This window comes from Rhinolophus ferrumequinum, chromosome 26, assembly GCF_004115265.2.
Source record: "Rhinolophus ferrumequinum isolate MPI-CBG mRhiFer1 chromosome 26, mRhiFer1_v1.p, whole genome shotgun sequence".
In the NCBI taxonomy this organism is placed as follows: Eukaryota; Metazoa; Chordata; class Mammalia; order Chiroptera; family Rhinolophidae; genus Rhinolophus; species Rhinolophus ferrumequinum.
In genome coordinates, this window is record NC_046309.1 from 18,284,867 (window position 1) to 18,356,955 (window position 72,089).

The window sequence follows — 72,089 nt, forward strand, 5'->3', positions numbered from 1 at the left end:
ATAAAAGACATCATCAGGATAACTGATAAGAGTATAATATAGACTATAGGTTAAACAAAAAAATTGTATAGATGTTAAATTTCCTGAATTTGATAACACTATTGTGCTTATGTAAGATAATAATATCCTTGCTTTTAGAAAATACACACTGAAGTAATTAGGAAGAAAGGGGCTTGATGTATGCAACCTACTCTCAGTGGTTCAAAAAAATCATTTATGTATATGGTTTGAGAGAGAGAGAGAGAGAGAGAGAGAGAATACAAATGTGACAAAATGCGAAAATTTGGTGAATCTGGGTAAAGAAGCACGGGAATTATTTGTATTCTTGCAATTTATTTTTAAATTTGAAATTATTTTAAAATTACAAGTTAAAGAAAACCAACCAAACAAAAAACCACCCCTTATAAAAACAAAAATAAAATCATAATGAAGGTTTTCCCTAATGAATGGTTAGTAGTTTCAAGTGTCCAGCTATAGCATATATTATTCTACAGCATTACTAATTCTATATAATAGTGCTTCCTTTAATTGTCCTTACATGGTTGTTCTGTACACTGAAAATGGATGTCCTATTAGGCCAAGGGCCTAACTAAACCGGACTACTAAAATTGATTTTCCCCACCAAACTTTTCCTTACGTTTATTGCAAGGAATGAATGTTGTAAATATTTCTTCTTTAGCCCAGTTGAAATGAAAATTCATTCATCTAAGCCCATCCAGTAACTTTTAATGGTTGCCTATTATGTGTCAGGTAGATGATAGCAAAACGAAGAGGAATAAGGTATGGTCTGTTCATTGATGAATTCAGACTAATGGGAGAGTCAGATATTTAATCAGAATGGTGCACTACAGGTGCAGGAAGATGGAGCAATTATTTGTCCGTGGGAACTAGTTTCACGGTAGTGACATCTGAAGTAGGTCTTGAAGGAGAGTAAGCGTTTTCCAGGTGAAGGGGAAGAATATTTCCATGCATGAGGAATAGCATGTACAAAGGTACTTTCTAACTTAATGCTGGATGTAGTTCAGAGGCATTAAAACCTAGATCAGCTACTTGAAAAAATACTTTTATTGTGAAATGTTATACACATTCATAAAAGTGCATAAAACATAACTATCAGTTTATTGAATTACTACAAAGCAAATAAATATGCAATGATCGTTGAGGTCAAGATGCATAAAATGGCCAGTAACCCCAAAATTGGCACACCCCCATCCAATGTACTTCCCAGCACTCTCCTTCCCTCAAAGGTAACCACTATTTTATTAGTTGCTTTAACAAATGGATACAACCACACAACAAACATCTCTAAAATTCCCTGTCTCATACTCTCTCCCCACCCAGTTTAACGACTGTTTGCTTTGTTGGTTTCTGCAAAGTGTGAGAGATTGTGTGTTTGGAGCATAGTGTTGTAAAGTTATGGGAGGGACAGGTATCATTATAAGTGTTTGTTCTCATCATACCCTGTATGGTGTTCCAGGTCCTGCTGGGTGCTTTGTTAACTGACTTCTCACAACACCGAAAGCAATGTGTAGCAGAGGAAACTGAGGCTCAAGAGAGTTCCTTGCTTGCTTAGAGACACAAAACTCATGAGTGATGAAGATAGGACTAATATCTGGATTCATCAGACTCCAAAGCACATGCTCTTTTTGCTAATGCTTCTTCTTAAGATCTGACTTTTTCACGTAGAAAATTGGCAGTCAACAGGGATTTTAAATTGGGGAGTAATATTGTTAGATTTGTTTGGACTATAATTTTGTTGACGGTGTGGAATAATGGAGTGAGGGAGATTGATGGTAGGGAGACCATGGGAGTAGTAATTGCAATGGTTCAGAGATGAGGTTTTGTTCTAGAAGACTGATGGTGCATGTGGAGAGAGAAAACTGTATATCCTAGGCCTTTCTGAGGTATAACTAGTTGTTTGTGGTGACAGGTTAGGTGGGGATAAGAGAGATGAGAAATCTTGTACACAAATAACTCGTATTACTTTGCATCTTTGCATATGTTCCTCTCTATGACTCCAAGGCTTCTACCTTAATAGCCTGAATGGATAACAACTGTTGATGAAATTTTGGAAGAGGAAGGACAGATTTGGTGAGAAGGTAAGTCCAGTTATGGTCCTGCTAATTATGAAATGCCTGCGGAAATTCAGATGCTCTGTCTCATCGGCAGTTACAAATAGAGCTTAGAGGCTCCAGGGGCAGGTAATAAAATGTTAGGAATAATCAAAATATATGTAACTTGAGGCACAGGGCCTGCATTCAGACAGACCTACACTTAAATTTTAGCTTAGATGTAAATATCTTTCCCCCATTTGTAAAATGGGATAATATCTAACCCAGAATCTTTGTAAGGATTCAGTGAAAAACTAAGAAGTACTTAGCACATTGTCTGAGTTCAACAAGTGACAAAATTATCATTAGCAATTATTATCAGATTACAATACAGATTTACTTACAAATTCCACCAAATAAAAAGTATTTTTTAAATGGAATTCACTTCAATATCAGAAATGAGTTTGAATGGAAGATCTGTCAGGTATGACGTGGTGCCCACACGGCAGCCTGGCGCATGCATTGTGTCACCTGGCCAGCAAGGCCTAAGTGTGCCTTTAGCCCCAGGAATGGAAGATACAAGTCCATGTCAGGGGTTTAGTACTAGTAGGCAACTTAGCTCCTGGTTACCAACCCAGGTGCAACTACTCTCTACTCTCCTAAAAATAAGCATTTTAGGGAAAGCATCTTTTTTTCATATTATGTTGCTTGCACAATATCAGGTGTTAAGTTCCATGTAGTTGAAAATAGATCAACAGTTTAATATTTGTCCTTCTAAATCAGTTTTCCATGACCGTTTCTAAACTCTCAGCCTTTATTTTGGCCTGTAATTTGATTTGTACAGTCATGAATTTATTTGTGTTGTACAATGCCACATTATAATCAAAGGTAGCAAAATCTGGACCAGAGTATATAGGTCCTATGGGAACGATAATTGCTTCTACTTGATGTTAGGTTTTTATGCTGTGTTTTAGTGGGATCTGTTTAGAGCAGATGGGAAATCTTAACGAAAGCAATAAAATGATGAGAAAGAAGTCTAAGGATAAAAGTTGAGGAATCACAAAAGTTTATCTACACAAGGCCATCAAATTGATCCAATTAGTCAGTTTAAAGAATAGGTTTGACTAGCGTTTCCTTGTTTTGCTGTTCTCAAAGGTATCATCAAGCATTACAAAAGTCAGCAGTTTTAATTAGCTAGTGTCATTCTTGAATTATATATTGTAATATACTGTATGCAAAGATCATCACAGTAATTTCTCCCATTCTTATATGCGTATCCCTTTGAAATGTCACGTTGCTCCTCCTCCCATCAAAAAAGGGAATCTATTTCCCCAGTTCTTGAATCTGTGCTGGCCTTTTGACTTAACTTTGACTAATAGAACATGGTGGAAGTGAGGTCATTCATGTAACTTCTGCTTCAAAAGGTCTGCTTCAAAAGCAGCTTCCATTTTGTACCCACTTGGCATGCTGCCCCCATATAGAGAAGCCCATGCTTCCCTTGTGGGTAAGGTTACAAAGAGAGAGAGGTTCCAGTGCCAAGGTCAACACCAACTGCCAGTCATGAGTGCTCCCAGTCAAGCTGCCAGATGACTGTGGCAGTTACATGCATGATACCCGGCAAGGCCAGTTCAAATCACTGATCTATAGACTTGAGAGCACATCAAATGACTTTAAGGACTAATTCTAGGGTGGTTTGTTATGCAGCAATGTGTGTGTTCTGCCTTCAAGATGAGAGAATAATTCCGTGTTTCCCCGAAAATAAGACCTAGCCGGACCATCAAGTCTAATGCGTCTTTTGGAGCAAAAATTAATATAAGACCCAGCATTATATTATATTCTAGACCCAGGTATAATACAATATAATACGGTTATAAACGGTAACACGGTTTTAAACTGTAAAAGGGTCTTAGGTTCATCATTAGGATGTACTTTCAGACTATAAGGACCAAGAAAGTCCCTTAGGGCTGGCCGGAGACTCAGGTCGTTGGTGCTCCGTGCTCCAAATGCCAAGGTCGATTCCCACATGGGCCAATGAGCTGCGCCCTCTACAGCTAAGACTGTGAATAACAGCTCTCCCTGGAGCTGGGCTGCTGTGGGCTACTGTGTGCTGCCCTGAGTGGCCGGTGGCGTGTGAGCGGCCGGCAGCCTGCGAGAGCTGCCGTGAGTTGTCGTGAGCGGCTGACTGATGACCGAGGACCCACTGCCTCAGCCTGGGGTGGGTGGGGGGAGCGTAAGGCTCATAACACCAGCATGGGCCAGGGAGCTGTGTCCTATACAACTAGACTGAGAAACAAAGGCTTGAACTGGAGTGGGGTGGGGAGGCGGAAGAAAGGAAAAAAAAGTCTCTTAAAGCTGTTATGATGAGTCATCTATATTGCTGCAGTCAAAAGTGGAAGGGAAGACAGATCATTTTTTTCTGGGAAGTTTTGTGCCCAGTGTCTTCAGAGATAGAGGGGATATTATAGATGGTGTTCAAAGTCTCTCTAAACTCTAGAGCCCTGTGAAATTCCAATTAAATTCTTGGGATTTTAGCAACTCCATCTCCACTTCATGAACTTGTACATAGCATTTTAATACCTTTCACAACTAACAGGATCTACTGGCTCCTCTTTCACTTGCAATGATTGAAAACAGCTCTGGATGGTATAGTGTAGAAAACTCTGGAAAGGCAATATAGCATAATGACAAGGTTGTGAGTTCCAGAGCCATACTACTTGGATTCAGATGCTGGCTCAGTTGTGTTATCAGCTGTAACCTTGATGAGTTGTCTTATGTTTGCCTCAGACTCCCCACCTGTAGAATAACAAAATCTTATTGAACTGTTGATAGGAATGAGTTAACATTTGAGCTTAAAACATATTAATTATTCAATATATGTCAGATACTAATATTGGTATGTTATAGAAGGGAATAATTTAGGTCCTAGACAGGGTTCTGTTACTGTGTGACCTTTGGCAAATCACTTAACTTCTCTGGGTTTCAGTTTTGTCATCTATAAAGTAAGGTTCACCAAATAATTTCCATGGTTTCTTTTCATCTTTAAAATTCTGTGGTTCAGTGTTCAATATTTGTTTTACCCATTAAGCTCATTTCAATCTTGTCTCTAATTTTTCATATTGTCTAAAACTTACTTGAATAGCAAGCAATTTTGAGGACCCTCTAGTCAGAACCACTTTCAAAGTATAAATAACATTGCATTTACTGAGAAAACTAAACTTTTGTACTCACATCTGGTCAGCAAACATATATAACTCTCACATATCTGAAGCAATGCCCTTTCAGGTTTATGGAAACATAAAATTGTACATTCATTTTAAAACCTGTGACAAATAGGCTTATTAAGTAAAAGTTAGGAAAAGATCCTCCAAAAATTAAGAAAATATTTCACCTCAAATTTTACTATAGATCTTGTGTTAAATAAAAATCACCTATAATTCCATTAAGGTATCACATTAAACATTGCTTTTTTTGCTTAAGCATATTGCATACAATTAAATATTATACAAAATGTTATACATTTTGGCTGCATAACAGACATCTTCATATGGATGTATCATCATTTAAGTTGATTTATAAATTGTGGTGTTTCCTTACGTTTTTGTTTGATGTTGTGTGATGCTCTTGACAATGGGACAGAAAAGACCTGATCATAATACTAAATGACTGGTGTGTATCACGTGGAAATTTTTAAAAGTTCTTAATTTTTCTATCCTTTTCCTGTTACCCCCACAATCAGGCTGCTACACTCCCCCAAGATCTATGCAAATGCTTCATTCAATATTTTTACAATAACCAATTTATTAATACTAGGCCTACTCAAAACTTTCCTTTGGATTTTGAAAATGGGTTTTAGTCAGTCGTTTCCTCTTCCAAAACGCATCGTGGGCCTACCTAACTAAACTTTGCTTTTTCAGGACCCCCCAAACTGGCAACTTAGACAACTTCCAAGGTTTTCAGTGGAGCTTGGTGGTGGGGTATCAACAAAGCGGAGGGGCAATTTTTCTCCCTTAAAATCTCCCGGCACATATGTGCTTCTTGAAGATTTCCGTTCCAGGAGTTGGGCTGACGGTGGAGGAGGTGGCTCTCCGGTCTTCAAGCAGTGGAACACGGGTTTGCTGAATTGGACAGACGACAGCGATCTTCCATCTTCGGGGATTTTCCAAGCAGGATGCAGGCGCAGAAGAGGATGGAAAGTGCGTACTGCCCACGTGACCCAACTTCACTTTCGGGTTCCAAAGCGAAGCGCCGCTGGAATCAATACCACCACTAGACTGTTTTCCTCCCACGGACCTGATAAAAACCCCGAAGCTCTGAGGCACACTACGGAAATTGTTGGGTGAAAAAAAAAAAAAGGTCGTTTACCATTTATAAGGGCGCCCACCACCTTTTCGGAAATCACCTCTCACGGCTTACACGTTCTCCAAGCCTCTCCCAACAGTTCTTTACCAACGTTCCCTGTTTCAGTTCCATTGAAAAGCAAAAAGCGACAGCAACAGTTTGGTGGCGGAGGAGCCCGTGTCCGGGGCGCGAAAGCCGCGCTGGGGCCTCACTGCCCCCGGCGCGCGCGGCTCAGGGCTCCGGCTCTCCATCTGCCGGCGGGAGGACGCGCAGGCGAGTGGCCTGCTCGGTCGCCGGCCGCGGCCCCCGCACCATCCGCCCCCGCTCCCTCCCCCCGCCCGGCCGCCGCTGCTCGCCTCCCCACAGGCGGGGGCGCCGGGCCGGGCGCATGCGCGCGGCGCTCCCGGGCGTGCCGGCCACACTCCCCCCACCCACTCCGAGAGCTTGTCACTTCCTGCCCTCGCCCCATCTCCGTCCGGGGTCAGTCAGTCGCTCGCTGTCGCTGCCGGAGAGTCTCTGCTTCCCCCTTCCTACCCGCTCCGCGGCGGTAGCGCAGGCTCTTCTGGGAGGGGGAGACAGAGAAAGAGAGGGACTGACTTAATAAAGTTTCCTGAAACAACTACTACTACCAAAAAAGGCCCCAGGAGGGGGGAGACCCCCATTCTTCTTCGCCCCTCTCCAAAAGCCTGAGGGACCGTTGCAGGTGGAGCGGCGCTGGGGGGAGCCGGGCTTCGGCGGCAGCCGTTGCCCGGGTGAGGGGCGCCTCTGGGCCAGCCCGCTCCGGTTCCGGCTTCCTCGGAGGCGGCGGCGGCTGCTGCGGGGCGGTTCCTCCTGTCAACTGCCTGCACCCGCGCGCCGCCCGCTCGCCGGCTCCACAGCGCGGAGGGACGCCGTGAGTCGCCGCAGCCGTCGCCTCGGCTCGCGGAGGGACGTGGTGAGCTGTGGCGCTTCCGCGTCAGCGGCGGCGGGGACTCTTTGGGAGCGCGTCGGGCCGGAACCCCAGTTCCCTTCGCGTGGTCCGCGGAGGCCGCGCCAGGTGGGGCCCGAAGCCGCCTCCCACGCCAGGCTGTCCTGCGGCCGCCCGGCCTTCCTTCCTTCCGCCTGCCCGCCGGCCCGCCCTAGGAGTTAAGTAAGTTGGGCGCACTCGGTTGTGGGGACAGGGGCTCCGCCGGGGAGACCCCAACGCACGTGCGTAGCGGGGGGGGGCGTGGGCCGGTCGCCGGGAGAGGCGTCGCGGCCGCCCCGGGCACCTCGCCCCCACCCGGCCGCCCCGCGTGCCCCCGCGCCGGCCGTGCCCGCCGCGCTCCGCGCCTCCGTCTCCGCGCGCGCCCGCCCGGGACGGCGAGGCCGCCGCCGACCGCCCAGCCGGCCAGGCCGTCGCCCTGCGCCGTGCGCCGGAGACTGCGTTTCCGGGTCGGGCGAGGAACCTGTGCGCGAGTTGGGGTTGGAGGCGCTTAGTGCGTGTTTGTTGTTTCTGTTCCAGAAGAAGGTGCGGGTCCGCGGAGGGACAGCGGAGGGCGGGTGAAGGGAGCGGAGCTGGAAAATGCACCCAGAGCCTCCCCAGGAAGTTCGGGGTGAGTGACGGGTCTGTGCTTCTCTCAACAGCCAAGCCGCAATGAAGAGCTTCTTACAGTAAAAGGAAAGTAGGTCGCGCCCACTGAAAATGCCTTTGAGGGACAAATACTGTCAGACTGACCACCATCATCACGGATGCTGTGAACCAGGTACGCATCCCCCTGCCTTCTCCAGTTACGGTGCCCTCCCCTCAGAACCGCTCCCCCTTCTGTTTCCTTCTACCCTAGTTTTCTTTTACTCCTGCCCAAGAAATCATTCTTAAGTAAGCAGGCTATAATTTTCCCAGCATCAAAACGGTTATAAAGCTACATTGCTGGTACAAATAAGAGGTCTCCCCTGCCTGATCCCTTAGAAAAAGTACAGGTGTCACCTTAAATCTTTTCCACAAGATCCATCACCTCCTCTCTCCTCTTTCAAGGCAGTCTGCAGTTGGTAGTATTCCCCCATGTTCTGCAAATATTTAAAACTGAAGAGAAAGGAAAAAAATAACTAGTAAAATGCTAGCTTTTAGCTTCGTGAAAGTTGTTTCATTTAAACTTGAAAAACTTACAAGTCTCTTGGGTATTTTTATCAGAGAATAGCACTTTAAAGCCTAACACTTTAAAGCCTAAAATGAGTGTAGTTTGGACTGAAAAAAAGTTTGTGGAACTCAGCTTGTTGGGAGAATCAGGTTTTGCCAAGTGCAACCTTTAAAAAAATTTCTTGGCCAGAACATACTGTATTCAAAATAAAGAACATCTGATGATTTAGGTAGAATACGTAAGTATTATCAGCAAATTTATGCAGTGGAACTTTTAAAAGTCGAATTGATGAAATGAAAACATTGCTCTTTGGAGTCTCATGAAGAATATTAGAAAACTTTCATTTGATGAATGTGATACGCAAACCATTGATAGTTTTTCTACTTAGAGGTTTGAGGTGCTTTGTCACAAACAGAAGAACAACTTAAAAGGGAGTTATGGAACATACTACCACTAAACCAAATAAAGGCTGCTTTCGTTAAAGGCAGGTGTTACCATTATTTTTGACTTAAAAGTTATTAGGACTTTTGTTGGAGTATTTTTAACTGCAGTTAGTAGTATACTAATGTACTCAGTTTTATCACAGTAGAGTTCATTTTAAGTATTCTTTTCCTTAATGGGAAAAATTGGCAATGGTAAAGGGGAAGAACTTCCATTTTCAGAAAACTTTGGTACACATGAGAATAAAATTCGTACTATGACCCTATCCCCACTGATTTGCTGAAAAATCAGTAATTCACCTCTGCTTATAAAACAGGCAGTTCCAGGAGGGGAGCCAGTTTCTATTCAACTGTCCCTTTACCTATCTAACTCTCAGCACTCTTTCACACTGCATGTTTTGTATATTTGAAGTGAAGATAAACCACTTCTTTTACCAAATGTTGAATGGAATTTGCTAGTTTTGAAATAGAAGGCTGTGAATGCCTTTTATACCTGTGTTCCACTGGCTTTTTATTTCAGTTTATTTCTGAAAACACTTCAGGTTCTTTTGGTTGAATTAATTAATGAAATCTCATTTAGGAAGAAGTTTCTTCATTTCTTTGACAAATTGGTATTGAGCACCTGTTTGGTGCTCGGCACACTGTCCGAGGCAATTGGGATGTAAGTGGTGAACAAACAGGGAAGGGCATTCCCTCGTAGAACTTTTGAGTGGAAAGAGAGAGACATAAATAAGTTGTGACCACACCTTTTTTAGTGTATTATGTAGAGACTTTATTGTCTTTTTACAGACGTTTTCTAGAGTTGAACTTTTTAATATCCATTGGAACTTTCTTGATTCTTTTTTCTCTCCCCTTAACAAGAAATCAGATAAGTTGCAATAATTAAAACATTTCAACTTTATTTTACCATAAACTTTCCATGCAGTTTATTTTTCAGATTATCAGGTCAAAAGTAGTTATTGTTTCTTTGCTTTCTTGGCTATAATTGAATACTTTTTGAGCATTTAGTTTAGTGGAAAGGTAGAAGTTTGTAACTTACAGGGTAGTTAATTGTCATTATTTCAGAGGAAGGTAGGTGCTGAGTGGGAGGATGGTTTCAGTACTGAGAGGAATATATTACAATAGAAGAAAATGACATGACGTTTGAGAAATTCTTTGAATGGGTTCTTCTGAGAGGTCTGTCCTGGTTTGCATTATGAATAGTGGGTGGCTTCCTTGGATGAGAGCAGTGTTTCCCTGAGGAGGCCTTGATAGGATGGGTCAGTTTGTGTCAGTGTATGTGAAGTACTTTCTTAGTGATGTTTTAAGAATCTTTTTTATTATAGAAGTTTTCAAACATTCTCAAGTAGAGAGAATGGTATAAGGAACCTACAGCTCCGGTCAGTTATCAATACATGGGCAGTCTCTTTTTATCTCTATTCTTCCCTCCGGATGATTACCCTCTTCCCCACCCTCTATTTGTAAGTAAATCCCAGACATCGTAAGCAAAAGGATCTTTTAAGGGGCTTTTAAAAAGGTAGGAGGCACTCTTACAAAAATAAGTATTTTATTCTGGAATTGTGTTATTGGAAGGACATAAAGAAACATGTTAACTTCTGAGGGTTGGGGTTTTTTTGGTTGGAGGCAGATGTTGTTTTTTTTCCCCCCTAAATGGTCATGTAACCTGTGGGAAGTGATATGTAAGAAGCAACTTTATAAAATATTAATACATAATGTTTTTTAATGTATGTTTTCAAATGAAGGAAGAACAGTTTCTTAAATGGGAACTACACAAATGTGTCTACCAAGTGGATGTATCCACGCGTAACTAAACCTGGGGTTATTTTGAATGGTATCTCAGGATGTACATGTATTCTGGTGGTAGCAGTGATGGGTAACAAAATTTAGCGCTTGCTTTAAAATCAGATGTCGCGTGGAAGTAAAATTTGGTGTATTACAGAAACTTTTGTGGAGAATGGACCTAAATGAGGAAGGGGGCTCTAATTAAGTTTCCATTTTTTTCCTTTATTCCCTCCCTTAATCATTACTGTTTTTTCATTCTCCCTTTCTAGAATTCTTGCCACTTATAGGGCCAGACCTTGAAGCTTTTAGTTTTTTACGGTTGTACAATTTCCATCCTTTTTTGTTGTAGTTATATTTTGTGAACAGTTATCAGTTATAATGTACAAATACTGGAAAGAAATTCATCTAATCCGAATAAATGGTATCACCAATCTATTTATAAACTTTTGCTATTGTTTCTCTAAGGGGTTGAATTTTATTACTTCTCTTAGATTTTGGAAAAGATTTCAGTTTTTAGTGTCAGGAAAGCAATTGATTTGTACATGACGGTGGTGGTGGTGGCGGTGGTGGCGGTGGTGGCGGTGATGGCGGTGATGGCGATGATGGCGATAGAACATTTATTGAGCACTTACTATGTTCTGGGCTCTGTTTTAACCAGGTTACCTGCATTAGCTAATTTAATTCTCACACAGGCCTGTGATTTAGGTATTTTTATTATCCCTATTTTAGAGAAAACAGACATCAGAGATTTTAATTTGCCCTAGTTAGCAGAAAAGGAATTTCAGCGCAGTCAGTCCAGGCCTGGAGTCGTCATCACTGCAGTTAGTGCCAATGTCAGATGTTATCAGAGTGAGTTGTGTTTGTGTGTATGTTCTGAATTTATTTAAAATACCTCTAAAGTATCTCTTAACATTAGGAGAATTTTGCTTAATGAAGTGACGTGGTCCTGAGACATAGTTCCTCTTATTTGTGTATACTGAGCACAAGTCTTGAAGCCTTAAAGAATCTAAGGCTGTGTCTATATACATAGTACAGGGTTTAGCCAAACCCTTATCCGAAAGTTCAGTGCTGTCCAAGCCCAGGCCGTGAAGCAGTAGCCGCACATGTTACTGAAGTAAGCTTCTTTATCTCCCCACACTGAGCAGGTGATCCTGGGTTAAGATGGTAATAGTCGAGTAGAACGTTATAGTATATTGAAACAAGAGGTAATTAAAGTGGCCGGTTTTCTCCACCACAGCCATCTCTATTTGATATCTGATGGAAAACTCAGTTTTCCTTTTCACTTACCTTGTTTCATATCACCATTATCTGATTGATTGCATATTTGTTCTGCTAATCTGAGAATTTTGGAAAGCAGGGATGGTCTAGACCTCTGTATAGGAAAATAAAAATTTTTCTTTTTAAAAAAGAAATATTTTTACTTATAAAAATATGTTCTTTCTCAAATGCACGCTTCTAAAAGCCAAGGCTCTGAAGTACTAGTGAAGTGTAAGGGAGGCAGAAAGTGAAAATCACCCCTGTAAACCCACCCTGACAGAACCTTTGTTAAGTTTTGTCATCCCAGCAGACTTTTTGTGTTCATATTAGCATTTATACATATACACAAATATACGTTAAATTTATGCCTGTCTGTATCTACTGAAATATATTAATTTATATTAATATAAAAGATCATATTCTTAACAATCTATTATTGACATCTTTTGTTGTCAGTACATGTAGATCTAACTCATGCTTTCTAACAGCCATCAGAGATTCCGTTGTATAGATATTTCATAGCTCATTTAGTCTGGTTCCTTTTGAGAGACTTTTAAGTTGTTTGAAGTTTTTCTCAATTATTTACAGTGCTGCAGAGTGCTGCAGTGAACATTCTTGTACATCTGTCATTGTGCACTCCACCAGTTCTTCCTTTAGGCAGTGGTTTTTGAGTTCCCTTATGATGCTGTAGTAGATTGTCCAGAGGGTTTTGGAATGGTTTATGAGGTACAGCTATGCCATCATTGCCCTTGAGTTTTGGTTAAATATAGAGGTTTCTCTTCGAGGGGACTAAAAAGGCAAACATAACAGGTAGTATGTACTAAATAATACCAGAATAGGAAGATCTTTGCCTTTAAACCTATTTTCTAGTCTTAAGTAGCCGTATTTTAGCCTTGAATTGAGAATGATTTTAGTTATTTTTTTTCCCATTATTTCATTTTGCTTTACAACGATGATCGGACATATATACAAGTGTACTTGTCATTTACATGATTGTAGCAAGCCATTATTTTACTGCAAGAGTAAATGATTTAAATAACCCTTTTTTGTGGGGATTGGGGTGGGTATTTGTCTTTCATGTAGTTTATATCCTGGAACCCGGAGATGCTCCTTTGTTACAGCAACCACTACAGACATCCAAATCTGGTATTCAGCAAATAATTGAGTGCTTTCGATCAGGTATGAATGTTTTAGGATATATTTTTCAATCTTCACATAGTAGTTAAAAACTATCTAGAAATCCTTAGAAATAATTTTAAAAAATTAAAATGTGTACGTTGATTTTTTTTAATAGAATATTTTTAATGTCCATATTTTTAAAAAAGTGGATGAGTAAATATTAACTTGATCTATAAATTCTTTTTCAGTACTATATATTATATATTAATTTAAAAATAAACTTAATGTGGTTAAAGAAACATGTGGTATATTTGCTGATAAAGTGCCTCTTCCTCTTAAAGATTCATTGTTATTTTTTGACATGCTTTATAAACTCTCAAAGGGCATTAGTAAATTATACTGGGTCTTTATAAGCTTTGGCGGAGTAGATTATTTACTCAGATTGTTGGAGATGTCACTTGTTCTAGATTAATTACTTTATCATCTCTGTGACTCACCTTCTGCCTAACCCTGGAGTTTCTGGAATTTAAATATCTTTAATAGAGCACAAGATAGGAAAAAGACTTACTCCAGCCCTGATATCTGCAGATAAATTTGTTTAGTTTTTCTATTAGGTTTTATAATAATTATATATATAAGTGTATGTGTGCAGTTGCAATCCAATGCTTTAAAATAGGTGTTGCTTACTACATATAAATGATTGAGAACTGTTAGAACTTCTCCTGTGCTGTCAGTAAGATCGTAAGTTGCTGTGATTCTTATGATCCATTTGTCCACCTCTTAGATTTGGTTTCTCTGACATTTCAGACAATTGAGTCAAATATGAACAAGCAAACATGACTGATGGATACTTAAAGGATTAGAATATCTTCTATTATTTTAAAGCTTACTATCTTAATGAAAAATTTCTGAGATTCAAAGGAAAAGATAATTTGTAGGCAATCACATGTTTTGTATTGATGAGAAATTTTTTGAGGTGCTTGTTTTTAAAACGTTGTAAAGGGAAATAGCATATATTTGGTTTATTTTAGTATTCCAAGAAAAAAATTGTACCTTAATCTAAAGGATTTTTCCTGACTCTCTAAGATCCATTTCTTAGACTTTTCATCTATAGTTCTCATGACATTGCTTTTATGTATTATTTAATTCAATAAGTATTTAGTGTTTACCATATATATGCCTGTGCTCATGTTGGTTGGTGGCATAATCTATTTTGCTTTTTAAAAATTCATAATTTGAAATTAATCTTATTTTCTGCTTCAGTGTATTATAGTGTTTATTTGTTTAAGAAGTTAGAATTGATCCATTCATAAATGCTTTCTTATAAAAAGTACCTTTTCGACAAGATCCTATACTCAAAATCTGTATTTTTTTAACTTTGAAAGATGAATATTTAAAAATGAAATGATTTGTTTCCTTATTATACTGTGGTTATAATCTGTTTTCTATGTTCGCCATTTTTTAATTAGCTAAAGTAAAGGGACTGTGAAATGGCTAATACATTCTTTTTTTAAATGTCCCCAACAAATTTGTCTTCTGAGTTATTTTTTATTTAGGCAAATTCTGAAAGTACTAAAATTTTAATTCTTTAAATACCAATAATTTAAATTAAAGATCATTTAGAAATGTACTGATTGGTACAGAGAAACTAATTTTAGATTAAAATTGATTTATTTTACTTCATTAATGTATCTTATAACTAAGCAATTTTAATTTCCTCAAGATAGTAGTAGTAATCTCTTACATATCTGGATAATCTAAAGTCTACTAAGGTAGCTCTTAGTTAGCACTGAGGTATTCAAGCTGTGGCTAACTGAAACCTTGGGAGGATGGGGTTGAAGTTTCGGACCGTATGCCTTAGGAACTGCGATTGCTTCCCCCTCGGAGACTCCTGGAAGTTCCGTCTAGGCCACACTCGACTACCAAGCCTGCCTTCAATAACTCATCTCTTTGTAGGCTCTTTCCGTTACAGCGAGGTCACACACGTATTAAAGAGCTCTCTTGGTTGTTATGCATCTGACAGATATCTGCAGGTAGAACTTTGAAGTCCATGCTTCTGTTCTTGTTGACCTACAGAGGCAAAGTCAGGTATGGCAATAGTAACGTGTTAGGATATCTACCTTTGTCTTCAAGCTCAGATAGTTGTCTTCAGCTTACGTATCATTCCTGTATAAGTGACTCACCTCCTACCTACACTGGGCTCTCTATGACCTGGTTTTAATTCCTACCCAAGCTGGAAGTTCATGAAAGGCTGAGGAAGGAGTTGACTCATTGTTTAGGTCCACCAACGCCATGTGTGCTGTAATGACTGCTTGACCAGTTTTGATCATTCTCTTTGCCTCACACTTCAGCTTTTGTTTTGGCCTGTTTTCCTGTCTTTAAATTACAAATTCTGCTTGACCTCTGATATTTTTATTTCTTTCTGCTTGACTTGTAAATTAATTTGAATAGATTTTTTTTTTTGGAATAAGTGATGTGTGCTTGTGGTTTTTAAGAAATAAAGAAGTACAAAAAGAGATACAAGAATACAAAAATAACTCTCTTTGCTTAGGCAACTACTGTTATATGATTTGTATCTTCTTCCAGAGGTCTTCCTTCTATACGTATAGAGGCATATATCTCATATCCCTTAATTTCTTCCCAATACATATGGTAGCAGCCGACTCTCTGTACTGTTATGTATCTTTGCTTTATTAATAGTACATTCCACTCTTGTTTGGCCTTTATCCATAGATAGATGTTTCTTTTTTTTTTTTGGTAGAAAACTGCCTGTTTTGCCAGACCTACAGATTTTCTACTCTGAAATCCCTGGTGGTTGGGTGACTTGAGACATGCCTTTTGCACTGAATCCCTGACTTCTGGTCCTACCTTTACTGCGCCAGCCCTTTGTTGGAGCCTTGGCTTGGCTGTGTTAATCCTTCTAGGATCACATCTGTGACTCAGTGTCTTCAAATTTCCCTCCTATCCATTCACACTTTTATTTTAGCTTCCTTTCTGACTTTTCTCACCAAACCAAAACAAAATTTTAAATAACAGTTTAAAAAGCAGTTTATTAAAATGGATTTAATTGAGCTTAATGTTCATTCTTAGTCTTCTGGTAGAGACAGACAGAGGAGTTATGGATTTCCCTAAGGATAGAAACAGAAAAAATGGGAGGAAAGAGAAGGATAGTCATTTTTGTATGGTCTTCAAAACTAGTCTTTAATATGAAATTGACATCTTTTTTGAATTCTTGAAATATGTAATATTATAAAAAGAGACATGTAATATTACAGAAAAAAGATTCTACCTGTAGAATGCGCGACTACTATGTACAACGAACAGCATTTTTTTTTTTATTTTAGGGAGGAATAAATTGTAGTGAAAATGAGAATTGGCTTTGTGTTTGTTACTGTCATTATCTTCCTAAATTTAGATCTGGTCATTTAACTTCTTAGAAGTTAAATTGCTTAAAGCAACTTTAACATCATTTAGTATAAACCACGACTGGGTGATGATGTCTCATTTCTGACTCTAAGCAAAAGTTTAGGATGGAATTATGATTTATCAGAGATACATAATAAGAGAGTACCATATTACTGTATGATGGATTTTTTGTTTGTTTCTTACATAGCAGTTGTAGGCAATTTAAAATAGGACTAGATATTTTTTGGATGAATAAGAAAAATTTAGATTTATTTGTTTGATTTGCTCTTAAATTCATCTTCAAATCATGTCATTTGGGGCTATGTTTTTAGAAAAGCAGACATTTATATTAGTCTGGGAATTTCTCAAGGGTACAATTTTATATCGTTCACTTTCATGTCTTCAGTGAATAACATTGTACCTGGTATTTAATAGATGTTCAGTAAATATTTGTTAAACTAAACTCAAATATTCACCAAGTAGGCAATAAAATAATTTTATTCTACTTAAAATAAATTTATGTTCCATAATTAACCTAGTAATTTGTTTTCACCAACCCTTGTAGGTGGTGGTTGTAAGATAACAATCTTAATATTCTTAAATTTTCCTACTTTTTACCTTTCCTACTTTTTACCTTTACATAAAGGGATGATCAGTTAGAAATTTCTTTCGTACTTGCCTTGGAACTCAGGCAGTTTGACAGGAGTTAAAGATTTGCCTGCAGTGTTGGGATGATATTGTGGTTAAATAGTCATCCTAAAGAAGACTGAGCTCATGTGTGAGTCAATAATAGTAAAGCAAGAAGTGTACCATTTAAAAATGACTACTGCCACATCTTAAAATGGTCATTAACCAACATATCAGTATATTTAAAAAAAAAAAAAAAGAAAGCTTATTTTTGTCTAGCATAGAAGAGTTGATATTATGTCATGTAAAGTGATAGCCCTCCAACCTAATGTAAAATTGAATACTGATGCCTTTTGAAAAAAATCTTTTACGCATTTTTTGTCAATGCATACAGTATATTTGGTATTAAGGAATAGCACAAGATAAACCTTTGATGAGGTTTGACTAATTTTTATTGAACACCTGTTATGTGTGAGAATCTGAAATATTAACTAATTAGTTAATTTCTGGGCGTCAAAAACCTTACCCTTAATAGAGGGCTGGTTTTTTGAAAAATACTGATATGTAATCAGTGTGTAGTGACTTCTAAGATAATTTAAGGTAAGAAAAAGACAGGAAAAGGAATAATTGGGAATAAGGCAGCATGGCTCTCTTCAGGATCGAGAGCTGTGGAAGAACTATGTTGCTGACCAGGTGTTGTCTCAGGTGACAAAGTTTTAGCTGTTGACAGAGGCTGTCTAATTGTTAGTGAGTAAACAATTAGAAAATGGTAGCTGATTACCATAAAGTTATTTTGTCCCCAAGGGAAAAAAAACAAACCCTTAAATGGCTACTGAAACTAACTTAGGGAAAAACTGTCACTATCTGTATTTGTGGAATGAGGGACATCTTATTTTTCTCATTTGTAAAATGTGTAAATAGAATTAGAAAATCTTTCAGATCCCTTTTTTCAGATCACCTTTACATAGACTAGAAAAACATCTTATTTATAGAGGTTTTCTTAAACATAGAGAAAGCTCTTCAATATGTCATTTAAAAAATGTCAACCAGGCATGGTCCTGAGGGCTGGGAATATAGTGGTGGGCATTAAAAGATACCTTCTCTGTTCTTTTAGAGGTTCCAGTTTAATGGGGATACAGAAAAGTAACTAATTACAAGATAGTAGGATAATCTAGATGTGTAGGATGCTATGGGAATATAGATGAAAAATTCTTAACAAAAAAATAGGTGGGATCAGAGAAGGCTTCCTGGAGGAAGTGACATCTAACCTGGAATCTGAAGGATCACAACAGATGAACCAGACTAGGGAAATGGGAGAATGTTATAAGCACAGAGAACAGAAAAAACATAGGTGAAGGCCTTAAAAGTGACAGAGAAATAGAATTTGGTGAATCCATGGATCTGAAGCACACTTGTTATGCCCAGATCAACACAATTGTGTATGTGTGCCTTTTGTGTAGGTGGAGTGGGGGTGAGGGAGCGTTTGTGATCGATAATTAAGAGTGACAAGTCAAGGTTAGAGCTAAATACTTCTTTTTAATGCTTATTGGGCACACTACTGAATATAACTAACTCTATAGCTAGTAATGTATATATAAGAATTAATATATATATTTTTCATGGTTGATTGAGAGAACCTGGTAAACAAAGGGATATGTCTGATTTAGGGATGCAGTCTTATATTTTTACAAGTAACTGTGTTTTATGTGTAACCTCATACTGTATTTTTCATTTAATTCTTCAGTTGAATTCTTTCTTTTTTGTTTATTTTTTTTTATTAGTTTCACGTGTACAAAGCCATGTGATAGTTAGACATTTAAACCCTTCATAAAGTGATAACCCACCCCCCAAGCTACTACCCTTCAGCTGAATTCTTAAGTTAACCTAGTTCAGGTTATTTCTGTATCCCTCTGTAGTTCTTTCTGACTACCCGTACAGGCAGAATTGAATCTTTAGTGTAGGTCTTGCAGGTCTTTTAATTAAAGTGTGCAAATATTTCCTATGTTTTCTTCCTACTGGTACTACACCCAACTATACTTCCTGAGAACTTCATGTAGATCAGTTAGAGAGGTTTTTATTTAAAGTATTTTTACCATCAGTCTGCCTCTCCTAGTCTGTCAGTCACTTACAAGGTTAACTGTGAACTTTGAGCAGTCTATTGCCAATATATTTTGTAATGTGAATTGGACTGCACAAATAATGTGTGTATGTACGCATGTATATATGTACATGATTTACTTTTATATAAAGAGTAATACCCAGGCTGTCTTCTGAATTTTTTAACATTTATGTTTTCTGATTTAGGTTCATATTTTCTTTCATAATTCTCCAAGATAGGTTTGGTTTAGTTTGTTCATTTTACAAGATGGATAAACGAAAGTGCAAAGATTATATAACTCTTTAAGGTCACACAGCTATCAGAATTGGAATCTCTAAAGACTTAGTAAAGTTCTAATGATCTGGCAATCAGTCTTTTTGCAGTAGAATTTTGAGGGCTGGCCTGTAGTCAAAATGGTGATAAAATATACAATGGTAATTAATACAAAAATTCAATGTAAACAGATTGCAAAAGATTGAATTAGAAATGCTTAACTTTTATGGACTCTCTAGTATTAATTATACTACTAAGATTGTGTTTACTCTTCAGTAGTCCCAAGCTAAATAGTCGGATAGATGCTCGTTGAATGATGGAATGAACACTTTGCACCTAGCTAGTCTTAAAGATATTTTTCAGGATGCTTTTTTTTTTCCTGTTTAATTTGAGTGAATATTATTATCATATGTTTTTATTTGATGAAACTGAAGGCTCCTTAATTAGGAAAGTGCTTCATATTAATTTTTTCATTTTACCTGTGGCAAAGACCTATAGGAATCAGTGACAAAAGACCTTTTCCCAGTTGTGTATTTTTTCCTGTGGATGTTTTTATTTCAAAGATCAGATGCTTGTTGCCATTTATTTTTTCTTTGCCTTTTGATCTTTTGTTACAGTGCTCAGGTTCCCTAAATCACTGGCATTTTTTCAACGAATATTTATTGAGCATTATTAGAGCTGAGCACTTTATACTTATAAATAAGACAGACTTGGTGTTGGCTACTTTGGAGTTCATAATCTAGTGGAGAAGACAGACTTCAAACTAGTTACTATGTCAGTATTTAATCGCAATTGGGGTTTGAGGGAGAAAGGTTTTGAATAAATTTATATTGATAACAAGAGGCCTAAGCAAAATTCAAAATTATGGACAACTACCGTCACAGTAAGTGGCCATAATCCTGTGTTGGCCCAGAACCTGAAATAATTTGAGCTGAATTTAGAAAGGAAAGTCACAGACCAGCCTGTGACAGTTTTGACCTTCTTTAAGAGTGTCGGGGGAAAATGTATTACAAAACTCTATGTTCAGGTCCTAATGCAGAAAGAGCTGGAAGAACCAGCCAAAAACTCTGGCAGTAAATGGGAGAGAATGGGAACATTTAGTTATTCTGTCCCACTCCAGATCCATAGAATTAGAATCTTTAGCGGTGGATCACATATATCTTTATTCCCAGGTTATTGTGATGATCAAACAGATGTTTGAACCACTGTTAGGCTATCCCAAGAATTGATTGGCTGTTGCATTAGAAAAAGAGCATCAATTTTAGCTCCCCTAATATCTAAATGATAGTAGGATGTTTGCATAGAACTTAGTTTATAACTTAATTCTGAATACATGGTAGTAGAAATTGGCACTGACTGTATATTTTGTTTTTAAAGAGTAAAACTGCATTTTTGGGTTGTCAACAGTGGTTGCCCAGTTTAAAAAAGTACATATTAAAGTTACCTTTTGTGTGAAGTTTTCTTTTCTTTTTTCCCTCAGGAACTAAACAACTTAAGCATATTTTATTAAAAGATGTGGACACTATTTTTGAATGTAAATTATGCCGCAGTCTCTTCAGAGGATTACCAAATTTAATTACCCATAAAAAATTCTATTGCCCACCAAGTCTCCAGATGGATGACAGTAAGTTTTATTTATGTATTCAGTTATGCATTTTACAATTAAGTATTCTTATACTATATGTTTGTGTTAAATTATGGATATCTAGTTATGGATAATTTAATAATAGAGAATAAAGTTAAATACTTGACTCAATGTTGTATTCAGTTTCTTAGACTGTATGTGCTCTTCATTTGGGTTTTTCTAAAGATATATGAGGTTAGATTTATGAATATATCTGTTTGTATTAAAATACTGAATATTGTTTTTGAGTGTTCATATGGATCATATAGGTTATATTCAGGATTTTTGTAAGTTAAATTAATGCTTGAAGGGTGGTATTGATATTTTTCCTCTTTACGTCTTTAACAACTTTTGACCAGGTATGACTTAGATTTTTGCTTAGATTCCCCTTAAGTAAATGAGATTGTTGAGAATAGAGTAAAGAATGAGTAAATGAGTTGATTTCTTGGAAATGGTAGAGAACATTAAAAAATATTTACTAATCTTTCTGATCTCTGGGTCTTGATTTGAAGGTCAGTTTTGTTCTCAGTGAAATTTATATTAGTCTTTTTATCACAAGTTAGATTGTATTATGGGCTAACTTGAGATCTGAAATAGGTAAAGGTAGATAGTAGGCTAATAAAGTCTTTGTGGAACCAAATGTTTGTTGAATTAAATGTATTGCCCCTCTGTGATTAAGTTAGCAGTATATGTAATGGTGTTATTTTCTTGTTTTAAAAAAAACTAATGTAATTTCCTTAAAATATGTTAATAAGTAATAGGTTACTTTCATTATTCTTGTTCAGGGTTTTAACTCTTGTGGACTTAATATAGAACTTATTTTGTCCATTTGATATTATGGTTGCAGTATGGATTTTGTGTGATTTTAAGTTAACCTTTGGGATGGGAATGAAATGCAAATTTCAGTTATCCTAAGTCCTGTGTTAATCATTAGCATGAAACTGATTTAAAACATGATACAGGACATAGATGAAATGAAAATTTCACATGTGTCTGGAAATTTCCTGTTGCTATAGGATCTACTATACTTCCTTTTATCATTGAGATGTAAATGAAAAGCCAGTCTATAAAGATTAGTTTCAAATCTAACTTTTTAATTAAGTACTATTAGAAAAGAAGTTAATTTTTTGGTAGTTATGTGTTATTTTTTAGTATGGAGTTGACTTGTAGCAGGAATAGATAAATGGATTTGCTGGATTATTGTGCACTCTTCTTGCCAATACTCACTCTAGAAAAACTTTTGTGAAGGAAAGTGTTATCTTTCTTATAGACACTACTTTTTAAAAAGGAAGATGAGTAGATGAGAAGAGCTATAATAAATCATTTCTTTCTTTCTAAATAGATAGCAGATTTGATGCTGCGTTTCTACCTAGAATTTAGAGTTGTATCTGGAAACACAACCAGTGTTAAAATAGGAATATTTAGTTACCTATAGAGTTGTAATTGTTGCACAAATAAATAAAACTAGCTCTATTTCCAGAATAAATCTGTAATTTTTAATCATTTGTTTTAATAGAATTGTGTCATGTTAAGGAGACTTGTTATAGGACCAAGTTTAGCAAATACTTATGTATCATGTCATTCATGTTTATATATTTTCCTACAAATTTTCATTTCCATAAGTATGTCTCCATACAATTAGACTAGGTAATTTATTATGAATTAGGTTAATAGGAATACTGCTATGTTTTCTTAAAAAAAAAATAGTTTTTATATATAGTAACATTCTTTATGATGTTTTCTCCATCTTGGGTTATGAGAACTCTGATTTGCCTTTGGTAGCCTAAAAATTATATAGACTAAAACTAAGAAGTATTTTATTGTTTAGGACATCCATAGGCTCATCTATTTTATATTAAGGGCACTTAGAAGTGGAAATAGGTCTTCAGTTGCATCTATTTCTTAAAATTTGCGTACCCAAATGAGGTTTTAAATTAAAGCAAATTTTAGTTTAATCTAGTTTCTATCTTCATAAAATACTGAAAAGAGATAATGCTGTTATAAATAGAGACATGAACCAGAAACATAATAAATTTTAAGATAAACATTTATAATACATTAAAAAACATTGGAGGGCTAGAGAAGACCAATTATTTCAGATTAAAATGTTGTTTTTTCCTTAACAGACCTTCCTGATGTAAATGATAAACAAAGCCAAGCCATAAACGATCTACTAGAAGCCATATATCCAAGTGTGGACAAGCGAGAATATATTATTAAGCTAGAACCCATAGAAACTAATCAGAATGCAGTGTTTCAATATATTTCAAGGACTGATAATCCTACTGAAGTCACAGAGTCAAGCAGTACTCCAGAACAAAGCGAAGTTCAAATACAGGAAACTAGCACTGAACAGTCTAAAACAGTACCAGTTACAGATACGGAAGTGGAAACTGTAGAGCCCCCTCCTGTTGAGATTGTTGCAGATGAAGTTGCACCTACATCTGATGAACAACCTCAGGAATCACAGGCTGACTTGGAAACTTCTGACAATTCTGATTTTGGTCACCAGTTGATATGCTGTCTTTGTAGAAAAGAATTCAATTCCAGACGAGGTGTTCGTCGTCACATTCGAAAAGTACATAAGAAAAAGATGGAAGAACTAAAAAAGTACATTGAAACACGAAAGAATCCAAACCAATCCTCTAAAGGACGCAGTAAGAATGTTCTAGTTCCATTAAGTAGGAGTTGTCCAGTATGTTGTAAATCATTTGCTACAAAAGCGAATGTAAGAAGGCATTTTGATGAAGTTCATAGAGGACTAAGGAGGGATTCAATTACTCCTGATATAGCAACAAAGCCTGGGCAACCTTTGTTCCTGGATTCTGTTCCTCCTAAAAAATCTTTTAAGACTCGAAAACAAAAGTCGTCTTCAAAGGCTGAATACAATTTAACTGCATGCAAATGCCTCCTTTGCAAGAGGAAATATAGTTCACAAATAATGCTTAAAAGACATATGCAAATTGTCCACAAGATAACTCTTTCTGGAACAAACTCTAAAAGAGAGAAAGGCCCTAATAATACTGCCAGCAGTTCAGAAATAAAAGTTAAAGTTGAACCAGCAGATTCTGTAGAATCTTCACCCCCTTCCATTACCCTTTCTCCACAGAATGAATTAAAGGGAACAAATCATTCAAATGAAAAAAAGAACACACCGGCAGCACAGAAAAATAAAGTTAAACAAGACTCTGAAAGCCCTAAATCAACTAGTCCGTCTGCTGCAGGTGGCCAGCAAAAAACCAGGAAACCAAAACTTTCAGCTGGCTTTGACTTTAAGCAACTTTACTGTAAACTTTGTAAACGTCAGTTTACTTCCAAACAGAACTTGACTAAACACATTGAGTTGCACACAGATGGGAATAACATTTATGTTAAATTCTACAAGTGTCCTCTTTGCACTTACGAAACTCGTCGGAAGCGTGATGTGATACGACATATAACTGTGGTTCATAAAAAGTCATCCCGCTATCTTGGGAAAATAACAGCCAGTTTGGAGATCAGAGCTATAAAAAAGCCCATTGATTTTGTTCTAAATAAAGTGGCTAAAAGAGGCCCTTCGAGGGATGAAGCAAAACACAGTGATTCAAAACATGATGGCACTTCTAACTCTCCCAGTAAAAAGTATGAAGTAGCTGACGTTGGTATTGAAGTAAAAGTCACAAAAAACTTTTCTCTTCACAGATGCAATAAATGTGGAAAGGCATTTGCCAAAAAGACTTATCTTGAACATCATAAGAAAACTCATAAGGCAAATGCTTCCAATTCACCTGAAGGAAACAAAACCAAAGGCCGAAGTACAAGATCTAAGGCTCTTGTCTGGTGAGGAACAGTTACAGAGTTTTGCTTTTTCCCCCCCATCGAACTAAAAAAATCATTTGACCTTAATTTATAGCTGGTTCCATTTTAACACATGTTTGCTTCCATATATCTTATGGCAGTGGGAACTGCAAGAGTAATGTGCATATTGCATTTATCTCTTCAGTGACCTTTATTCCAGTGGCTTGGGAACAAAAGTTAACTTCAGAACTTCCACAAGACAATGCAATATAGTTACAGGTAGATGGCACAGGGTCAGTGCTTTCCTCTCACTGTTGTAAAATACACATTTATATTGGCTTATGTTTACAATAGAAGACTTCTGTTTAACTAACTTTGCACAGGTTTAATTTGATTCAGTGACTTAGTCTACTAATTAATGCGTTGTAGGAAAGTTAAATATATTAGAATGAATTTGTGAAGGAGATAATTATAGGAAAAAAGTCTTTTGAGGCACTGTAATTATTGTAAAAATTAATCTGTGACGGCTAAATAAAGTGCTGCACTCAGAAAAAAAAAATCCCCAAAATGAATTTAGAGCGATTAACATTTATTATTTACTTTTAACATAGTGCTTCTAGGCAAAGGGGGAAACTTGACAAACAAAAGTTTGGAATTTTTTTTTTCCTTCTTGGGAGGATGTGTCAGTTTTTCAGTTTTGATCTATGGAAAAAGTGATTACTTAGGTAATCACTTTTATTTCCCCCTTTTTGTTTAAATACACTTTTTGGTGATCATTTCAACATAGTTAATATTATTAAATAGGGATTTTCTTGTTTTTTTGGTTTATTTTGGTGTGTGTGGTTGTGCGTTGCAAAAAAAGTAAAATCCCTATTGGGAAGAAAGAAAAAATACTACTTTTTTTTTTTTTATAAGGTTTTGGAACAAATGCGGACTTTTAAAATGCAATATAAAATAAGGAGTAGACTCCCTAGACTTGTTTTTGCAAGTCTCTATGTGTTTTTAAAGTTTACCTTCAGTATCTGTGTCCCTTGTGTTAAGGCAGTTAATATATTTAATTAGTATTAAATTAGTTTTGGATTCAGGTTCTAAAGCAGTATAGTTTGAGTGCTGAGTAGGTTAAATATTGTGGTTTGATTATCACACTTTTTTTTTATTTGTGTGGAAAACTTGAGATGAAACCGTTCTTTAGAAGTCATTTACTATTGTATAATTTTAAAAACAAGGTTTTATTGGTAAACTCAAAAGTGTTCATTTATTCCCATTTCTCCTCAGATAACTTCAAGTGATGTACGAAAAGGTTTGGAGTTCATTTTTGTGGAAAGACTTTAAATTGGTGTTAGAACCACTAAACGTCTTCAAATGGTACTATGAGGAAAAAAAAGAAAAACATTTTCATAAATATTCGACTGTAACTGCTGTTTTCTGACTAAAATAATAACCATCTAACCACTTGTTTCAAAGGCACTGCCTTTCCCAGCACTTTCAAGTACCTGTGACGTTATATATTGTCATCACAGCCCATCAGCTAACCACCCTTGACCTTGTGCATTTGGTCTACAGTTTCTATAAAAATGTTGCAAATTTTGTTTTCCAAACAATTTGTTGATTAAAGTGATCAACAACCTGAAGAAAATATCACCACTGGTGATTTTTAATTGACAAGACTTGATATCTTAATGATTTTAGTTTTGTTCCACTTTATTTGGCAAAATTTTTATCTGAATTGTATAGATATATGATTTCCTAGTGAGTGTATGTTAGGAGTAAAAGACAAATTAGTATCAATACATTATATATATTTAGCCTACTAAATATTTGTAATTATTTTTAAATCCATTTATTTCTAACTTGTTCTCCAGCACTTAAATGTTTGAAAGTTTCATTCTAAAATATATACTTCAGGAAAGTTCTAGTTCATTTTCGTCCATGGATCATTACATTTTTCATTTGTAAACATCTGAGGTTTTTATGAAAATTAAACATTCCCCTATTTTTCTTTAAATTTTATACAAAGCACTTTAATGATAGAGGCAACTTAACTTTTCAGTTTCTATTGTTTTTTAAAGACCACACATTTACTAATGTTATATGAAGGTAGTAAGTAGCTTACTGATATTTTTATGGGTGCAGACAATCCATGCACAACCACTTCTTATGATACTAGTTTATTTCTTTAAATATTGCTAAAAAAAGGAAGATAGGGGTGTAAATCCTGACTTTTTTCCCTCCCAAGTAAAGTCTTAAATGACCACTTTAGATAATATTTGATTCCTACTGTAAAATTTGGAAAATAATGAATTCTTGTCCATTTTTATAATCAAGATTTTAGGAAAAACAGAAGTACATCTATCTTTATGAAATTTTGGACAGGTTTTTGTGTATCAATATTTTGTACTTTTTAGGGAATATTTTATTTTTTAGTAATTTTTGTCAAATTATAATTTTAAAAGGTACAGCAGAGACTATACCATGTTTTTATATAGGTTCACACCTGTACTTAGGAGGGACCCTGTCCATCTATACACTTTTTGTACAAAACTTAAAAATGTTGAAGATCCACAAGGTCATAATAAAATGCTTCTATAGCTAGAAAAACATTTACCCTTCCCAGTGCTTTGCACTAAAATATACTGTGAAAGGAAACTAGAAAGACTGTAACTGTTGCTGGAAATGTTCTATATTGAATGTACATGCTCTTGTTGGAAAATGTACTTTATGTGATGGAAATAAACCAGACTCGGGAGTTATTTCAGCTAAATGTGCTGAACCAAGGTGCATTGGTTGAAACTTAAATGTTTTATTATCAAATTTAAATTTATTCAGTGACCGAGCAGCTACACTTGAATTTTATCCTGATAGTTTTATTTTTAAGAATTAGAGTGATAATTTCTCTTTAATTTAAAAACAGATTTACTTTTCCACATATGGAAAACTTGTACTTATAGGTCTAACTTTAATGATTAATAGTGTAATATATTTAGGGAACTAAATGTGTAGGTGGTATTTCATTTATAAACCATCTTCATTAGTTGCACATTATTAAACCTGTATGTTTGACTTTTGCAAGGTGTTATCTTTTATGCATTCCAACACACAAGACATATTCCAAAGATACTTTCCAGACTTAAATACCTGTAACCAGTGAAAAGATACAAGGATTCCTAAAAAGCTTGGGCTAGCTCTTCGCTACAGCTTCTCATCTGTATGCAGCCTTTTCCTCTCCGCTTTATTTGTTCAGTACTATTGGGAAGAAAGAGAAATATAGCCTGATGTTGGTAGAGGGGAGCCCAACTGCTGGAATTTCCTACTCAACTGTTTACACATCTTCTCTGTCATAACTCCAGGGCCACAGAACAGAAATTTAGAAGGAGGAATAGGGAGTTCAAAGACTGTCAAAAATTAGTATCTGGGTTATTGAGAAAAAAATAGCACTGTGTCAGGACGGGGGTAAATTAGAAGGGCCTGGAGAGATTAGGAATATTTTATCATAATAGTCAAAGTAATGGATCATGGAGACACAGGTGTTAGAGGCTGAACTGGGACCAGTTTAGAAAGGTAGAAGGACCAAGTAAGAAGTGTTCAGAAATTCTTTGTTCTTATTTCTTTCTGGTCTTCATTCTTAGCTTTTTGGTTTTATTTTGATTCTTGAGTGCCGTCATCTCAGAGGCTGAGGCTTGAGGGTCTTAAGAAGAGGCCCAGGAAATTTGTGTCAGAAGCTTTTCTACATGTAGGCTATATAAGCTAATATTAATAGCGCTTGTTGTTGTTGGGAGGAATAGTTAAGCAGGTAAAGAACCATCAGAAACTGCTCACATTAAGACTGATCTCTGGTGAAAGGATTATATCCTGTGCTGCTATTTGATCATTTAAGAGTTTTTCTGTAGAATTCAACTCATCTTTTTTCCTGAAGACACCTTCCATTCCTATGTGAAGTGGAAGAGGAGAAACAATAAAAGGTATGGCTTGCACTTCAACTTCCTAAGTTTAGGTAGTGTAAGTAGAACTGGAGGAGGTATAGCTGACACTGGGCAGGTATTCATTAGAATATGCAGATGTACCTTGAAAGCACAATGACCACTTTATGGTGGTGGTGTTCACATCTCTTATTTTTCTTCTTTACTCCCTACTTCAAGAAGAAAACCTTAAAGAATATATATGTATATGTTCTTGAAGAATATATAAATTACCCATCCTTAAGTTTTAGCCTAGTTTTGCATATAAGAGGTAGGTTTTGACACCGATTGCTTGCATTGTTTAAAAAGTACCTTCACAGTTTTTTGGGAATATGTGTTTCTTATATCGCTTTATGGTCAATAGGCTCTTCTACTCAATTTACTTTAAGGAGCCTATGGATGCAGTAGTAGGGAGTTCTGTGGCTTTGCTAAGGCTTGAGGATGTGGGTCTACAAAGAGGAGTTTCCCAGTAGGTGTTAATGGCAACTAGGACTGGAGATGGAGAGGCACAAGTGGATATCATTTCCTGTCGTGAAATTGCGAAAGATCTCTTTCAGATAGCATGACCACTGAAGATGAGACAGAAATGCTTCTAAAACTATAGATGAGGTCTCCTGCAGGGGCCTAAGGAAATAATCTGCATCCTTAGTTAGGAGTTACTTTCTAATGGGATCCATAGATAAAACCAGGATTATGATTTAGCCATGGCTCTCATAGCTGATCTGAAGCTGAGCTCTAAGATGTGCCGCATGATCTCGGCTGTGGGATAGACAAAATCCTTCTGTACTCTATGCTATTCTTTCCCTCTTTTCTGACTTGAAGAGCTAATAGAAACCTCATGATTGAAAAGGAGTAAGGATCAGCAATCTTAAGAACTGCTATTAGTTTGGTTTCTAAGTCATGAGGCACATGGTAGAATGCAGAATAAAACATGTTTCACTTAAACTCACAATTATTTTGGCTTTTCTGACTTTCCAAATTTGCTTCTCCTCCCGTATAACTTATTTCTGCATCCTTTTCCTCTGACCTCTGTTCTGAGCTTCCAGCTCTTATCTTTCCTATTTTGTCTTCTGGTTAATTAACAGAGATCATCAGTATCGATATAGGTAAAACTTTTTAGCTAAATGGTAAGAGGGTGGAAAGTCAGCTCATTTGTTCCTGAATCTTAATACTCTGCCTTCTGTTTGTCGGGTTTGTTATTTATTTCTAAGCTTCTTCCTCTGCATGTATTCACCACTACCGCAGACCAAGCAGAGGGGAACGTAGGTACATCTGGTTGGGAAAATGCCCAAAGTTGGAGGTTTTGCTGTTTGTGCCCATTCAGCAGAATTAATTTGCGTGATTGTGTATTTTTGAAGTCAGGGACTATGTCTTGATAATTCTGTTTAGTGCCGAGCACATTTTGATGTATACCCAGGCACTTTAAATAAATGTTTGATAATGATATAAAGTAAGTAGTAGCCTTTTCCATCTCAACACTGTGCTGTCACATACTTTGAGACTTTGGGTCTACATTTCATAAACTTTTATTATCTCAATATTGATAGCTTTCACATTTTAGAAAATGCCACCAGTACTAAAATGAGAGTTTATGATAAAGAGAATTCTTAGTATTAGCTAATAATAATGAACATTCATGGAATATTTACTGTATGCCAAGTACTCTGTAATCTTTTATATGCATAATCCACCAATAGCCCTAGGAAGTAAGAACTGTTACTTCATTATCCCCATTTTATAGAACAGGAAATTGAAGTTTAGAGAAGGTAGGTGATTTACTCAAGTTCACATAGCTAGTAAATTACAGATTGAGACCTGACACTAGGTCTTACTACAAACCATGTACCCTTGATCAGTGCTCCTTACATTTGCATATTTTACCATTTGCAAAGCACATTCATTGCATCATTGACAGTTTAGTGTAATAATCTGGGGCTAGATTAGTTGGTGAAATTTTTGGATCCACAAATTACTTTCTGTGTGACCTTGTGCAAGTTACTTAAACATTCTGTGCCCTAATTACCTACGTATAAAATGGAGATACTTCTTACCTCATAGGTTGTTCTAAGGATAAAGTGAAAAATACATGTAAAACTCTCAGAATAGTGCCTTGTGTGTTAACAATAAATGTTAGATATGATTATTGTAAGTAATTTTAATAGCGTATCCAAATGTGGAATTTTTTATGAACTCTAAGTTGAGATGAAAATGTGTGCATTAAAAGAGAACTTTGAGAACACATCCTATTTTAACTGCTGCTTTTGTATTTAATTAGGACAAAGGTGATAACCAACTACATTATTTGCTACAAACTCTAATCAAATATTACTAGTTTATCCTTCTTACTCAAATTTTTCATTGATCTTGAAAAAGGTATTAGGTAGTTGTAAGCACATTCATTGTAAGTTAGGCTTTGTTTTTATGCTTACTCCCAAGAGTAAGCCATCTGTCTTAAAATTCTCATTAGTATGTGTCCTGTCACAGAAATATTTTATTTTTGGTCAGGTACAAAAGACTAACATGAAGTAAATATTAACAGCTGAAGTAGTTGTGTAAAACAAAAGTAGATTTGCAGTACTATTTGAAAGAAAGCAATTTTGGAAAGAGTGGATTCTTCAGGACAGCACGATTTGGGCTAAGTCAGGAATTTCTTTGGTGAGTGTGTCATGAAGAGATAAGAAATGGCAGTTTTCAACAGTCTTGCCAATGATACACGTGGCCATCCTCCAGATTTCAGACAAGGCCCAAAGACTGTTCAGTTATCTGCTAAGAGGCTTTACCCACACACCTGACTATTCTTGACCTGGCTTTTATAACAATAAGATGATGATTTTAGAAATGTTAGTGTTTAGGGACTGGTATAATTTGTCCCTTGGTTTGGATGAACCTTCATATCCTGAACTTCAGATAAAGTGCTGGGGTACCAGCACCTGGGTTGTATGGCTTCTTAATGATTCTGATACTTAAATGCTTGCGTCAGGTATCTGGGGCATATTCCTGACACACAAAATATCATAACATTTAAGCAATAGAATGATGTGGTTGAAAAAACAGCCTAACAAAAATAAACGGAAAAGCCCACTTTGAATGCTTCAGCAATAATAACTTGCAATGTATTTGGTTGTCCTGCTCTATATAATCTGGTAACACTTTCAATACAAGAGTGCGTAATGATGTTATATTCAGAGGAAAAATTATTACACCAAAATGAACCTTAAGTGCATAGAACTCTTACTACAACTCAGGTTTTGAATATTGGTTTTTAAGCCCTTTTATCTGTGGGATTATCCTGAAAAGAAATTAGCTCTGAGAAATGGAACTGTGGGTTTTAGTCAAACTTTCTAAGCTGTGCAAAAGTATTTTTTAAAAAAGCTGAGACTCTTTTGGGTAGATCAGTGCTTTGGTAGACCTGAACCCCAATGTACCTGATAGTTGAGACTGGTAGCTTTTTTTTCAGATGGGAAAAAAAGCAAGGAATACTTTTCTTCTAAGAAAAAATAGCGAAACACCAGGAATATTGTGTGCACAAATGACTGAATTATATGGAAAAAAAACAGGGCTTTCTTAAGTGAAGCATAGTTGCAAGCACTGTTTTACTTGGTTTGTAGCTAGTAAGGAGAGATTTATTAGAAGGCTTCATATGGGTAAATAAGGGAGATAGAAGTGGCCAGGCCTTATGGGAATCTTGGAGTAATTGTGCAAACTGTATTCACCATGTAGATTTCAAGCAGATGTTACAGAAATGAAAAAAGTGCATTTTTATGTAGTTTCCTTAAATTTTTGACATGCAAGTTGTTAGGGTTAAGCTTTTGTGGGAGAGTGGCCATGTCATTTTCATGCCTTTTGATCGATCGATATTGTGTGAGTTCCTTGGAATTCAGACTTGGCATTTGTCAGTGTTGGAGACTTTCTGAGCATCATTCTCCTTTCCTTTGAATAGGTAGACTTTGGGGAGATAAGATAGGCTAATGGGGCTGTCTGTGATAAAGATAGGCAAGAACACACTTAGTGAAATTTAGAAAGAATTTTTAATATATATGTTAAATTTATAATATTTATATCCTCAAGTTAAACTTTTTCCAAAACATTTTCATAATTTTCCAGTTTGTCCTTTTTTTGCTTGGCCAACTTGACTATATAGTCAACTATTGTTTCTTGTGATTGTAAGACAGCAAAATCACGTATTTGTCATGAAATTCGGGCACAGTGAGATTTATGCATATACAAGAGGAATAAACTTTTAAGAGATGGTTTTGTTGCTTATAACTGCCCAGGATCTCTTTTTAATCTCTAAGTGCACACTTGTAATGATATGAATTATTAATTTTTAAGGTTTAAGGTAGTTTGTTGAAGGCCCTTCTTCCTAGAACAGTTAACTAGGGCCAAGTAATGCAGTATTTTCAAACCACAGATGCTACAAGATGAAAGTAAGACCCAGATGCTTGGATTACTAGCCATCCAACTTGCCATGTCGTCTAATTGCAGGTGTGTGAGTGTATGTGCGCCCATCTACCCATATATATAAACACAGTGCTGTGCTTTTTTGTTTCCTTGTGGTTGCATGCACAGTTTTACTTGGTCAGTAGCTAGTAAAGAGAGGTTTATTGGAACCGCTGGGATAGGACCAACAGAGAGCACCTATCCCAAGGTTTATTAGAAGGCTTCATCTGGGGAAATAAGGGAGATAGAAATGGCCAGGACTTACGGGAATCTAGGAGTAATTGTCAGGGGCTCCATGAGATTTCAATGAGGTGTTACAGAAACGAAAAAAAATCAGTGCAACTCTATAGTGATTGGGTGTTGCTTTCTTAGCAGAAGTATTGCTTCTCTGCTGCTACTGGCCCTTCTTAGGCTCTGCTTTTACTTTTTTTCCTTTTAATTACCTCATTCGATATCTTGTCAATATGATTATAACTGTCTGATTACTTCTGCTGCCTGCCTCTCTGTGTCTGTCAGGTACTGTCCCTCTTCATATTGCTTGAGTTCAGACCCGTGCAAGAGAAGGTCTGATTGGTTCAGTTAGGTTGCGCAAATCTCCCATGTCTGGCCTCTTCATAGATTGCTGGCCTTAGGTCACTCTGTTGATTGGCTGTTCTTGGGACAGGTGCTCTCTGTCGGCCCTATCCTCGGTGATACGGTGGCAGAGCCTGGTATAAAACACGGCCCTGGACCCAGGAAAAGGAATCTTTTGATGGGAATCTTTTAAAAGAGAGCTCTGGATAGTCTTAAAATGTAATAATCTTTCCAGTACCAGGGCTTCTTCCATTTTAAAGGTGACATAATTAAAAGTAACGTGGGCTTGACGGTTATGTCAGTGCGGCCCCAACAGTCCTTTCCATGCTGAGAAAACGTGGGAGCGAGTTTTCTGATCTGCACCTGCACTCCCTTTCCTGGACTGCCTGATGCTGTTTCCGTCTATGGCTGTGCAGATTCATGGGCGGCCTGAAGTTTTCACTCAGAAAGAGCCAGTACGTTTCCTGTAACGGTGCAGTAGGTCTTTCTGTCATTGCTGCTATTTCCCAGACACCCACTATTATGCTGCACAATTTGAGTTGGTGATTTAGCGAATCCTTCAAATATTGCTTCTGCTTTTCTACTTGTACTTTCCACATCTAGGCTTACTGTGCAATAGCTGCTTTATATCCTCTAATTCATTCCTTCAACGACAGACACTACTGAGTGTCCATCGTGTGCCTGGCACCATGCCACTCTTTTTGTTGTTGTTGTTGACAAAATGGTTTCTTTTTCTTTTTTTTAATTTATTGGGGTGATAATTGTTAGTAAAGTTACATAGATTTCAGGTGTACGATTCTGTATTACATCATCTATAAATCCCATTGTGTGTTCACCACCCAGAGTCAGTTCTCCTTCCATCACCATATATTTGATCCCCCTTACCCTCATCTCCCACCTCCACCCCCCCTTACCCTCTGGTAACCACTAAACTATTGTCTGTGTCTATGAGTTCTTGTTTCTCATTTGTTTGTCTTGTTCTTTTGTTGTTTTTGGTTTATATACCACAAATCAGTGGAATCATATGGTTCTCCGCTGGCACCATTCCACTCTTGTGGGGAAGCAGAAGCATCCATGGTTAACGCGTGGATTTTTAAGAACCATGCATATATGTGTTCAAGTTCTGGCTCCTTAAAAGCCATGTAGTTTGGACAAGTAATAATTTTTCGAAGAATTACTTTTCTTGTCTGTAAAATGATAATTAGAAACTATAGGTAGGTAGGTTGTGGGAATTTAGAAAAGTTTAATGATTGATAATATATAAAATACTTAGCACAATGCCTGGCTCAAGTAAGAGCTCAAGAAGTACGCATTGTCGCAGTGGTCACTAAAATTGCTATTCATTTGCTGCTGAGATATTTTCTAGCACTTAGTTTCTGGTTATCTTGCTTTGCCATTTGTTGCCTTTTTGTTGGCATTAATCCGACCGTTTAATGAAAAGTCAGATGTAACATCTGTGATAAAGCCAAGATACGCAGCAGTTTATTAAGTTAGAACCTATTATTTTATGGGTCTTTAATATGCGGCCATTTTCGGTAGTACCTTTTGCTAATAGTTGAAGGATTGAACTTTTTGATGCAGCTTTGCTTCTTTGTGATTAATGTCTTACAGAACATGTATCGTTTTGGGTAACGGAACTGAGCAGCTTTTTTTTTTTCTGGTGGTTGTAGACATTAGACTATAGGTACATGAACATATTCTGAGTTTACAAGCAAGAATTATGTCTTCTCTTTGTATCACTAATGTCTCAGAGTGTACCTGGCATACAACAGGTGTTAAGACAATGTAGAAGGAAGGAAAGAAGGAGGCAGGGCTATTATATCAGTTATCTTCAGGCTTTATTTAGGGCTTTATCATTAGTCCTAAATATGTCTTTGCTTTTAAGCTTCTTTTCCCATTTCCTCATCATCTAATCCATTTCGCTTCTCTGCCTATAACCTCCTCTTCATTCTCGTTACTGATGGCTTCTGTTGCCTGCCTGCTTTGTGTGAGTCTCCTGGTTTCTGCCATTGCTACTAAGTAAGGGTGACAGATTCGAACTCACAGGAGCTCTGGATTGACTGTATACCCTGATAAATCATCCATAATCAATTATACACTGTATGGACATACACTTGGTGATTTTGTTTTTGATAATTCTTCTTAAGGTTTACCTTTGTTTAATTCATGCCTATTGAATTTTGTGAAATGCAGGTCACATCTCACTTCATATTCCACTTCCAGGTCTAAACAAAGTGAGCATACAATTGTTGATTGCCTCTTCTGTCATTTGCATAATCTTAGGAATAGGAATTGATTGGTTATTTCATTTACCCGGTTCTCATGTTGCCTATTTCAAAACTTTTACACTCAAACTTTTACACTTTGCGCTCAAAGCCTCCAGTGCTATTTTTGCTTCCTTGATAAGAGGCAACCTTGCCTATATTATTGCAAAAGGTAGAGCACGTTTTTTAATGCTCCCCTTCCACTTCAAGATTATTTTTTGTCTTCTGTTCCTTCTTTGGTTCTTGGGAGGAAGAAGAGTACTTGTTTTCCAAGTCCAACACGTCTACCCTTGCCAGCCTTCTTCCCCGGATCTTCCTCCAGCAACCGACCTCTCTTTACCCTTCCTATCCTCTGTCTTCCTTTTCACAAGTTTCTCCCCCTCAGCCTACAAACAGGTTCAAATTCCGTTTAGCCAAAAAGTAAACTTTCCCTCCATACTGTCTTCACTCTAGTTACCGCCATCCGTTCCCCTCTCCTTTCACTGTCAGACTTCCCTGTGCGCTCATATTGCTCTGTTTTAGCACTCATTTCATTATAACTGTAACTGTCTATTTCCTTGTCTTCCTTCTCCATCAGACTGTAAGCTCTTAGGAGATCTGTGTCTTGACCACCTTGATTCCCCAGGGCCTAGGATAGTTCCTCAGACATAGCACGCACTCAATGAATATTTGCTGAATGAATGAACAATACAGAGCCACGCCAGACCCCTCACTTGTGAACCATCTGCAGTTGTTTTCTACCCCGGCATTTCTACTGAAAGGTCACTTCAAGGGCGTCAGCGACCGCATAAATGCTAAATCTGGTGGCTTCTCCCTTTTCATCATGCTTGACTTCTCTACAACCATTAATACAAACTTACCTTTCCCAGATTTCCATGGTCACTTACAACTGGGTCACCTTAGGCCAGTCTCAGCATGGTATTAGATCCAAGAGAAATAGACAAGCCTCCACATTCTTAGGAAAATCATGAACTTCTTTACTATTTACAGAAATCTTACAATTACATAAAGTTCAGCAAACTTCACACAAGTTCTCTTTACCCATTTCCCTTCCCAAATCCTCATACCGCTGGGCAGCTTCCCCCAAACTCTCTTCTGTAACATTTTCCCCAAAACCTATAAACTTTCCACCAAAACTGTCCACTTTTCCCATCATCTAGGCCTCCTTTTCTTCCAAGAGTAGCTCTACTCTTTGCAGTTTAAATCACTTTAGCTTTTAGGCTGCTTCCAGATTTTTATTTTTCATTTATTTATTTTCTTACCCATTATCCTGTTTAGCATTTCAAAAGTCTGGGAGCGTTCTTTTGGCTTTGTCTGGTTGGTCCTTACCAACTTTCTCGGCATGATTTTAATCAACCTTAAAATCTTACATCAGACATTATCTCCTCCAGTTTGCATTTCCTGAACTCCTAGGTTCAGTTGGGTTTCCCCCTTGTGTGTTCCTCTAGTGTCCCGTCTATAACTATATTGAAATGGCCTGTATGTGTCTCACTCCTGGGCTGTAAGCATCCCTAAGGTTATGGCCCGTCTGTTACTTAGACTCCCGCCATCTAACATTGCACCTGGAACATGGTGGGTGCTGGTATTCACTGAGCTGATGCTCCTCTGAACTCTCATCCTTCCTCTCTTGCCACTGGCTTTTATTTTGTTACTAGGTTTTTAAATATGGATCAAAGTTTCCTTAGTCCCTTTTCTTACTTTATACTCTCTGAGTGGTTCGTCCACTCCTAAATCATCACTCACCATTCTGTGAAGATGACCCCAGACCTATTTTCTAGTCTGTGTATTCTGATTATAAGACCATTTGTTTTTAAAGCTGCACATCAGACATCTCTGCATGGATGTTTCTCCAGTATCTTAAATGCTATAGAAATTCAGTAAACCAAATTTATCTTCCCTTTAAACTTGTTTCTCCTTTATGTGTTCCCTGTCTCAATTATTCACACTCCTACCCTCCCAGTTTTACCTAGACTAATGAGAATCTGAGGAAATACCTTGACTGCTTTCTCTTGCACTCTCCCTAATCAGCAATCAATGCCTGTCCATCCTGCCCTTGAATGTTTTTCCTATTTGCCATCTCCACCTTAGTAGTTTAGTGTGGACTCTTATCTCTTACTTGCACTGTTGCAGTAGTCTCTTAACTGACCTCCTTTCTAATCTATTCCAAGCTGCTGTCAGAGCTATCTTCCTAAAACAGATCTGTTGTTACTGTATGTTCGTCGCTTTTGTTCATCACTTGACTAACTTTCTCATTCTCAGGTTTCATTTTAAATGTCATTTCTGAATAAAGATAATCTGAAGTATGGCTCCCTTGTAGTTCTGTTTCCTGTTCCTTTCCTTATTGTCATCTAATACAGTTTGTAATTACAGTTATATGTGCACTGGTTTGTTTAATGTCTGTCTTCCCACTGGAGAGATTTATGTAAGAGACTAGGGAGAAGAAAAGAAAAGACTGGGAAGAATTATGTAGACCCTGTACCTACCATAATGCTCAGGACATAGTAATGTTTAAAAAATATTTGTTGATCGAGTGGATGGTTGATGGATAGCTTAGTATGGGCAAGCAGGAGAGCAACAGCAGAAATGTTACAGGCTCCTAGAGTCTCCCTCCATTCTCGGGGTCCTTGGTTTGTGTTCTAGCCTTTCAGAAATAGTACTGGGCTTCTCCCTTCTGCCCTTTGCACTTGTTTCTCTGAGTATGGGAGTCAACAATTATTGTACAGCACTCATACTAATGCTGATTTCGGGGCCCTTGGTGGTGACAGCTAGATTTGTTTACCTGTTAAATTGATGCATAGGTGGTGCCTTAGGCATGCAGCCAAACAGGTATTTGCTAGGTTGTGTCAACCCAGATTCCTTTTTAGCCTCTTGAGTGATGCATGCCTTTGTACCATATGTTAATTAAAGTGTTTACTACTTGTAGAACCAGTTGTGTTTGAAATGAGGTATCGATTTGCCTTCTAAAGATGAAAGATTTAATTTTAACAAACTTTTATTGACTAGAAGATGAAGTAAATTGTTAAAAATATTATCCAGGGGCAGATTAGTAATAATAAGCAAATGAAACTATTTTCCCCTGTGGAGCCTGCTCAGGTGTCAAAAGTCCAAAAAGTTCATGAGTATTCTTCAGATTTTACTTCTTACCTTCACTTGCTTCATCCATTCTGTAGACATGTTGAGCTCCGACTTTCTGGGAGACACTGAATTAGATGCTGGAGTTACAGAGAGAAGAAACACAGATCCTCCTCTCAGGTTCTGTGGAAGAGGAACACATAAGGATGCATAGTGTAAGTGGAATATTAAGGCACACTGAGGGCTCAGGGAAGGCTTTTCCTAATTCCTAAATTCATTTTTGAGTTGAGTTTGAGTGAGTTAGGCAGAAAATCTTTCCAGGTAGGTACAGCGACAGGAGACCTCATGTAGACCACGGGCAGGGATAGGAGAGATGACGGTGGCCAAATCAAGAAAGATCTCATATACCAAGTAAGTAATTGGAATCATATTTTCAAGACTAGGAGTAGCTGCTGAGGGTTTTAAGCAAGGACGTCTGACAGCATTGAGGAGGCTGAGTTGGAGTGCAGGGAGAGGGTGATACTTGTGGTGGGGAAATCAAACAGAAACCAGTTTCAGAAATCTGAGAGGTGATGAGGGCCTCCACGTAGGTAATGGCAGTGAGACTATGCAGATGAATACAGAGTCTCTGGTGATTTCAGAAGTGGAATTGTCCGGACAGTGGAGATGAAGAAGGAACCTAGTATGATCCCCAGGTTTGGGCAGGTGGGTGGTACCACTTTAAGGTAGGAAACACGGGAGGAGGGAACACTTTTCCAGGGGGGAAATGTTGAGTTCAAGTTTAGATGTGTTGAATTTGCAGTGCCTTTGGGACATCTAATGGGAGAAGCTTAGCCGGGGCAGCAGCTGCAGACTGGAGGCCAGGAGAGAGATTGTCCGGGGGCTGGAGGTTTAGGAGTCATTACTGTACATGTGGTGGTGAAAGCTGTCTCTAAGTTTTGAAGGATCACCAGGAAGAATAAATGGAGGTACCATATCCTACTAACATTCTTTGAGTTTATTATGTAATTTAGGTCAGTTTTTTCCTATTTCAGTTTTCCACTTGGGAAATGATGTTTGGCCAACACTGGTTCTCTCTGTCTTTCCCCATCCCATCCTTCCCCTCCACCCACCATCACGTATAAAAGCTGTCATATAACATGTACTTGATACTACTCTAAGAAGTGCTGGATAAGTAAGTCGTAACACTATTAGGCACTGTGAACTAATCTAGGTCATAGTTAGAGGGCTTTTAAAAAATCTGTAAGACTTGTTTAAAAAGATTATTTCTTTAAAAAGGAAATATTTTCAAAAATAAAATAATCTATTGGTATTCTTGGGCTGAACAAGATTTGTTGAGTCCTATAGCTTTGATCTGTCCAGGAATTGTTTGTGATTTAGTCCCTAAGCCTCTGACCAAGGAAGAAACTTTCTGAAAAGTAAGGGCACGCCTTCTGGGTAAACTAATAGAATCTGACATAATCCATGTGATAAACTTAGTATCCATAGCCAGGTTCTATGGGAAAAAAAATACGCTATTAAACATTGAATAGATGATTGAAATATATTAATTCTACTTTGGCAAGCTGCACTTTTTGGACTGTTGCATATTTAAAATAACACTTAATAAAAACTAGGTCCTGCACTGTCACATGTGTTCCTGTGGTCCTCACTGGTTTCTCCCCATTTCTTTTCGCTTCCTTTTTGAAGGGAGAACCTAACAATAAAACCTTGGACTTTGCCATCTAGATAACCACTAGAGTTCAAGTGAAGATTTTTGTCAACCTCAGAACTGAAATGAAGCAGTCTGTTTACCCTGCCCAGGTCAGGTCGGTGGGTACTTAGGAAGGTATGCAGAATGACTTTTAAGAAGTCAGCCCTGTTTGGGCTTGGAACCGATGATTCAATGCTGAAAGCATAGCTCTGCATCCATTTGAGATATCCAACTGTTGATTAACTTAAAATCTGCCTTTGAAGGGAAGATATTCCCAGGAGACTTTTGTCAAATTTCAAGAGTAAATTTTATTGATAAGTTATGACCCTTAAAAACTGAACTCAGTAATAAAAGGCTGACAGACTTGAACTAAAAGAGGATATGATAAAACAACATTTTATTATAATCTCATAATCTAGTAAAATGAGGGGAAAAAACCTTTCAAGTTTTCTGTTCTAAAGGTTTCTCTTGTGTTTTGAATTTTAAACTAATCAATAAACCTAATTTCCGTGTTAGCATAAACCTAATACCCGTGTCAAAATAACACAAAACACATTGCTGTAGCGCAGAATCATTTTAAATCATAAAACTTTAATACCTGTTTCAAATCTTCCTTTTAAGATAAATTTGTTTTTAAACATTGATTTTTTTTTCCTGACAAACCTCTACATACACATTCTAACCTCAGTAAATCACTAAGAGATTATTGAATAAAGGTAATGTGTATTTAGGCTTTTGAAAGATTGTAACACAAATGAACAGTGGAATAGAATTTTAGAATAATGTACTTTCTGAATTGAGGACTTCATTTGCTTAATAACCTTTATATTCTCAGCCTATGCCAACATTTTATAGATAAATTTTGTTTAGAAATTCATTTCAAAGTTTATCAGTATGCTACCAATAAAACACACACACACATACACATTCTTTTGCATATCTTGCCCAAAGTTTTTAAGTTTTTAATTATTCCTTTAGCTTTACAAGATCACTAGAGAGATCTCAGTGATCTCTCTCTGATCACTGAGATCACTCTGATCACTGAGAGATCTCAGTGATCTCTCTCTGATCACTGAGATCACTCTGATCACTGAGAGATCTCAGTGATCTCTCTTTGATCACTGAGATCACTCTGATCACTGAGAGACGATATTTTTTGTTGTTTTGTTATTTTTTTCATACAGTGAAATCCATGGCACTCTATTTCATTAACCAGACCCAGTTCACAAACTTAATCAATGGAAAAGTAAAACTGGCAGCTCTTGATTTCCTGGTTTTGTGTATTTTTGGGTGGAGCTGACTCCTGAGTATGAAGGTCGTGATAGGAAATAATAGAGGTACGTGTAAGAAAATACTGGAAGAAGGTTGCCAAACATCCTGTATGTCTGATTTTCTCATACCTCAGAGCCCTACCCTGTTAAAAGTTACAGCTAGATGCGTATTGATCTTGTATATGAGCCTGTTAAGTCACTTTTGATATATTTCTAGCATATCATCCCTCCTTTGTTAGTATTATATGAAGAAAATTTGGCAACCCACTATTTGAAAAAATATTTCTAACATTTTTTTGCCAAGTTGCTCTTTAAACTCAAAGTACGACTAAAACTAAATTTATCATCCTACTACCAGAACTGACTCCCCTAGCTGACTTTATTTTATCCATGCTAGCACTGTCATTTTGCTTATCACACAGGTTTCAAAGTCCAGTTTCTTCTATGAATCTGTTCTTGATAGTTCCAGCCCATGGCGACCTCTTCCTTTGATGACCTCACAACATTTACCTTATCATTTATATTTCACTTTCATCTTTTGTGTTATTGCATTACTATTTAATTACAGTGTCCCCATGATTAGACTCTAACCCCATTGAGACCCTAGACTAACCGTTTTACTCTACAGCATGTAGGGTTATGATCGAGGGGGTCCCAGGCTTGCCCCTATTCTCTGCTTTCCAAGTGTCAGTTTTGGTTTCTTTGTTTTCAGTGTCCTCTTCATGTCCTACTTTTACTGGTCTAAATATTCAATTGCTCTACTCTTGGCTCCTGTGGTTCTGTTAGTATCTTCTGTTAGTGTGTTTATGAAGATGATGGATGATTTTAGGAGATTCTGGGCAAATTTTATGGGACTAGAGAGGTGCTTTCTTTTAGCTTTTTCCTATCAGGATTCATTTTTCAACTGTACCACAAAAATTCTTCCTGTCTATAATCACTTTTAATAATATTTATTCATTTATCAAAATATGTTTTGAGAGTCTATATCTGAGAAGCAATAGTTTGTATATATAAAAAGGAGGATTAACCAGACATTTACTTTTGATACAGAACAAAAAGAAGATAAACATTGTCAAGTTCACGAACACAAATTTTCTTCCCAGACTCTTGCTTACTATGCTGGTTTTATAGCCTGATGGGAACAGAGCAGGCAGAAGTGTAAATAATTATAATGTTATAGAAGTCACTGCAAAGTAAGGCTTATATTATTTTATTTAGGCACCTAGCATTTTGTATACACTTTCTTCCGAACCATGATTCTGCTGAATTGTAGATGGGGACCTAGAGATTTAGTATAACCTCATTTTAAAATGCAGAAAATTGAGGTAAGTGATTGCCCAAGATCACACGTATAGTTAATGAAGAAGTCAGGAATAGAGGCCAGCTTTTTCTTAAAAGATCATTTTAGTAGGTGATGACACGTACATGTAAGAAAGTGAAACAGTGCACAGAGGTGTACTGCGAAAGGTAAGTTTCTTCCTGCCCCATTTCTCAGTTCTCTCATGCTCTTCCCCAGAGTCAAGAAATTACCAGTTTCTTGGGCTTTCAAGAGCTGTAATTTATATGTATGTATCTCTCCATATTAATATACACATTCGCCTTCATGCAAATGGTAGCATATTGAACACACTTTTCTGTTCCTTCCTTTTTTCCCCCCCACATTTTAACAATATGTCTGAAAATTGTAGAACCCAGGTATTTTTATTCCTTGGTCCATGAACTTTCCATTTTTTACTATATTGCCTATCATTTAGACACCCAGTTTTTGTTAGCGTGAATGGACAAAGTGTTAAATTATTCTTTGTTTCTAGTGTATCGTACTGAGTACCTAATGTAGTATTTCACATTTTTTTTCAGAAAGAGATTGTGGTCATTTATTTTATGATAAATGTTGAAGTTAAAAAATCTCAAGTGAGGTTATATAATAATTACTGCTAGTTACCAAAAACAGCTGATTAGGATTTTTTTTTCCCATTTGAGGAAGAAATGGCAGGTGAAGTTTTCAAAGAAATGATTTACTTTTAGACTTGTGTGAAAATCTGTGTGGTAGATACAAAGCAGTTTAATGTCTCGTTGCCACTGAAAAGCAATCATGTTATAAATATCAAACCACAAATGTTTATTTTCTGAATTTTAAAATCTGCAACCTCATACAAATCACAGAAATAACTTTTCATTTGTTTCTTGAAACAGTTTCTTGAAATTATTTCTTGAAACTATGTTTTTTAATCTTTTTGATAGGACTCATAATCTGTATAAAAATATAACCTTAATTTTGATCATTCTGGGTTTATTTTGGCCAATTTATCTATCAATGCCATTATTGCTTTATTTTTCAGAGGCGAGTGGGGCCTGTCAAAAGTGCTTGATTTTAGGTCTTTTGGACCAAACTTTATCACAAAAGACGAATCATTAAAAAAATGTGTCCATTTGCCCATACCAAATGTCCATGATAGCATTCATAGAGGTTACTTATATTTGGACTAAATAATTTAATTAGTAATCCAGCATTCTCCCTAAAGATGGCAGTACATCTCAGTGTATTATTTATGGAGTAATTCTCTTTGAAAATAGTATTAATTGCAACTCCATTATCGATTGAAAAAAGTTAATCAGACTAAAAGTATATTTTCATAATACTGTCACAATAGTTAAAATTCAGTGGTAGAACAAGTAAGATTATATCCTTGCAGGTCGTAGCATTAGTGCAGCTTCTGTGTGTTATACTCAAGCCTGGACATCGGGTCCTCTTGGTTCTTCCTGCATTCTGACTTTGGAATTCTTGGTGTAAGATCGTGCACTAAAGTCTTGTCAAGAATTGTGATAAATTATGTTAGGACCTTGCTGTATTTATAGGTCTTTCTTCTATGGGGATGTTGTCAGAAAACAAACTGACAAAACTCTCCAAACGGGGTGGGGGGGGTGATGAAACCCTAAGAACAACTGCATATTGTATATATTTGAGGACATGGGAAATGTTTTGATATTTATTGTTTAGTAAAAGTTTATATGAACTTTTTTGTTTAGGTGACTAATTTTTTAATAAGTGAAACAAGTACTTGTTTATGCCATTAAAAAAAACACCTTCAGCCTTCTCTACTATAAAAACTAAGTTCCGAATTCACAAAGTGGTGCTCTGGAGCATGGAGAAACAACACTGTATTTTCCTCCTTTCCCATCATTTGCATTTCTTTTTAAATTGTTCTTTTGAGCGTGTGTTTGAAATCACATGGTATAATTTGAAAACGGTGAACAGCAAGACAGAAAGGGCAGGCTAACCTCCCTGCCAGGCCGCACAGGTAACTTTGGCATGGCCACGACTTCCTAAGGCTGGCCGGATGGTTGGTTCTCTAGCAAGGTGACGAGCCTATACTGGTGTATAAATACCATGATGCTAGTTTTTAAAATTTGCAATGAGAAGTATCGGGCACACTCACTTCTCATGTTTATGGTTCAATGTATTTTTCTCTCAGTGGGCAGATCTACATGGAAAACTAAATTATAGTCATGAGGTTGCTTGATGAGCGTTGATTTAGCTCTCTGCCCAATATCAGCAAGCTCTGGTAGTGTGATACATTCAGCTTTCCCATAGGAATATACTTGCCACTCAGACCAGATCATTTGCAATTTTTGGAGCATCCTTTCTTCTAGGCCAAGGTGCAGACACGGCCAGCTTTTCCTTCCTTGATTTCTTTTCTTGTAGAGTTACTATAGACTATCTCCTTTAGTATGTTTTTTCCTACTCGAGTTTAATAAAATTGCACTAATGTATGTGAAACACTTAGCTTAATGTCTGGCATATCAGTAAATAAATGATAATATAAGTATAACTGGTGTTGAATTCAGGTCACTTTGATACTTATAATGTCAAGACAATATTTTGGACCATTTCTTTAGATGACTAATCTATCTCATCTTTTACATTTTTTATTTTTTAAGTCTTTAATTCTTTTAACTCCTGAATATAATTTATCCTTAATGTTGAATCTACGAACTACTTAGGACAATCCCTTTTAGCTCTGCATGATTTTGCTACTATTTTTTTTTTTTTGAGATTTTGATTTTTTCAAAATTTTAGTTTCTTCAAAATACCCCATTCCCCACAGTTCCCCCGTCTGTAATGTGATTCTTTTGGCAGAGACGATCTTCAAGTTACTGCTCAGCTCTAGGGGAAAAAGAAAAGTGTATATATATATGATGTCAGTTGTAGTCCTTCCCACCTAATCATGCTTATCTTCATTACAAGCTCTGCTTAATTTCTCTCTCATAGAATGTAAAGTTATTTTGAAAATGGTAACAGCATCTGAATCTGAATCTTGAGAACAGTAGGATGGGCATGGAATTGGCAGGCAATCAATGATGGAAAAACACGGGTGGAGGTTTAATGATGGTAAATTCAACAGTCAACAGTGACATTACAGATCTTGCAAATACACATTGACAAATCAAAACTTTTTCTGTGCAAATGAGTACAGAAAGGAATAATTGAGATGAGTCAGTTGGTCACTCCAGCAACAATAAGCCTTGTCTGCCTTCTCCTCCCCATGCACGTGGGGATGAATTTAGTCTTTTAAGAGTTGCAAAATAGATTTGTGAAAACAGTGGGAAAATTGCCACAGCTCTTTCTGGTGTTTGTAAAAATATAGATTATCATGCATTTTTGAAGCTGGTGGTCTCAGAGTCACACTTTGAGGACAGTCATAGATAGTAAACATTGTGGGAGTTAAGAAAATGGATAGATCCTTTCAGATTGCAGTAACCAGGGAAGGCTTATCACAATGGCTTTTGGTCTGGGACTTGAGGGATAGGCAGCATTTGAACAGATGAGAGAAGGGAGAAGGTGTTTTTATTGATGGGTGAAATGCAAAGAATGAAAGCATCGGATGGGAAATAATAGTGTGTGTTGGGAGAGTGGAGACTCAAGCAGTTTGGTGCAAAGGTTCCTAAGTATGGTCCATGAGAGAGAACTGAGGCAGTGATTCTGTCCAATGATACCATTCCAGAAAAAAATGAGCGCTCTGCTATTTCTGTTCAGCATGCAACTGGATGAGACTTGATGCCTCTCACTGCACCAAGCTTCATGTTTTCATGTGCTCTCTCTGATGTTACCAAAGAATTTCATTTTACAAAAAGTATTCATTTTAGGGCACATTTTGGAAATGGTAAGGAGTGTCAGCATCTTCAAAATTCTCTCCTCTCTAAAACACATTCAAATGGAAGAAAACAATGATTGCTCCCTGAAAGCAGATGTGCACCTGTAATGTCAAGCACGTATGATTTTCCTGCTTTGACGAGGACAGGAAAGCCATACATCATTGTGCATTATTACTTTCCCTATCAGCAGCTGTCACCAGCTTTCCCAGAGGTATTGCCAAGAAATCTGAACAGAATATGATGTTTTTCTCTACCAGACAGAAATTTGCCGCCTTTTCAGAAGTCTTAATTGAACTTGAAGGCAAAGGAAATAATGTGACTTGAACTTGAAAGTCTTGAAGGCGGTTAGTGTTCCAGGACACAGGCTACCTTAACCAGGCAGGCACCGCATGACGTGGAATTCCGCTTTGGTTTTATGGACCTCTTTGAGCCAAGGATTTTGTCATTCGTTGCCATGGAGAAAAAAAATTGCACTTGATTATCAAAGATGATGTATGTGTTGATATGTCAAAGACCATGTCACAGTTTCAACGCACTAAGCCAAATCTCATTGAAATTTACTACTGAGCAGTTAGAATTTTTTTAATTAATTTTTTTCAGGAAGTCACCCTTTTTCTTTCATTAAAAATAATGTGAAGGAGGCATAATCCTTTGTAAGTAATATTTTTTATATATTGCTCATGTTCAGGAGATCAGTTTCCAGTGACGTAAAGTCTACGGTGTCTGCCTTGCTTTGCATGTTTCTGCAGGACAGAGTCCACATCTTTAATCAGAGTCTCAGACTGGTCTTCGACTTCCCTGAAAGGTTAAGAACTAGTAATTTAGCTCGTGTGAAGACAATGAAGTGCTCTGGATGAATTTGAGCAAAGGAATGACAGGAAATTAGCTCACCTGAAGAATATGGGAAAGAAAGCCTTGGCAGGATTGCTGGGTGGTTTAGGAATTCAGCCCCAGGGTCTGAGTTATCCTAATGATCTGAAGGTAATTTTCTAGATACAGCTTCTCAAAGGTAGGAACCTTACGAGATAAATACATATATATATTTATCTATATGTATATAAATATAGAACTATATGTATATAAATATATATTATATAATAGATATAAATATATATATATATTATATAATATATAATATATTTATATACTAAGAACTATACACTAAGTTCTTATACACTAAGAACTATATGTATATAAATATATATTATATATTATATAAAATCTATTATATAATATATAATATATATTTATATACATATAAATATATATTATATATTATATAAAATCTATTATATAATATATAATATATATTTATATACATATAGTTCTTAGTGTCTAAACACAGTGTTTTAAACATAACGGGCACTCAAAAATGTTGAATATTGAATTAAATTGAAATACGGACAATGAAAGTTGGACTATAGCACCAAAAATAAATGCTCTTCTGTCTTATTTGTATTTATTCCTGTTAAGTCATTTTGTGATAAACAGATTTTTGGAGAGGGAATGCTTCATAAAAGCTCATATAACCTTTTTGTTTAGGAGCAGTTGGTTAACAAACTTTTGTCCCCTTAGGATTTGTCCTCTTTGTAAATTTCATTTCTGGTATTTTTTAAAACTAAAGGTATGCCGTTAGACATGAGAATTGTATCCAGCATCTTTAGAGGGAAGGAAACTTGCAGGTTGCTGTGGTTGATTAGGTCATCATCTGTTTAAGCAACATTTCAATCAACATCTAAGCTAAGATTTGCTCATCATTAAATAAAACCAACCTGACAATTCTGAAATCACTTTGGGTTAAAATATCATTGTAACTTACAATGGCTCTTCTATCAGTTTAATAACAAAGTCCTGGAACCATGCCCCAGTGCCATATTAGTATAATTTTATTGTCATCCTTACACATTTTCCTGGAAAAAGATTTAGCAAGACAGATTCCCTAGGTATAATAACTGCAAAAAATTTAAATTTGCTATGACTGAAAGACAAAGATGTTACGTTTAAACTCTAGTTCATTGTTTAGACTCTAGTTCATTGTTTAGACTCTAGTTCAATTATTTTCAGTTTTGCTCCCACATCATTCTTTCAAGTTAAAGACAAAATTATTGAATACATTGTTAAAACATTGGTATTATCTAAATTATTTGTTCCAAGTGGTAATTTTATGGTAATTTTTCTTCTGTTTTTAGCACACTTTGTGTTCCCAAGTGTGTGGAGATTACAAATCAAATTAGGCTTTTTAGAAGCCCCGACAACTTTCTTTTTTTCTGAAGTAGAAATGTTTAATAGAGTAAATAAGGTAAAACTTTACAAAAGACTGGTTTTGATTACCTATGTAATGTTTAAGGAATAAACTGCTCTGTAATATGGTGATTTAGTTAGAACCTTTGAAGAAGATAAACTTCTGTATACCATTAATTCTTAAAATCTTCGGATGTGCACCACTTTGCTACACAATATAAAATAGTTTTTTCCATAAATTTGAATTGGGAGAAAGTTAGAATGGGTAATAAGAATGGAGTAAAATTCCTTTCATTTAATTAACTTGGATTTTTATTATAAATATAGAATATGCTTATTGTACACAATTTGGGAAATATATAAATAAAGATTACCTGCAGCCTCATCGCCTGGAGATAACCAGTTAACATTTTGGAGTGTTTCTATTTTATAGTGTGTGGTGTGTTGTGTTTAGACACAGGTATACACATAAGGGTACACACACCCCCACACATTCTACAAATGGGGATGAAACTGATTTTTTAAAAAAATTTCATCTAGTATATTTTCCCATATGATTAGGTGGTATTTTTCAGCATTATTTTAATAGCCGGTTAGTATCCATTATGAGAAAAGGACTGACCTAACCAACCCCTTATTGTTGGATAGAGGGTACTTCCGGTTTTTATTTTTTTGACTTTGTTTTTGTTGTTTTTGTGCTTTTATAGACATTGCTCTGAACACCCTGTATGAAAATTTTCTATGTCTCCATAATTATTACTTAATGGAAAATTCTAAAACTGGAATTTCTGGGTCAGAGAGTATTAAAAAATGTAAGGGTTTTGATGCTTTTTGCTAAATTGCTAAAGCATGTTGTGTGAGACTTCCACTGGATGCCGTTGTCCTCCGACCCACACAGGTTTACACCTCCTGTGTCCGTGTGACCGACCGCCTGTTGGGCGCAAACGGCATCGCGCTGAGTTTGGGTTTGCAGCACTTGGAATAACTGGGAAGCGCGTTTGTCCCGTTTCTAACCGGCGTGTCTTTGTCTTTCTCCCTGGGGACCGCTGCCGCCCGCGGGGCCGAAGCCTCGGGAAGCCGTCGCCCCGAAGCGCCGCCGCCCTGCGCCCGGCCGCCCCGGGGAGCCGCTGCCCGCCCGCGGCCGCCGTCACCACGCGCCAGGCCGCCGCCAACTGCCGCGCCAGGCTCCGCGGGGGCGCCGCCCGGGAGCGCCAGCACGCCGCCCGAGGCCTCCGGAAGCCCGCGCCCCCGTGAGCGCCGCCGCCCGCCCCCGGCGCGGCTCTGAGCACCTCGGGCGCTTCTCTCCCCGGCGCGCCCTCCACACCCTCCCAGAGCGACCGGGAGACCACGGTCATCAGCGATCTCCCGGTGTCCGCAGCGATTCGCAGAGCCCCTTGTTTTAACTGGACTGGTTTCCCCCAGAACCGGAGGACCGCGTGCCTTGGGCCGGCGGGCGGGGAGGACGGCCTCCTTGCCAGCTGCTACTCGCAAAGCATCACTTCCTCATCCGTCCTGCCGAAACCCGGGCTGCTGAGAATCTTGCCACCGGACAATACCATCCTCTTTCCCTCTCCACGTGATTTATCAACTACCTAGGCAATTTCTTTAATGATTAGTTCTTCAAAGACTAGCTCCCACTTTAGGCTTCGTCACCTGTCAGCCAGCTAACTGCCCCCTCCCCGGCCCCACATCTGCCAGAAGGTTGTTTCAATAAGTGTACAAGTCCCAGTGACTGTGGAGCGATCGACACAATCTGGAGTTGTGGGATGCATTTCTGTGCTGGAACTTGAACTCCAACATCCAGCCCCCTCCTGGTAGTTCATCTCCGATGACCATTTCCTCCCTTTGGAATCAGTCCTCGCTCCCACGGTCCTAGACACCCATCCCAGGGCGTCCACTATGTACTGGGTTTGCGCTGAGGCCCCCCTTCTCCCAGGCTATTTCCAGTCAGACACAGTGAGCACAGTGAGGGTGTTAGTGGTGACCCATTCGCGTGAGACGCTGGACTCCTCTCGCGAGCCACTTCGGCTGGGGCCTCTTCAGCAGCCTGGCTGAGACTTTCTTAGAACTGTGCTGCATGCACTCTAAGGCTCTTCTTGCGCAATCCCTGTCTCCTTTCATAGGTGTCAGACGTGCATTATGGAATGAAGGCCTCCTCCCTCCAGTTTCTGATTCCTCCCCTTTATCCTTCACTGATGTTTCCCTCAATAAAACTCTTGCAAGTTGAACCCCTGCCTTGGTGTCTGCTTCGGGGAGGACCTGAGCTAACACTTTATGAAACATTCCACTCTATCATCACCCTCCTATCCTGCTGGAGCCCTTGTTCACTGACAGCTAATTCAGTAACCTCGTTTCCCCCTCTGTTTATCAAGCCCTTCTTCAGCTCACTTCCTTCTCCGTCTAGCCTAGATCCATACCCTGGTTCCTGACTATGACCACCCTCCTTGAAACACAATGCTTTCAGCAGCCTTGAACCTCAATTTCTGCCAATTTACTTTCCCCGGTAAAATCCCAACTCTGGATGAACCTTGCCATTTGCCTTCCCTGGGCCTGACTGGGATAACTGAACATTTTCTTCAAGAAAAGCACACAACGCAACCAACTTGTTTTCCTTTCCGTCTGTTATCTCAGATTTCAAATGGGTGCTATCGTTCGTACTGCGGCTCTCAGATTCCCACTTCTGAAACTACTATTTATACCTTTTCATCTCCAAGTTTTCTGATCCCTTCCTCCCAGTTTACTTCAAATTTTCCTTGGAAAATAGAAGATATTACATACAAACTTTCTTATCTTTCCACCACAAGACCTGCCAACCCCCCCATCCAGCTGCCTTGGTAACCATCTTCTTGTGACTATGGAGGAAGTTTTAAAGGCCAGCTCCTCTTTCGCTCTGGATCCCATCCCCTCTTGCCTTTTCAAGGACTTTTCTTCTTAGGCTTTCCCTTTTCTGTCTTCTGCATCATCGATCTCTGTCTCAAATGGATCATTCTCATCAGATTGCAGACATGCTTCAGTGTCCCCAATCTTAACCAAACCTTTCCTTGCGCACATTTCTTCCATGTACGTATGAGCCATTTCTCAGCCCGCCTTTATAACCGTGCTTCTTTATAGAGTTATCCTTGTATGTTGTCTTCATTTTCGAATCTTCTTCTATTCACTTTTCAATCCACAATCTGACTTCCCCATCAACACCACTGAAAGTGTCATTGTGAAGGTCACCAGTCACTTCCTCATTACCCTATCCAAAAGGGTACTTTCCTGTCCTCACCTGACCACTCTCTCCTTCTTTAAATGTTCTCTCTTCGTATTCAAAACACTATTCTCTCCCGGATTTCTTCTTCACTGATCAGCCCTCGTGTTATGCTCCATCTCCTTATGTCTAACTGAAAAGTTGAGGTCTCTCACCTCCATTTGGATCCCTCTTTTCTTTCTATGTTCTTTCCCAGGATGAGCTTATCACTTTCCACAGATTTAAGTCTTTATGCGAATGAATTTCAAATTTATGTTTCCCACCTTGACCTTTCCATTATGTTCTAGACTCAAATGTCTAATTGCTTGCTCAATAGCTTCCTTTGGATGACTCAGATCTCTCATACTTAATATGTCCAAAGTCTAATTCCTCATTCTCACCCCAAACCTGTTTCCCCCATTCCCCCAATGATAGGAAACAGCACCACCCATCCAACCAATTGCTCCAGCCAGAAACCTAAGCCTCATCCTTGATTCTTTTCATAACCTTTCCCCTGCATCAAATAGACCAGCATAATCTATCAGTTTTATCCTCAAAATATATCTTTAATCTGTCTGCTTCTTTCCATTTTCAATGCCATCATTTAATCCTGATCAATGTTTTTTCCTCACTTGATTGTAGTGACAGCCAGTCCTACCTGGTCTCTGCTCCAACCCATGACCCACTTCTTGATAGAATGGCAGTAGAGAGCTTACTCATTAATTGAATTGAGTCAAGTGCTGCTCATAGATACAATCTAAACTCCTTCTGTGTCTCACAGAGCCTTGCAAAATCTGACCCTCACCTATCTCTCCAACCCCATCTATACTCCTCTGTGTATTGCTCACTCTGATGCAGCCACACTGGTTTCTCCAACATGCTTGAGATCTGCACCTCAGGGGCTTATTAAATGCTGTTATCTCTGTGTAAGCTGTCTTCTTATCTACCCTCTTCCTCACTGCACCCTTCTCTTTTAGATAAGAGCTGAAATACTTCTTGAGATAGGCCTGCCCTGAGCATTGCTTGAAAGCAGTCCTTGTTTCCCTTCTCCCATTTGCTATCTCAGTTCTTTGCTCAAATCCCTTATTTCAATTTGTAATTTTATTTATTTGTTTAATTACGTGTGTGTTTGCCACACTGGAATGAATGAAGGAAGAGACTATGTGTGAATGTCTAGATTCTTCAACATTGTATTCCCAGCCCCTAGAACAATACTTGGCACAAATAGGTGCACAATAAATATCTGTTGAAAGAACAAATAAACACATTTGCTAATTTTTCTTTTCGGAGTTCACTTTTTATTGATTTGTAAAAGCTCTTTATATATTAAAACCACTAATGATTTGTTTATTCTATATGCTGCAGACATTTTCCCCCTTGTCATATATTTACCAATTTAATTCATGATGTCTTTGATATATGGAAATATTACATTTTTCATTTAGATAAATCTATCTTTTCTTTCATGATTTCTGCTTTTGGTGATATGTTTTAAAAAGTCTTCTCCATCTCAATGTTATATAAATATTTATGTTTTCTTTAAAAATTTTCTTTTAGATTTAAATCTTTACTCCAAATGAAATTTATTTTTGATATAGATGTGATTAAGGACCTAAATATTTATTTAGTTGTTACATCATCATTGATTGAAAACTCTCTCTTCCACTGTTGAAAATTCCACATTTATTAAATATTAAATATTTACATATACTTGGAATGTTTCTGAATTTATTATTTGTTTGTTTTTTGGTATCCTTCTCTATTCCTGAACCATGCTGTCATTTTATATTGTCATTTTGTAATTTATTTTATTGTGTGATTAACTTTTTAATGGGGTAAACATTACTCTTCTTTTTCAAAAATATTTTCAGCTGTATTTGTGCACTTATTCTTCCAGATGAACTTTAGTTATATTTTGGTCAAGTTTCAAAATAAATTCCACTGGCATTTTGTTTAAAATTGCTTTAACAGTATAGGTAATTGGGGGAGAATCGCCATCTTTGTAATATTAATTTTCCCATTCAGGAACTATCACGTGAAGTTTATTGAAGGCTTCTTCTATATTCTTCAGAGATTTTGTAAGTCCTGCATATTTCTTATTAATAGTAATATTATGTAGTTTATATCTTTGTTGGGATTATTAATAATATTATTATGTAGTTCATATCTTTGTTGGGATTATTTAACTTGACCCTTCTTGCAGGGTCAAGTTATTGATTTTTGTATTTGGTAACTTTTCTGAACTCTTTCATTAATCCTACTAGTTGATTCTCTTCTAAATAGACAATCATTTGAAGTGTAATTAATGATAATTTTCTCTCTTTACAATTTTATACCTCACATATTAAATAAATGATAGTATTAATTTTGCTCTTATTCCTGACTTTTTAGGAATGCCATTAATATTTCACCAGCTTTAGATGTTAGCTGTTGGATTAAAATAGAGGTCTTTATCAGGTGAAGAAAGTGGTTTCCTGGTTTAAGTATACTAAACATTTTATTGGAAGTTGTTGAATTACATTAAACATATTCTGGGGAACTAGAAATTATTATATGGTTATACTTTCTTGACCTATTATTACAATAAATTATATTAATTGATATTTCAATAATGAATTATTTCTGCATAAGATGCATCCTCTGTCATCATGGTGGTTTTTTCCTCTTTCAGTTTAATAGTGTTGAATTTAACTTCTTACATTTTATTTAGGATAATTCATGAATAAGATTGGACTGTAGTTTTACATTTTTTATTTCTATAATTCTATTTTTATCAGATTCTGAAAATGTTCTGTGCTCCAGATTAGTGTAGAGTACAGGAATTGCCTACTCTGAAGTTTTGGAGGAACTGACCCATAGTGCTGTTTAGGCTCCAAGCTTTATTTCAGGGTAGGTGAATGAAAGATAAATCTCTGAAAACATTAAAATTTTCTTCTATGATTTTGGGCTAGACAGGTTAACTACTAATTCTTCAATATCAATTTAAAAAATAATATTTCAAAAAGAAAACCATGCATTTTAATAGAATTTTAGAGTTTATTAGTAGATGTCTATATATAACTATTTTCTCTATATTCATAGTTATAACTCCTTTCTTATTTCTGATCTTTTTAGCTGCATTTTTCCTTCTTTTATTAGACTTGCCAGTCTTTTAAAGGAATCAACACTTAGCTGTTTTATAAATTATACTTTTTTCTATTTTCAACATTATTAATATAACTTTTACAACTTATTAATTCCTTCTTTAGTTTTTCTTAAGTTTATTTTGTAGTTTCCTGGATGTTTCTTTGTAATTCATGACTTAGTTCATTTATTTTTATTTCTTATTTAATAATAGGACATGTAAGGCTATAAATTTACCTCTGAGCACAGCTTTCACTGCATCTTAAAAATTTTGGTACGTAGTTTCTTAATTGTTGCTATTTTAAAACAATGCATTATAAGTGCTGTTTTTATTTCATTTTTGACTTGTGTTATTTAAGATAGTGTTGTAAGGTTTTTGTTACTGTGAATTGTTTCCTTTTTAAATAAAGAATAAATTTATTAGTATTTATGTTGCTATTTTAATAAAGAGCTAATTGTGTTTGGAAAAAGTGAAGTTATCTGTGAAACGGTCTTACCTGAAGTTATATGCAGGCATTACCTAGACTTCCTTGTTACAAGAGTCTACCAATAGCATCAACTAGTGGTGACTATACTAATTACAATGGGATTTGGCATACCACTAATAGCAATAATTTACTGGAATTGTGATTTCTATATAATATCCTAGTTACTCATGTAGAAGACAAGAAAGAGCTTTAAAAATGTTTATTGCATCAGAAATCCTCAGGTAATGTAGAATTTAAATGAGCATCTAATAATTAGAAAAACTCATTATCAAAGTTTATGAACTCAGGAAGGATTTGAAAATTGTGAACATGGACTTTGTCACAAAATTTTAGCATTAGAACCGTTTCTCTTTTAGACTTGGAAACAGTAGTTTTAAAAATATTTAATTTTGTAATTACAAATGTAATTGATGTACATAAATAAAGTCAAAATTACCTATAACTCTATCATCCAGAAAAAACCCATAACATTTTGTTGTATTTCCTTCTAGGACTGTTTCTGTACATTGTTCTTTCTTTTTTTTTTTAATAGAATTGGGCTCATATTCTTTAGCACCCTGGTTTTGTTTTTTCACTTATTTGTGAGCATTGCCCTAATACATAAGGCAGTAGAGATCTTTGGGAATTGACGTTTTTCAGTATTATTAGCATTAGCATTGGGTTCTTTCTGCTGTGGTTTCTAAGCACAGAGTGTTTGCTTTTCTAGCCTGGTCCTTGAAGACTCCCTTGATAATCTTCCATTTAATATTTTGCTTCTTAAACTAGCTATAAGTAGTTTTTGTCCCTTGTATTCAAGAACTCTGACTGATACAGTGATTTTGTTTTATTTGATAGTATTTCCAGAATTCTTGTGCCAAGAGATATATTGTGCATATGTGCAGGCAACAGGCCCACCACCCCCTCACACACACCCATACATGTTTGGGAAGTTTCACCTATAATATTTGCTTATTTGGAGGTTCATAGACCACATTCTTATATTAAAGACTCTGAGAAGTTGTGCATTAAAGAAAAAAGTTTGCTTTAAAAATACGTATTTCAAACATTTCATTATAAAACACATTTTTAAATGTAGAACCTGATAATTTTTTTTTTTAAATAAAACTTCAGGAAACACTGATTTTGTTTATTAGCTTAGCAGCATCCTGATGGCCCTTTTGCTTGGCTTCTACACATCAGTGCAGTGGTACCTCAGTTTTCGAACGTCTCCATTGACGAACATTTCGGTTTACGAATGCTGTAAATTTTATGGATCTATGGTATCATTAGATGGTAAAATTCATGCTAAATTTGCAGTTTTAGGGGTTGATTTTAAAGGTCTGGGACGGATTAATCCATCTTGCATTACTTTCTATGGGGAAACTGTGCCTCAGTTTTCGAATGTTTCAGAACTCGAATGGTCTTCTGGAACGGATTATGTTCGAAAACCGAGGTACCACTGCATTATGTAGTCAAATTGGTATTGGTAGTATAACTTTCAATTGATTTAATGTGTAGAATAAATTGGTTTTCTGGTGCCTCTTATTGTTCTGTACTGAGAAGTTGGTCCTAGCGTGGCCTGAGGATCTGACCTCAGGATTGCCCTCAGACTCTGGTATGAGAGACGCCTGCTATGGGTCCCATGCTTTATAGGGCCCCACTCTGGGCCTCCTTTGGTCACTCTTGCTGTGCCAGGATGAAGAGTCTGGGAGCCACCGGAACATGACCACTTGGACCCTGAGCCTTCTTATGTAGACTACACTCTGGGTGCCTGGGACCCCAAATTCTGAATCCCAACAGCCTTGCCTTCTGGAGCTTCTTCAGGTCCATTTTATTGTGCCATCAGTTGAGCCTTCCTAGGTCCAAAGGGTGGTTAGAAGATGGCTATTTGCAGGAGTGTGGACAGGCTTCTTCCCCCTTTCCTGGCTCAGTGCTCCTACCACTCTCCTAGCTTGCCCAACCTCTTTTGTTTCGGAGAAAGCTGCCCCTCCAGCCCTCTTTCTGAAGCTAGACAATTCACTTCCTCCTGTATGTCCCTGGCCCTTTTCAAGCTGCTACCCCAGCGCTGGAGCTCAGAGTCTGTGAGTCTGTCAGCAGTAAGTCTGTGTGTGGGCCCTTTATGTGGAACACCTGAGTCTCCAACAGTCATTCGGCTCACTCAGCCACAATCCCCACTGTTTTTCACAGTCAGAAGTTATGGGGACTTCTCTTTCCGGCACTGGAAGCCTGGGCTGGGGAACCTGATGGGGGGCTGGGTCCCCTTGCTCCTCAGGGGGGACCTCTGCAGTAGAGATAGCCCTCCCGTTTGCTAACTGGTACACCATGGGTGTGGGGCCTACCTGATCTATGTCTCTGCCCCTCATACCAGTCTCCATATGTCTTCTTCTGTATGTCCTCCGTTGTAGGACTTCTGCCCTTATAAGTAACAGAGACGCAGGAGAGCCAGACAAGAAGTGATGACAGAAGCAGAGGTTGGAATAATCCACCAAGGAAGGTGAACAGCCTCTAGAAGCTGGAAAATGCAAGAAATTGATTCTCCTCTAGAACCACTAGAAGGAACACAGCCTGGCTGATACCTAGAATTTATCCTATTGACACTTCTGACCTCCAGAATGGTAAGATAGTACATCTGCATTGTTGTAAGCCACTAAGCTTGGGGTAATTTGTTACAGCAGTAGTAGGAAACACAAGCAAGAGCCAGACCTCAGCTCATTGCAGTCCCAAATTTGTAGGAACACATGGTGACTGGGTGGTCTTTTTAAAGTCCCTCTACTTTGACTTGTCATAAGTCAGATTTCAATTTCATTTTTAAACAGCATGGTGCTTGGATGCTTGGCATAACTCCCTTTTAAGCGGCTTCATTGCTTGTTTGTGGGGGGGAAAATCAAAGCTTTGATTTGAACTGGCAGTGCTTAATAACCAGTTTATTAATTTTGAGCTGAATGAAAAATATTCCCCAAATTACAAACCGTAAATTTGCAGTTTTCTTTTAATGTCATTCTTTAAAAGTATTCACTGTTTCTAAGTAAAAGGAATATGCAATCAACAATTTATCAAATCAGCTTTGATAATTTTCTCTGACACTTTTCTTTCATCCAAATACTGTAAAGTGCTTTATAGAAATTAGATTTCATGCAAATAATACAATTAATCTTCCTTTGCCTGTAGCATTAGCAGAAATCTGAAAATGATATAAGCAAACCCAAGTTTCTTAGGATTAAAAGAACACTTAAAAGCAGTTTGCTACTGTTTCACTCACCTTACTTTCATGAGTCTATGATATATGATTATTTATCATTGTGCATAATTAATCAAACACAATCAAATGGCGTAATGCTAATTTTCTGAAAACACTTCAGCTATATTACAGTTCTGTTTTTCAAGTCAGTAGAGATTCTGTATTGAATAAACATAGGCTGAGGTTCAGGAAAAACAGTATGGGCAAGACTTAAAGTTCACAGCCCTCAGAAATGTTCCTATTCATACTTCATAATGTAGATATTTGCTGACCATTGAAAATGTAAGACAGTGCATTAAATTCAATAGAATGTCAGAAATTGTTTCTCTTGATTAATTACCCAGGAAATATCTCTAAGTAATTTGGTGATCATCCTCTTGCGTATACTATTTCCAGTAGTTGCTCACATCAGCATTATGTCATATACATAAAAATCAAAGAGACCAAATGAAGAACTAGGGATATGTAACCTGAGAAAATCCATTATAAAAGGACTGATTTTCTGGCTGAAGCAGGTGCTTTAACATAATCAAACTTAAAAAATGTCACGCTTTCTTTAAAATTTTTTCTTTTAGTCCTCTGCATTCTCAGGTAAGTTGAAAAGATGATAAAGGAACTAAAAAGAGGAGAAACGGTTTGCTTTTGAGCTGTCACTATTCTGGGGCCCCTATCAAAGAAACTCAGTTCATTTTGATTGAATAAGTTAATAGAAATGAATGAAGAGAACTGAATTGAAATATAAATGGAAACAAAATGTAGTTTAATGGGATAAGCAAAAGATTGGGACATGGACCTGACATCTAATAGTTTCGGCCTGCAGACACTAGTTTTATCTTTTGGTGCTGACTTCTCTAAATACAGTGGAACCCGTGGAACTCACTTACCTCAGTGTTCTTGGAAAACATGTTAATCAGACTGACAAAAATGAGATCTGCAAAGTCCAACTACATTACATGTTATGGTTAAAGATGAAACAATGGGGATGATTAGGAGAAACAAAAAGGAAACCTTGAATTCATCAGTTAGGATACTGTTTATACTTCTGCTTTCAAGACTAATCTTTAATTTGTTTTAGGTAAGATTTTTTTTTCCCCTTTAATGACTTGGAAACCTGGAGTAACTGGTAATATATTTGCATATATACTAGCAGGTTTGAATTTCACGTCTTTGTATGACAGATATGAAAATCATCAGTACTTTCCCAGGCTGCCACCAGAAATCACATTTCAAGTAGTCGTTTAAGTTAAAAAATTCTCAATAGAAGGAAAAACATAATTCTAGTTAAGGCCCACTATTAGTCCCAGCAATGTACACTGGTATTAGTCTTTAAGCTTCAATCAACATTAAATTTATTCCTTTTTAGCTGTATAATAGGAAAGAGAAAATTTTCAAGGTGATTTTTCACTTATGCGTAAAACTGATCCCAGAAATGACAGCCGAAGGCACTCTTGTCAGAGAGTGTAGGCTCAGAGGAGGTAAGCCCTGGTACTTCCTAAAATCAGGATCGTTCCTTACCATTGTTCATCCATTTCTAGATGAGGATTTTCTTTTTTTTTAATCACCCTGACCTTGGTGGCAGTAGGGACGTAGTGACATTGACACTGCAGCACAAACGTGCTCATGGCTTTTCATACAGTCCTTTCATCAAGCAAGTGATGTATATTGTTGGTACTGCACATTGAGTTTAATTTGAACAAAAGGCATTTAAAACTGTCTTGAAAAACCTTTTCCTTTGTAGTATTGCAAAGCCTGCAAGTCTGTATGAGGCCATGAAAAGGAAGGACAGGGTTTGCTAAAGTTGTCAAGAGATACAATGTGAAATTGAGAAGGAGGAGGGGAAAGTGTGATCCTCAGGCTTAGGGCACTTGGTAATCCAGGCTACGAAGGAGTCCACGTCACCCAAACGCAGGATGGCAGTTTGTGGTTCCAGCCAAGGCGTACTCTGCCAGCTTGCTTGTGCCTGAATACAAGTGGACATGGTAGTCTGTGCAGCTTCTGCTCACGCTCTCAAGCATGTGTGGGTTGGTTTCTAAACCATGATAGGACAGAGGGCACTTCTATGGATGAGGTTTCGCGCAGTGCAGGTGACTAGGGAGGAATGCAGTGTGCAAAGCTGATGGTCAACCTGCTGCCTCTGTGTGCTGTTCAGATGTGGGCCTTGCCAGATGCCTTCAGGAACAGAGTTTTTGGGACTCTGAGGGAGCTGAGGATTCGGGGTGTCCCACCCCTCCCAGGTCCCAAGTGATTCCCTGGTTATTATTCAGAAGGCAATAATTCCATGCAGAAGTATGTGGTCGACATGTGACGGGGTGTATGCTTATAAGAAATAATTATTTCAAAGCTTAAGGAAAAACATAACTCCAGGCTTGATGGAAGAGGAATTAGAAAGCTCCTGCTGCTACACTGGAGAATCCAGGCTATCACAAGAAATTTAGAGTTTAAAAGAAAAGGTAGAAGTGTTCTAAAATCTATCTTGTCTAGAAGAAAGATCAGGTTGCTCAGAAAGAGGCCAGCTTCCTCAGAGCTCAGGAATAGGCTTAAACTAACCACAATAATCTCAATTCTCCATGAAGATTGGTTGTTGTTTTTCTGTTTGTTTTTTTGGTAAGCCAATAAATTTACTGGTAAAAAAGTCTTCAAAAATATTACTCTCTGATTCAGCATTGAAAAGTTATGATGTACAAAGAAAGGCACAGAAATAGAGCAATAGGGCATATATTTTATGTTAGTAAATCAGATGCTGATTGTTGGAGGAATAACAGTAATACTATGAAAGCAAAACCAAGCGATCCCTGGCAGGCAGGTGAAGCGGTGGCATGTTTCTTCCTGAGACATGTGCAAAAGCACTCCCTACTGCAGGTCAAGCGAAACCCCCGCAGGCACAACTTGTCACATCTCTTGGAATAGGTGATCGAATTTTAAAGCAATGAGAGAAGCTGGTGTGCTTAGTGATGCTGGATGCAGGTCTATCGTTAAGGTACCAAATGTGCCTTTATCAGAAATTTCCTGCTACCTTTGAGTAGAAACTCCTTAACTTTCAGCAACACTGATTTTGTTGAGGGAGAAAAATTGAACTCTGAGTTGAAAGTGGCAATGTAAAACCCAGGTGTGCCTTGAACTTATACTGTCCACACAAAGGTGCTAGAAAAGACCTAGATCAGGTGAGCACAGGTTACTTGACATCTGTCTCTAGGTGTACCAAGAATTCTTTTAATAAGTACAAAATAAAAATTGCACATGATAAGAAAGCAGTGTTAGTATTTCTTAAGTAGTACACAAAAAAGTGGCATCTTAGGCTCTGTGACATTTACCAGATTTTCTGGAATCCTGAGTCTAGCACAGCATTAGGCACCCTCGAGAGGCCCAGTGAGGGGTTGCTGGAGGACTGGCAGAAGGAGTGGCACAGTGGTGCAGGGAACTGGATGTGTTTCTCGTGGGCACTCAGGTGGGTCACCTGTGGTCTATGGATTCCTATTAAGCTTTGAGTCTGCTCTAGTAATTTCACGTACTAACCAAAGAAGACTTGTGTGTTTGATGGGAGGAGACTTAGTTATGCAGAAGAACCGACAGGCAGTAGCTCCACGTGGGCAATCTTTTTCTGTCCTAGCACCAGCACTGGGAGGTGGTCCAGTGGAGAGTTTAAAACCATGGGCTCTGGAGTCAGGCAAGTAAAGGTGACTCGATGTGCAGCCTTGATGGAGTTATTGTCTGAGTTGCTTCATCTGTAAAATGATAATAAAGAAGGTCTACACAATGGCGTCCGTATAGTGTGCTTAGCATTTGACACATAATAAGTGCCCAATGAATGCTATTACGAGCATTAAAGATGGAGGAATTATTGTTTCCCCCTCTAAATTCTGGGAAAGGAAAATGGGTGGAAAATGATGTGAATAAATGTTAGCCACCAGAATGGCTGCAACTCTAAAAACCGGCAGCACTGAAGGTTGCTGAGCGTACGGAGCAGCCAGACGCTAATATTCATTGTTGCTGGGAATATACAGTGGTACAATGACTTTGGAAAACACGTGGCAATTTCTCATAAAATTAAACATACAGCTACCAGGTGGCCCAGACATTTCACTCCTAGGTGTTTACCTAGGGGACATGAGTATGTCGACCCAAAGACTTGCATACGTATATTCAGATTAGCTTGGTTCATAATAGCTGCATACTGGAAACATCTGAGCTCTTCTTCAAGAGGACAATGGACAGACTACAGGGCTTCGGCTTAGACAGCGGTGTGCATTTGTCAACATACAATACAGGAATTAAAATCTGTGCATTTCACTGTACGAGTAGGTACATTTTAGAGCAAAAAGTGAGACGAGCCGTAAACAAATATTGAACTCTAGTTGATGGTATGCCTGCTGGGGTGTTTGGGGGCAAGCTGCACTGATGTCTGCCACTTACTTTAAAGTGCAGCAAATATAAGAGCCTGATGGGTGCGTAGAGGGGTGGAGAGAGGATTCTGTGTGTTACAAGGAACATGTAGTGAAGTGTTAACTTAAGCGGGAGTATGCAGGTGCGCAGTGCACAATAATTTCAGCTTTTCTATGTGTTTGAACAGTTTTATAATAAAATGATGGGAAAATATGGTATATTTACAGTTGTGCAGTGGTCATGTTGCTCTTCCTGGAGGTGGGACATCCGCACGCTCATCCTCCCAGTAAGGCCCCTACTCTTCAGCTTTCCTTCTTCCCACCTAGTTTGCTTCAGGTCTTTGCTTGCAGGGTTCAGTGTCGGGATATTGCCTATGCCCTCTACAGCCCTTGAACTCTCTGGATGTTTTGGGTCCTCAGCAGTGCCTTGGGCCACTCAAATTCCTGTTTGCTGTCCATCTCACCTGTGTTTCCTTGAGTCCCTTTAATTCTCCCCATGCTGCCCGGCACGCGGCGGTTCTGCCCCCACAGCCCACAGGCACAGCCCAAGAGGGCAGGTGGAGGGAAGGACCAACTCTCCGGTTGGTTGGGCCATCCCATACCACCTCTCAAGGAATGAGTGTAAGTGTGTGCTTGACAGAATTATGCACGGTGGCATCTGTTTTTTGACTCTAGGAATTGGAATATGACAAGGGAGAGGGGCTGTTACATTGGTTTTGCATAGTGTAAAGGACACCGGGCTGAAGAGAGGCGACCTGATTTCTCGCCCTGCTCTTTCTTGCATTAACTCTCGCTGTACAACATGGCAGGAATCACTTGCACTCTAGGCCTTAGCCCCTTAATCTCAGAACGAGGAACTGGATTAGAGACCATGTACAGACTGCTTCAGTCCTAAAATTCTGAGTCCAGTTGTTTAGATCAATGCCTGGGTTCAAACCCTGCCTCACTGCTTCTTCATTATGGGACCTTAGACAAATCACTTACATGTTTTGAAGCCTTAGTTTTCTTATCTGTAAAATGGGAATAATAATAACAATAATTATCTCTTAGAGATTTCTTTAAGGATTAAATTAAATAATGTATGTAAAGACCTTGTAGGTTCTGGCACATAGTAAACCCTCCAATGTTAGCTGCAATTACTATCACTCCTATTGTTACTACTTCTAGGCTTATCCAACTCGGGGGTAAACTGGAAAGCTGCCATGAGTACATTTAGCTGCAAAAGTCCTCCACTGCCTTCACGTTTCATTTTCTCTCCTGGAGAGAAATGCATTGTTATTTTTTTCAATTTAAATAAAGTTAACTTAAATATTTTTTTCTGATTTAGATTTGCTAGCTATATTTGCAGTAACTTTAGGAGGTGTGCTCTTTCTTTCTTTTTTTCAGAAAGGATATCATATTAAAAATAATGATTCATTTTAATTTCATATTCTCTTCATGAGCTTTCATATTCTAAAGGCAAAAATCTTCATATTCTTTCTTCTGCGAATCATAAGGATTAAACTGAAAAATCAATTCTTCCTAAGAAAGGAGAAAATGAACTATTATTAAGAAGTAAAGAATAGTCTGAGGATGATGTGGGCAGATCAATGGAACAATCGGAGATAGTTTCTTACTTTAGTATTTTTTGCTAAAAACTAAACCATCACCTCAGGCTGTTGATGATGAATTTCCATTCCCATCGGAATCAATCCGAAGACATATAGGCAAGTACCCATCAGCCTCAGCTCTCAGGATTCCTGCCTTGTATTTTTCACTCTTAAAAACAAAACTAAACAACTGAGAATACTAATCCAGTTAGATAAATGCAATTAAAAAAAATAATTCTAGCAAATGACATGAACTGCTTCGAGCTATCCGATATTCTATACTAATTAGAAACATTTAACTAGAACTTTTAGGAGCCAGTGAGCACAATTTTAGCTCAAAAGATGAATTATATTTGTAGCATAAATAATAATACATTTTCCAGAATGCTGGGGACCTAGAGTCATGAGTGAAGATAATAGCGGTATTTGATCAGAAGCCCCTGCTCTATATAATCTTTGTCTTGAAGCAATCTTCCATCTCCTCAAGGAACTTGTTGGAAACATGGGCACAGAAGACAGAAGTCTGCCAATGTTCACTTGTTATAACTTTGGCGCCAAACCTTAATCCTTGTAGCGCAGGGTTCCATTGGCTGCCACAAGAGGCAGCCGGGCATCTAGTACCAAGACAGGCTGAAAGATGACTCTTTCTCTTAAGCTCATTTCCAAGTCTCAGACCTCACCACCAAGGCAAGAAAAGGCCAGTTTAGAGCAAGCCAGCCACTGGCTCTCTAGTAGGCCTTGTCAGGATGGCACAGAAGTTCCCTGGCTGGGAGGTAGGCTGTGTTTGAACTTGGGAAATACCCAGACCATAAGTTTCCCCCAGCACACTAGATCTACTAGTTGCGAGTAAAGAAAGCATGGGGGTGGGGGTGAAGATAAATATGGTACCCAAGAACCCTGCGGCTGTAGCTAGGCCACTGGTAAAGAGTTTTAAAATTTATTTAACACCAAATTTAAATATGAAATTAGTGTGGTTTAGAGATGGGCTCTAAACTTGTTAGCTGTAAGACCTTATTAACCTGTCTATGCTTCATTTGTTCCATCTATAGATTGGGACTAATAATAGTAGTTGTCTCAGGGTTGTAAGCATTAAATGAGTTAATTTATATAGAGCCATTATACCAGTCCCTGGCATAAGGAAATGCTCAATCTCAATAAGTGTTAGCAATTACTGTTATTATTAAACAATCCCACAGGACATCATGACGCCAGATTATGTGAAAGAAGAAAGGTGGTATGAAAGGCTCTGCATTGTGTTAAAGCCACTGCTTGGGCAGAGCAAGGAGTTAAACTACTCATTTTCAGAAAGAATCTACATTTTGCAGTTGTGCAGCTTAAATACGAGCCTGTAAAATGAAACATTTCATATTTTATTCCTCAAGTTAAAAAATACACACTATAGACGCCATACCTTACCAAAACCACTCTCACCTTGGGAGAGGACATTCAATAAATAAGAACTTAGTCCTTCCACCATTAAGATCTCCAGGGTTAAACTGTTGTGGTGAAGCAGCTCTGCCTTGAACTCTGGCCCCTCCCTCACCGTCACTTTGGACACGAATGGTTGGCAACAGGTGCTGTGTCGTCTGCTGCAGACTCGGACCACAACTTACTCCAATTTCCTAAACAACCATGTGTGATCAGGTTTTTCTAAGAAACGTACCACTATTTCCTCTCTGAGAACAGACAGGGTGAAAGAAGTGGGGAAAGTCCCCAGTTAAAAAGCAAAAGTCTGAAGTTTTACAAGGTTAAATGTCCCTCTCGGGGTGGACTATGGAATTCGAATTCCTCGCCTGCAGCTGGAAGAGGCGAGAAGTGCGCAGAAGGAGACACCTGAGAATACATAATGATTGTTTCGTTTATGGCAAGCATGATATTCACATAGTTATAAAATTCAAGTGGTAAAGAGAAATATAGTGGTTTTTAGGAAAAAAATCGATACGGGAAAGGTAATCTTGCCAATTCAAGGTAACTCAATCACTGTGAAATGGAGCTGTCCTTCCTCTCTTTCCTCCCCTTCTCCCTGGCTTATCGATTTCTTCATCCAATATTTAGTAGTTGGAAATCTACTGTAAGGAAGATTTATTTGTCTGTCTGTCTGTTTGTTTGTTTATTTCTATCACTGTGAACTCTTGGATTCTTATTTTAGTCCATGAGTCCTAATCCGTTATTATCCTTTTTTTGTTCTTGTTGCGCAAATTGGCTCATATTTGCCTTTGGGACCCCCTTCAAGTTGGCTACTACCATATTTGAAGTCGTTCCTCTCTGAAACTGAAATACTACAATTATTTGCTCAAATCCTGAAAAGATACAAATCCAGAAACTTCTGGAGGTTCATTCTGGCCCGTCTTAGAAAGAAGCTGGCTCTGGCGTCTGAGACAGCTCCACAAGAGGGGTTGACTATCCCAGAGGCTGAACTCAGGGGCGTCCCTCTTTTTAACAAGGCCATCTCATCTACCATGAAGTTCCCATTGTTTCATAGGTGTCTAGATCTTTCCTGACTTCTTTCAATGCTTCAGTGGCACAGGATAGTTTTTGGTGCACTTCCCATGGCGTGTCTGGCTATGCATGACCCAATACCACCTCACCGTGGGATAGCAAGAGGATGGAGCTTATACCCCTGCTGCTTCATTGCCTGTAAGTTTTTCCTAAAAAGTTTATTTAAAAACTCATTTTGTTCTTACATCATGTGGTGTCCATGCCTGTTTTCATGACAGATCCCCTGAAGCAACCCTGTCATTTAGATATATTCATGTAATGATTTTAAAGAATGTTAGAAGTTGCCTTATGATCAAATGAATTATTATAATTATCTCACTAAACTTAAGCTGTGAAAGTTTTAACAATATTATATGCAACATTCTATATTGATTTACAGTATCTCTACATTTTAAAGGCATAAAAATGAACTACTACTCAAACATAAGATTATGAAAGAATGAAAAATGGGTGAAAGTGACAATAAGTCAACAATTAATCTAAGTACAATGTACAATAAAGAATTACCCCATCCAAATTAAGTTTGGGGGAATTTTCAGTTAGATTATTTCAAGCATGGGCTATTAAGAAGCAAATAGTACAAATTTGCCAGTTTTTTATGGCATGCTTTAGGCAAGATGTTTTGTTCAATGTAATTGCTTTTAATTTTTCATTGTGTGTATAGTGGGACTACTTTTTCAAAAAATGTTTTTTTAAGAATTGAGAAGTAAGGATTACTTATAATATTCTCATAATGTTGCTGTGTTTCCCTGAAAATAAGACCTAGCTGGACCATCAGCTCTAATGCATCTTTTGGAGCAAAAATTAATATAAGACCCGATCTTATTTTATTATAAGACTGCGTCTTATATATAATATAATATAATATAATATAATATAATATAATATAATATAATATAATGTAATATAATATAATATAATACCGGGTCTTACATTAATTTTTGCTCCAAAACACGTGTTAGAGCTCATGGTCCGGCTAGGTCTTATTTTCAAGGAAACACGGTATAAGAATATTTATATTGTGTAAAGACTTTCTTTAATTTTTCAAATGCCTTATCAGCCCTAATAGATATGTCGTATTATGTTAGAGGCATTCCATGATAAAGGAGCTTGAGACTCTTGGAATTTAAAAGGGACCAGATATTTTGTAAGGTGAAAAAGGAAACAGAGATATGCTAACAGGGAAAAGAGGAGAGGAAGACATTTCCAGGAGGAAAATCTAACATCTATTCAGGGTCAAAATCATATTTGGTTTTGTCAGGGCTGAAAGTAGAGATCGTAGTCTGGATTTTTGGTTCAACGGTGCCGTACAGGCAGCGGGATAGCCTGGTTGTCGTTGAGTGAAGGCACTGAAATCAGGCGGACGTGAGGTTAGGTCTACTTCTACCCTCACGAGCTGTGTGATCTTAGACAAGTTCCCAAACTTTCATGAGGCTGATGGAAAATGGCAATGTCTGTAGTACCAAATCGAATCACAGCTCAAATAGCTCGGCACAGTGAGTAGGTCATAAAACCTGCCCCCGTAAGTGAGAGCTATCTCACCATTATCTGAGACCCAACAATCGGGCAGTCATTTCATTATGCACTTAATATCAGTCTGAGGCTATTGGAGTGAAGGTGAGACCCATGAAAATGATCAATAGTTTTGTGGTTTTACAGAAACGTGGGACAGGCTCCATTTACATACATAAATGAATCTGAGATTTTAAAAGCTGCCTGCCTGGGGCATTCTGGGATCCTGCCTCTCCTATAACATAATTAACTCAGTTGTAACCACTGAGCTGAATCTGTGGATTCATTAGTGCCTGAGAAGCTGACATTTGAAACACGTGTCTGGAGACAATCAGAAGGCGGAAGGACGTTGTATTGAGGTAGAGTTACCTTTTCTGGCATAAAGTTTGGCCACTTGAAGTTCAAATGAATGTGGACTGATTTAAAATGCCTGGTGGTGTCATATAGCTGTTTCTTAATAAGGCTTTTGAAGACTTGACTTTAAGCTGTAACTTTAGAGCCAAACAGATGCTTTCAGGGACTCAGTCTGAGTAATGCCCCCTGTCGTCTGGGTTATACCTCATCAAATATTGCTCTAGTGGCCTGGAAGAGGCAATATATTTCTGCGTATGCACAGGGGATGCACTTGAATGCCAGAGGGTCGGGTTCAGTAACCAAAAACATATTTAGAGCTTAAAGTCAAAATCCCAATGGCAAGTGGATGATTTAAATACATTTCTAGAAGGTCCTCTTCAGATTGGCTGCCCATCCGCTCCCACGGTGTCGATACCATTTGTGCTCAGAACAAAGCTCTTGTGAGAACAGAATTGTTTAATGTTCATTTTTTTTCGGAAAACCACTAACATCGTTGCTCTAGTACTATTGATGACCGCTGAGTCCTGACGATGAGGTTTTGTGAAGATGGCTATTGCACCCCTGTTTTAGTGTACTTTTGCATTTTTCCATGAGTTGCCTTAACTAATTAGTTTAGCAGGTTATTGCCTCGACTAGTGTTTAACTGCGCTCATGATTCCTAGGAATAGTGAAAGCATGGAGCAGGCACAACCAGGCCAGCCACCTTGTTGTTCTTCTCCCCACAAAATGCTGAGACTAGTAGTTCAATTGAGAGGAATACTAACTTTTTAACTCACACTGTTTTCATTATATGTACATATATGCCTGATAACAGGGATCAGGGTTATTGCCTTAGGGGAGAGACAGGTGCAGAAGACTAATTCTTGACTTTGAACCTCCACTAGTTCAATAGTTCCTTGATATCTAGGACAGAGTCAAGGACTTAAGTTGCAAAAGTCCAGAGAAAAAGTATTTTGAATTCTAGGAGGCTAAGAGACTGAAGGATTCAGAGCACAAAGTTCATAGAACAGACAATAGCTTTGGACAGACAGCTAGTTCAGACAGCAAGGGTGACAGCTAGTTCTTCTCCTAAAAGGCTAGGTGGAAGATGCTGATATGGTCCTATGAGAAGGGATTCCCATGCCAGCCTCCATCATGGATTAGCAACAATAACACTACCCAACACATCTAATACTTACTATGTGCCAAGCATTATTCTAAGTGCATTGCATATTTTAATTCATTTACCCTCTCAACACCCTTAAGAGATCCCATTTTGCAGATGAGAAAACTGAGGCACAGAGGGGCAAGCGATGGGCCCCAAATCACATAGCAAGTGGCTGAACCCGTGTTTGCACTCGGCAGTTTGGCTCTGGAGTCCTTGGTTGGCAGTTATCAAGCTCTGGGCGAGGATGACAGAACGCTCATCTTGGTTTGGAGGGTTCCAAGAGCCGGGACGATCTGTGCCTTGCTCCGGCATGTAGCCTGAGCGTGCAACAAACTTCCTGGGCACATTGGAACAGTAGTAAAGCAGAGATGGCAGCCTGGCCAGTCTAGGCAAGAAGGGATCTGACAGTTTTGAGTCTCCTGCAGCCCAGAGGAGAGCCCACAAAATGTTCTTTGTCCCTGAGAGGGTTGTGGACATAGCTGAGAGAGGTTGTAATGAGGGTTCACTGTTAGCAAGAGCAGCGTAGAAAAGCCAGAGGCCATAGTGGACCCATGCACAAGGGCAGGGGATGCTATGAGATAGAGACCAATGACCAAAGACCCTCATCAGATGCCTGTGGGGGGGCTGCCTCACTCCCCAATGCCACGACACACGCACACCCACACAACTTCGCTGCCATCTCAAGAGAATGAAAGGAAAAGGGTGAAACCCTGAATTTATCTGATTTTATCCATAAAATGATTGCAGAATCACTAATTTGAGTTAAATTATGGAGGTAAATTGTCCCACTACAGAAAAGATTGAGAGCTTGAGATACAAGTTCAATTCTCGGAAAGGTAAAGGTTATAGTGCTGGACCCCTGATGATTCGCTTGTAAAAACTGTATTTAGTATATAACTAAGGAAATCATACAACTTCAACACAGGAAGCCCCCTTATGAACTTTCTGTCACGTTTTCAAATAGAAAGTGCTCAGTCTTGGGCTTGGTTTCATGAGATGGA

At 37.9% G+C, this 72,089-nt stretch overlaps 1 protein-coding gene across 2 annotated transcripts; it reads left to right on the plus strand.

The window, feature by feature from the left end:
- Positions 1-6,841: 6,841 nt before the first annotated feature.
- ZNF800 (zinc finger protein 800) lies at positions 6,842-50,589 on the plus strand. Of its 2 annotated transcripts, none has more exons than XM_033098759.1 (6): positions 6,842-7,518; positions 7,995-8,113; positions 13,048-13,143; positions 20,967-21,110; positions 23,237-24,929; positions 50,450-50,589. In XM_033098759.1, the coding sequence occupies exons 2-6, from the start codon at positions 8,053-8,055 to the stop codon at positions 50,472-50,474; spliced, it is 2,019 nt and encodes a 672-aa protein (XP_032954650.1). In that variant the 5' UTR covers positions 6,842-7,518; positions 7,995-8,052; the 3' UTR covers positions 50,475-50,589. The 2 variants fall into 2 exon arrangements, with proteins under 2 accessions (XP_032954650.1, XP_032954651.1); XM_033098760.1 differs by lacking the exon at positions 50,450-50,589 and adding an exon at positions 26,163-31,156.
- Positions 50,590-72,089: the final 21,500 nt, after the last annotated feature.

Bases quoted from the DNA above. Each gene is read 5' to 3' on its own strand.
- ZNF800 (XM_033098759.1), top strand. From the start codon at position 8,053: ATGCCTTTGAGGGACAAATACTGTCAGACTGACCACCATCATCACGGA. The intron at 8,114-13,047 runs GTACGCATCCCC...TCTTTCATGTAG, and splicing joins TCACGGATGCTGTGAACCAG to TTTATATCCTGGAACCCGGA. The intron at 13,144-20,966 runs GTATGAATGTTT...TTTTTCCCTCAG, and splicing joins AATTGAGTGCTTTCGATCAG to GAACTAAACAACTTAAGCAT.